The 72089-nt window shown below is 37.5% G+C and overlaps 1 protein-coding gene and 2 long non-coding RNA genes across 3 annotated transcripts; 2 read left to right on the forward strand and 1 right to left on the reverse strand.

Annotated features, from left to right (window-relative positions):
• Positions 1 to 19595: 19595 nt before the first annotated feature.
• On the forward strand, positions 19596 to 20691 carry LOC125489647. The gene is made up of 3 exons (XR_007267123.1): positions 19596 to 19737; positions 20030 to 20141; positions 20450 to 20691. It is a non-coding gene; the product is annotated as an uncharacterized LOC125489647 (long non-coding RNA).
• A 12995-nt stretch (positions 20692 to 33686) lies between these two features.
• LOC125489576 lies at positions 33687 to 42781 on the forward strand. The gene is made up of 3 exons (XM_048625718.1): positions 33687 to 34994; positions 35277 to 39140; positions 42764 to 42781. The coding sequence occupies exons 1-3, from the start codon at positions 33687 to 33689 to the stop codon at positions 42779 to 42781; spliced, it is 5190 nt and encodes a 1729-aa protein (XP_048481675.1).
• Positions 42782 to 51664: 8883 nt separating this feature from the next.
• Positions 51665 to 52857, reverse strand: LOC119693671. Its single transcript, XR_007267126.1, has 3 exons — positions 52735 to 52857; positions 52238 to 52377; positions 51665 to 51974 (listed from the first exon to the last, which is right to left on the reverse strand). It is a non-coding gene; the product is annotated as an uncharacterized LOC119693671 (long non-coding RNA).
• Between the last annotated feature and the right edge of the window lie 19232 nt (positions 52858 to 72089).

Here is a 72089-nt window from a genome sequence, read left to right on the forward strand (position 1 = left end):
AAATTGCTATCTTAATTTAAGCAAAAATTAACTTTTTTATATAATCCTAATCCTAACTATCCTAAATAATATTATAAATGCGAAAGTAACTGTGTCTGTCTGTCTATCTGTAACTCTTTCACGCCAAACCTACTGAACGGATTTGAATGAAATTGGAACACAGATGGTCTAGACCCTGAGAAAGAACATTGGCTACTTTTTATCCCGGAATTGCCACGGGATTTTTTTAAGGCGAAGCGAAGCTCGCGGGAACAGCCAGTATTTTTATAAACCGTACATGATTAAAATTTGCGTATATACTTTAGGTATCCATTGCCATGTATCAAATTCAAATTCAAATGGTTTAATCGACGTAAAATTTTACAATTATTTGTCGATAGTCATCTACCACCATTTCACAAAGGCCCCGTCATTGAGAAGGAAAGAAATGGCGAAAGAAACTCCTCGAGCATCTTTTCAACTTTTTCCTTATAATCTATTACAATTTTTACTTATATCTAGTACCTACAATTTTACTTAAGTACCTATATCCATTTAATTTTTTCAATAGCCTTAGCTGAGGTGGACAAGACCACGCGTTTTTGTCGTTTAAATAATCATTTATACTATAGTAAGCTTTACTACATAATGTAGCTTTAACATAATTCTTAAATTTTTGCTCAGTAAGGTTTATTGCTTCATTTGATAATTTATTATAAAAACGTATACAGTTCCCCATGAATGATGTGTTTGTTTTCGAAAGTCTGAGTGTGGGGAAAAAATAATATTCATTTGGTTCTGAAAAAAAAATACAACAAAAAAACCTAAGTAACGAGTCTACTGGCCGTTTCCGGCTATTTTCTCTCATGGAAACAGTTTCCAGAACAAATGAGGCAATTGAGAGGAGTTGTTAAGAAGTGTTGCCACTTCCGTTTCCGTATTTTTATTTGTGTTATAATGAATGAACGTTACATAAATGGCACTATTTCAGACCAGTTATAATGAAATTATTACGGAATAAGAACTGACTTGGGAAATATTAATATCAATTACATGCGTGTTGTATGAAAGAATAGGTCAATTGGATATTAATCATCTTTTGATTATTGTACTTGTGGAATGGTATATGATATCGAGTATTATTAATTTGATTGTAGTAATCAAAGTACTCAACGAAACGCAGTTATTATGGAGGTGTTGTAAACAAAATTATATATTTTGTGTGTCAACACTTATCTGGCCATTGAAAAATCAGCCCTAACAGCAACAATTTTATTCGTCAGATAACATTTATCTGACTATTGAAAAATCAGCCCTTAGATAGAGTCAATTTTTTTGAGTCATAATTAGGAAACAACTTGTAGTTATCGGTAGATACTCATATAAGACAATATTGAAACTAGTGTCTATTTAGTTCACAGTTAGGACCCGTTTGAGTGAATACGCATGAAAATAATCCCCAATGAGATAGACGACCGAATGGCGTAGTGGTTAGTGACCCTGACTACTGAGCCGATGGTCCCGGGTTCGATTCCCGGCTGGGGCAGATATTTGTTTAAACACAGATATTTGTTCTCGGGTCTTGGATGTGCCCGTAAAATGGCAATAGGCCCGCCCCCTATTACATTGGGACTAACATAACACTCTGGCGAAAAGTGGGTGCAGCAATGCACCTCTGCCTACCCCGCAAGGGAGTACATTAGTACAAGGCGTGAGTGCGTGTGTGTGTGTGTGTGTGAGATTCTCGCCTATTACCTAATAGTTACAGCGAAATAGCCATTTGTTTACTGCTGGACCATGGATGTGGAAGGCTTAAGAGGACAGTAATTTACTATCACAATATTATTTACTTTTGCAAAGAGGCGGTAGCATTTGCATGCATGCGGGTTCGAATCCTGGCTCTGACATGTAGGTACAAATGAGTTCTTTGGAATTTATGTACAATACAACCACCCACCAAATCAGTGGACCAGCGTGGTGGGAAATGGTCCACGCTTAGGAAGGCAGTTAAGACCTTGGGGATATGTATTGATAGATATTGTAACCAAACGTGCCCACTTCTGACTGAATGAATCATTAGCATTAAGCATAATAATTATATTTTTAAAATAACTTATCTGTGATAGTAAATAGTTAAATTGATTGCTGCCAACCTTGACGCTTGCTCGGGGTTTGAACGCGCAAAGTACGTGCATTTGCATCATCTATATTGTACCTATTTCTATATCTGTGAGTGACCCCTTGGATGAAGTGTTTTCCTACCTCCATGGTGCGAACGGGCACCTGCAGTGAACGCTGAACCGTTTCGAGAAATGTCTGTAATTCCGCTGATCACTGCGCTAATGTGCATGATTGATGGCGCAAACACTTCCTGTGCTGTGCACGAATGTACATAACATAATCATTAACCTTGAAATAATGTATACAATACTCTGTCTATTATGAGTAGAGAGTAATTTGTAAACATTGACGTTCATCAGAAAATTTTATATTTGTACGATGAATAAAAAATTTTGACTTTGACTTTTGACTTTATATTATTGGTTTTTAGACATTTGAAATCCCATACATATTTGATGACTGCAAAGGAAAACCAACTTTACTTACCAGACATAAGGAAACGTCAAAAATACAATACCATAGTGGAAGCTCTATAGTACTAGTACCTCTACATTCAAAAAATTATATCGGTTACCACCTTCACAGGTGGACAAAGGCGGTCACAGTATGGTGGCCGAGAGATTATTGAAGAACTGTTGGCAAACCATCTGCAAGGATTGGGGGAAGCAGTGGACCAGAGCCGCATAGCACTGGCCGGACCATTGGCGTACAAAAGGAGGCCTAGGTATATCGTAAGAAATGTAAGATACGAGTATAGAGAGGCGTGCCGTAAATTTTTTTTTTCTTTAACAATTTTGTTGAATTTTGATAAAAATAATCGACATCGTGAATAAATAAAATAGGCCGTCATTATTGTTTTGAATTGATAATTACTAACAAATAGCATTCATTCAATTAATTATTCCAACAATCTTACTCCTAATGAACTGAAATGTTACCAAATTATGGAAGAAATTATACGTTATTTTCAAGAAATGAGCGAATAAATAAATTCACGTTCAATTATGGAGATTGTTCGGGGATGAATATAAATTGTCATTTGATTTCCGCCATATTTACTCTCATTATGTGGCTTTTTGTGATTTTAGGGGCCTGCAAAATGTATTTGTATTGTCTTAAATACTACTTTTAACCGACAAAGAAATTTAAAGTCATATACAAACCACCTACAATGTTTTAAATTAGAGCTAAAACAGTTATTAAATATCCTAATTCATCACACTCCCAGTCGACATCATCTCAATATGTTACGTTCAGCATTTATGGCACACCTATCAATTTACGTAAACATTTAACATGTTATTAATGTCGTATAGTTACTGCAATATCTCGAGTGAGTATAAATCGACCCCCAGTACTTCAGTGAGGGTGTGAAAAGAGACGATATCACACGACGAGCCAGCTCAAATCCCGCTCCCTAATCACCTACATATGATGTGTTGTACAACGGCCACATGACAGTTTCTCTCGCTACATGGACTCTACAGAGAACGAGCGGAGCGGATAAAAACTGAATATTAAATATCTATGATACTAGTTCAACCTCCGCGTGGAAGCCCAGCTGAAGCACCCAACGTCTTCTTGGGAGATGGTGCCCTGGACGTGGTATCTCACTTCCGTTACCTTGGAAGTGAGATCAGAAACGACAATCGTCTAGACACCGAGATTCCGGTGCGAATTGCCAGAGCTGCTTCTGCTTTTGGAAAACTAAACCAACGGGTGTGGAAATCTCATGATTTAAAACTTATGACTAAGTTGGCTGTATACAAGGCGACGGTCCTTCCCATTTTGCTGTATGCCTCCGAAACCTGGTGCCTCTATAGAAGAAATATAAAGCAGCTTGACATCTTCCACATGAAGTGCCTGCGTACCATCTTGAGGATAAACTGGGAAGACCGAGTGACAAACACGGAAGTGCTAAGGCGTGCACAAATGCAGGGTATGGAAGCCATGCTCATGAAAGCGCAGCTAAGGTGGTGTGGTCATGTGGTACGTATGGAGGACGATCGACTACCAAAAGCCGTCTTCTACTCCCAGCTCTCAAAAGGTGCGCGAACAGTTGGCGGACAGCACTTGCGATACAAGGATGTTTTGAAAAGGCATATAACTGCTTCTGGCATTCCACCTGACAGCTTGGAAAAAGCAGCCCACAATCGCGACGAATGGCGCTCCACAGTCCACTCCAGAGTAAATGAGTTCGAAAAAAGCCCGACTAGAAACTCTTGACACCAACCGCCTGCAGCGCAAGACTCGTCCGAAGCCTACTTACAACTACACCTACAACGGCCGTGGCGAACTATTCTGCAATCCTTGTAACCGGACCTTTGCCACGAAGCTGGGTTTCGCGAGTCACATTCGCGCCCACCGCCGAAGAAGTCCTACTAGCCCCTGAGGTCGCCGTCATCGGATCACGATGAGGAGGACATCATCATCATCATCAGCTGTCTGATACCCACATCACAGGCTCTGCCAAGTTTAGGGTCGGATGGCTGTGTGTAAGATGTGTACGCACATATTGAAAAAAATACATGCCAAGGTTAACCTTTAACTGCCGACCTATACGTCTCACAGACGGCCGCGTTTTTATTTTGTCAATATTTTTTCACCTGAAGCGTTACCAAGGTTCCGCGGCTCAGTACCCTCCTCCCCCCGCGTGTTTTACATGCCGTCAGCGTCCCGCTTACGTCGCTTGCACAGGTGTTCTATGCGGAGCTCGAGACGTCTCACAGACGTAAGTACTACTTGGTCGTCACCACGTTGTAAATGCATGTACTACCTTAGTGTCTTGAGGTCGTCACATCGTAATAACCATATGATTTTTTCCTACGGAATGTCTGAAAGTGGCAGTTCAGGGTCAAAAGAGAAGACACTACCTAGTAATTATAAAAATCAAGCAATTGATAATCATAGGAAACTGAGAGATAGGAGACAGGACGTGGGAGGGGATGAAATATCAGACCACCACGAGAACTACGTTGTTCCATTGAACGAGTTATTGGCCCTACAGATATATATGCCCTCACCGACTCCGGCCAGAGCATACCGTAGCGTAGACCTGTGCAATTTGTCCAAGTCGACTAAAAAGACGCACAAAAAATTCATGTTGTCTCTGCAAGAAACCCATGTGCCTTACATGTTTTCTACAAATATGCAATAGCTGCAAGCCATAAATATGCTAACTTGATTGTGTGTCAGTTTTTTTTTTCGTTAAGTTTTTGTGCTGATTCTTTTTTATTTTATTTTATTAGTTATAAAAGAGTAAAAATATTTTAAAAAATCTACTGATATGTGTATAAATAAAAAATATATATGTCTAATAAAAGTTCCTAAAAATGTTCAAATAAAACTTGGGGTCTCATGAAAACAAGCTGATGTCTTGTTAAATTAACTAATTGTTTTATTGACTATCCATATATTATAAGCCATTTAACTATAGTATTTTTATGGGTTGTTATAAATGAAATATAACGAATACTTTATTTTTAATTGATTTTTCAATTATCTACGTCTCTCAGACGTAACCTCGTTGTTAGTGGCGCGTTTAAACCACGTCGGCAGTTAAAGGTTAAAAACCCTCAACGTTCAACATTAAAAGTCTCATAACTTTTTAACGACTTAGGCGATTTTCATGAAACAAGGCTAAGAAACTCGGGGTCACATTACCTTTGACTCTAAACAACAAATCGAAAATCAGTTAAACCATTTGGGACCTACGCTATCACAGACATATACAGACAGACACGTTAAACTTATAACATTTCTCTTTTTAGTCGGGGGTTAAAAAAACCGCTCAGCCAGTCACCAAGCACATAAAGCTTAAATGTTACCACTTTATCCTGTTACTGAATGTCCTCGCCGCTCCCTCAGTCACTGTTGTACAATTAAGACGCACTGAGAGCTGTCTTTTATCCAGTTCGTTACGGAGATATTCAGATGGATCCATCTTTAGGTTTGAATTGGGATGTTATTATAATAAGCTTCTCATCTGTTTTAACGGAGGTGGGCAAATTGAAATTGAATAAAAAAAAATTGAATTGTTTGAAATACACTGAAGGGCAATGAAAAAAATCCACTAAGGTAAGGTGGGGTAAGACAGTATACAAAACACCAAGTGACCCAAATTAAAAAATAATAATTAAGGATTTGATCAATATATTTAGCTCCAATTTCTCCATAGTCGATTAGATCGTAACCAGGGAAAGGTTGATCAATTAAAAATTCCTGGTTATGCTCTAACCCACTTGGTAATTATTTGACGTACTGTGGGCCAGAATTGTCACCGCGGAAGACCCAGACGGAGATGGCGGGACGACCTCGACAGGTTTTTGCCTCAATGGCCGAAAGAAGCACGGGATCGGGAACGGTGGTCATTTTATAAGGAGGCCTTTGCCCAGCAGTGGGACACGATACAGGCTACATAAAAAAAAAAAAAAAAAAAAATTTGTTCAGTGCTATGTCACTGGAATCATACTCATACTGGAACTATATCAATACTCGCAAGTGTAATATAAGTTAGACGGTAATTAATAGCAAAGATTAAGACGCTTCTATGATTTTAGAATTTCCGACGAGCATTAATTAGATGAGACGCCTGCCATCTTGGAATCTATGCAAGCTTGCATGTAATTAACATTCATAGAGTGCCAATGCTGTTATTAATTGTTTAATTAGTAGAAGGGATTGTAAAAAATTATAGTTTTTCAACTCATATTTACGTAAAGGAATATCTTCAGCAGAGGATGATTTAGAATGATGATGATGATTGGAAAATATAAAAGCAGTAACAGGTCATATAAATCTCTAAAACATGACGTTTCGTTTTACTACTGGATAAATAAGTTTGTGAGGGTTTATTGATACAGACATTTAGAATTTGAATTGCATTTTGAATATTTTCTGTTTTATAAGTAGTTCAGGAAAACATTCATAATTATAATGAATCCAGTATAACTCACAAACATGAAACACAACTAAAAGCGTTGATCAAGTGAACCAACCGGAGGCGGCTCTCTCGTCCGAACTAGTTCTAAACCACTTCAAAACATGTCCCAGGTACGATAACACCGTCACTGTGGGATGTAGAGTTGGGAGGGTTACTCTATACTGACGAAAAAGTAACGAACGAGGGCTGTCGTGCAATCACCATGTTTAATACAACGAGATAAAGTCGTTGCTCAAGCTGCAGTGCTCTGAAACTTATGTTTTCGTTTATTAATAGAGTAGCCTGGCAGCTCCGTTTGAAGCGTCCATAGTCGAGCTGGCTTCGTGTAACTGATCACTAAGGTTAAGCAACAACTGGCACGGTCAGCTATTGGATGGGTGACCAATTTCAAGTGTTTCTTTTTTGGACGCTTCCGTGTTTCGGACGGCACGTTAACCGTGGGTCCCGGTTGCTTCTTCGGCAGCAGTCGTTAAGCCTAGTCAGAGGCCTTCTGGCAGCTTGAAAACATCTGACAGTCGGGTTAATCTGAATAGAAAACACAACCGTCACAATTTATAGCGGTGACCGATTCGCTGCATAATATTTTGGATCTACAAAAGCATAGAAAAATCATAATTAATTATCATCATCATCACAATACAACCGATGACGTCCCCACTGCTATTTATATGTGACTAATTTTGAAAATTTTTCAATGTCAAAAATCATCCTCAAGGTTATATTTCCAGTATGCTATAAAATATGCTCTCCTCTCCGAGCCGGTCTGTGTGAACGGGCCCTTATGCTTCAGATACGTAACGTACAGTAAGAATAAGGCTGCGGGCTCACATGTGGAATTTGTGGAAACGAGGACAACTTCCACTGTGTATTGTTTGCGGAGTCTTCGTACATGTTTTTGTTTGTCTGGCTGTTTGTGTGTGGTCTGGCTTGAGAACTGAAATTATTATTGTTATTATGATCAGAAGGTATTATGTAGGTAAGTAAAGTTGTCAAGGGGTATTGAAATAATAATAATTATTATTATTATAGCTTGGGGTCGGGTGGCTGCGTGTAAGATGTCGAATCTAAAAAAAGGCAAATCTGAAATATTTTGAAGAAAATTTACTTGAATTGGCTTATGGTAACTGTAAAAGAAAAATCATTTAGGGCCGATTTTTCAATGCTCAGATAGACAACCAGATAGCGTTTATTCGACAGATAGCGAAATATTGAATTTTTCAACCGTCAGATAGAACTTATTCGTCCAATAACTCAGTTAACTGGAGAATAAATCTATCTGCTGCTTGAGCCGCCAGATAGTGCTTATTCGATTGATAATTTGACATTTGAGGTTATTAAGTAAGTTCTTTTTTGTGTTTATACCAATTCTAAACTATACAAGCGCAGAGAATAATCGTCTTTTCAATGGATATTAACGATGATATTGATGATTTGGCGATCGAAAAAGAGGTAGTAGGTAATGAACGAATGTATTAATCCTGTTGAAAGGAAAGTCAGAGTCGTCAAAACGAGGCCTGATCATTACAGCATGTGGGATGCAAAAGAATTTCATCGCCGAAAGGCGCCAGACTACAAACATTATGTTGATTTATTTTCAAGCATTAATTTAAAAAAAAAGAGGAATGTAGTAGCACTTCCTTCATAATAAAATATTAAGGTACATTATAGTTTTTCATTTTATGATAAGTAGGTAACCTATGCTACATATACCTAAGTATCTAAGACATCCCTCCTGCTTGGCGGCATGATCTTCTATGTCCAGTAGTGGACGGCTATAGGCTGAGGAGAAAAGAGAGAAACCATCCAGTACTTGATAATAAAACATAGGTGTTATTTCTTTCAGTTTTTATTCATTAAATTTAAATTAAGGATACGTTGAATGCTAATGTTGGAGCAAATGCCTAACACCTTTTCTTCTACATCGTTAAATAAGGAGCATTTGAGGGCCCAGCTCCAGTTTTGTACATCTCCTGCCTTTGCAGGGAAGACTTCTTCTTACGACTTCTTCTTCATTGTTTTTTTGATGCCCTCGTACTTAAATTAAAGGATTTTCAATGAGCGGACTGGTTATACCACTGGAGTTAAAAGAAACTCAATTTTCATCCATGCAGACTGCATGGAAGAAAATTATTATTTGTTGCTGCATCGGTCTTTTTATTTTCTATGACATGTTTGAATAAAATTTATCTACCACTCACTAACACAGTAACTTCATTAATATTAAAATTCGCCGAACGCTCTCTTTTTTGTGATTCCATTGCGATCCAAAAATAACAAATATAAATACCAAAATTGAAACAACCCAATAAACAACCAAACAAAACAGTCAGTGAGGCTTGTGGCTTGACAGTGACAGTTGACTCTGACAATCAAAATAGTAGTCTGTCCTGCTTTAGCACTAGGTGTCTACCATAGACCTACTACCTCTAGACTGGCAATCGCCGTGTGCACTATTCTCTTTCTCACTCAAACCATAGATGTTGCCGACAAAAAAATTAAACCTAAATATGGGGAAATTTAACTTATCATAATAACAAAAACAAAACTTGAGTACCTATATCGTCGGTTGATAGGAAAAAGACACTAAAGGCTAATTTTTCAATAGCCAGATAAAAGTTTTGCTGGGAAATAATTTTGATGCTGTTGCGTCTCAATGTTTCTCAATGTTTGTATTACCCAGATAACATTTATCTGAATATTGAAAAATCAGCCTTAGTGAGTTTTTCCTGTCAACCGACGATATAAGAAAAAAAACTTTACTCATACTTATTTAATTCCAATATAATTATTTAATATACACAAACTGAGTGGATTGTATGATTCATTGTCTTCGTCCAATCGAAACAATCCTCTTCAAAATGTGCCGAACACAATTTTTGTATGTTTCTTTGGTTCCCAATTTGTGCGACCGGTAATGTCTATCCATTTTCTTGATATTTTTTTTTCTGTCGGAAACCTATGAAGCAGAGATAAATGGATGAGCATGAGCATTATAATCGTGGGCCAAATATGTGATGGGGTTTTTTTTAAAGGAAACACGTATTTCGTATCAATACAATAAACTTTATATTATACAGAAGAAATCACACATAGAAGAAAAAAACGAAACGAACGTTTCCTCACAATGAGAGGCACCTCATTTGAAACAGGAGAATGACTTCTACAAAATACAATCTTCACAAAAACCGAATTCGTGCGCCCCATTTGTAAACCCAACCCGAGTCCCTTACAATTTCTAGTATTTTCTTTGCATACTATAATATTTGTAGGTAAAATAAATTTTCAATAACTTGCAACACCATGTGATTTGTTATGATATGGTACCTCGTAATTTTTACTTAAAACTGATACTAAAAGACCTTACAGTATTAAAATTAGTATCGTTTTATATTAAAATCGAGCCAATAGATAGTACTATGATGAATGTAAGCTTGTTAAACTTGATAGTATCTACTTACATGTGAAAATATATCTCATCCAACATTCCATCGTGTTTTCGTTCAATATGCTCAATACAACCGAACAAAATCCACCCACCCATGTCACACACTCGTTAAGTGATGATAATAGTCTAATAAACTTAATAAACACCCACAAATCACTAGAAAATCAAAAATAAATAGCATTTAGAAAATTTTGTTGTAACTGTCAGCCTTTGTTTGGCACAGATTTTTCATTTGTTTCATTGTTTGGCACAGAGAACTGACGTAAACAAGCGCCACAGCAAAAAGGACAAAAAACATTAACAGCTTAACGTTTCTTTCTTACGCTTAATGTAGCTAAGCGTCTCTTTTTCGCAATGTCAGAACTGTCACGATTATACCCCTGTGGTGTCTACATATACTTGTTTCACCTTTCCAGAGTTCAAGTAGAAAAATCGGTAAGATAGTTACCTATGGAATAAATCACAATGAGCCGTTTTCCTTGACAGCTGTCAGTTGAGCTTTTGGGTAAGCCGATAGATGGCGTGAAAACGCAGTGTACCAACTGTCAAAAATTACATAGAGAGCAAAGAGTACTAAACTCAGAATAAGAACTCACTAGTTGTGATTAAATGTCGGGTGGTAGCGCGAGCCATCCTTCCGAGGCTCAGACTGCATGTGGCTTGGGATAGTGCTAAGTATTCTGTGAATAGTTCTACCCGCGCCGTCACGTAGTGTTCTTTTCTCTATGCGCGCCGTTTGAACGGGTGCTGCGTGCGAGAACTGATTTTCTATTTTTATTTATTGTATGATCCTAAATAAGATCCCAAAGAAATACTTACAAGACAAGATGAGAATGTGTGCCGTCGCAACTTGTAAAAATAAAGGACATCATAAATTTGAGGAGCAGATAGCTCAACTACAACTCAATTAATACAGGAGAAACACAAGGAAACTGAGAAAACTTGAAAAGAACGGCTGTACGCACAATCGCACTGAACGCTGAAGCAACAGTGACATCGACATCATAGAGAAAATAATACTACAATTCTACCTACCTACGTCACTTTCACATTTCGTTAGCCTCACAGAATAACATATTGTGATCTGAGTGTGTTCTGAGGGTTTGAAAGTTGGTACAACCCCAGACAACGCCATCTATTTCTCCAAAAAGGAACTTTTTTTTTTTTTAACAAACGCCTCATTGAAAAATGGTTTAGCAACTACCAAGCCGATAAACAGCCAAATAAAATTATTCGCTAGATAGTTATTTGACCTTTTATCCTGGCATTGAAAAATCGGCCCTTAGAGTAATTAAGAACATTTGACTAACAAAAATACCTGAAACAATAGACTCTATATTGGGTAGGCGTAAGTGAAAACAGCTAGATTACTTTTTGTAATTTGGATTTTTATTTGGATGTACACGGTTAGACAGGTAAGACGATAAAGAGGAAGATGTCAGTTGTACATAGAGCACATTGCTTTTCTTAAATAGAATACAATCACACAATAAGGTTGTACTAGTTTATATTATTATTCCAACAGTGGCCCTTAAACTAGTATAATAATATGTACTGTGACCTTACTCCTTAAACTTGAAACTAATTCACAAACTTAAGTTACAAAAACAAAAGAACTTATAACAGAAACCAAAATCATTTCAAAATAAAATCAGTCTCCATAAAATAGTGGCCCTTAATAAAACATTCAAATAACAACAAAACAGTAACACAACAATAGGGGCTTTTACCCTATAAAAATATAAGTAGGTACAATAATAGGAACGTTTACCCTAACACATAAGTACCTATCTACTCAATAAATCAAAATACATTATAATATCAAGCTTTGGTACTGGAGAGGGCAACTGTTAGTTGTTTAAGACTCTCCCATGAAGTAACAGAGTTACCTAATTTAAAGACGTACCCTATATATCACCTACGGTCAATCTCGCAGCTGGCCCAATCGCATCAACGTAACCTTTGACATCTAGGCCGCTCTTACGATGCGATTCACCCTGAGAACTCACACATCAGTCGGAGTCCATAGAATCCAACGTAGAGTCTCCTGGTACATAGGTGGGATCAGAACCTGACGTTTCATTGTCTGACAATGACAACTCAGAACTTGATGCCCTTGACACCACGCTTCGCCTCTCTGTAGGGACAACCTGCTGACTTGGAGAAGGACCTGCACTAGCAGCGGAACCATCAGATGGCATCCTTTCCTCGCTGCTATTTGCCGAACAGTCCAACTCCACCATGTAGAACATGTCACCATCATTACTAACTTTCTTGAAAAACTTATTTTCGAAGAATGTGACATTTCTAGCTTTTATGCACTTACTTGGATTACAAGGATCTAGCAGTCTGTAGCCCTTACTGTCCTCACAGTAACCGACGAATATGTACTCTTTGCATTTGGAATCTAGTTTTGTTCGATTCTCGGTAAGAGCATACACTACGCAACCAAAAGTACGTAAATGGCTTAGATTTACCTTTTGATTGGTCCATCTCTGTTCAGGGGTAGCTCCAGGCACAGCACGGCTTGGGCTTCTGTTTTTTAAATATACAGCCGTATTAACAGCCTCTGCCCATACCCTCTGGTCTAGTCCAGCGTCCTGTAGCATACATCTGGCCTTCTCGACGATCGTGCGGTTTGCCCGCTCTGCCACTCCATTTTGCTGCGGCGAGTGCGGGATAGTAGTTTGATGTCGGATGCCATGCTTCTTGAGGAATTCCCGGAACTGAGAACTAACATACTCACCTCCATTGTCGCTACGAAGCTCCTTGATTTTCTTGTTTGTTTGATTCTCCACCATTGCCTTGAAATATTTGAAGTTTTCGAAAACTTCACTTTTATTTCTTAGAAAATAAACAAACGTCTTTCTACTGTAATCATCGATAAACGTCAATACATACTTAGCACCACTGAAAGATTGCACAGGCATCGGACCACACAGATCCGTATGTACAAGCCCTAACACATCTGTGGCTCTGCTCTTTGATGCCTTCGGAAACGGCAAATGACTCTGTTTACCTTTGACACAAGCAACACATGCTTCAAATTTACCTACGTCATAATCAACACCATCACACATACCATTTTTCAGAAGACGCATGCTTCTGGCATTCAGATGACCCAACCGGCGATGCCAAGTATCCTGGGTAGTTTTGTTCCCAGATTTAGCCGCCATGGATAACTCCTTCTCCTCAGGAACAGCAGACTCACTGCTTAAATCTGATTCAATCTGTGGACAAACCAAACAGTTGCCCTGCTCCCTACCTGATGTTCCATCATTCAACTGATACATACCATTTACATGACTGGCTGTGGCAATAACCTCACCATCATCATATATTTTACAACTTTTATCATCAAAAATAACCCTATAACCTTTTTTAGTTATAGCACTGACAGATAACAAGTTGGCTGTCAGTTTAGGTACATACAGAACATCGCTGATAGTCTTTACTTTTTCCAATTGAATCTTAACATTACCCTGTCCGGCTGAAAAGATCTGCTCACCATTGGCAACGCATACTGCAACAGGCTTGCTTTCACGGAAATCAGTCATCATTGATTTGTTTCCACACATATGACTCGTCGCCCCGGAGTCCAGGTACCATCGATCACGCCGCATCTCCGCTGACAGTGCATTCAACATCAGCGCTCCATTCGCCCCCTTTGCTTGACAGCTAGTAGATTTGTTGTCGTTGCTCGGAGTGCTTGACTTCTTTGGGCAGTTCTTGATACTGTGTCCTGGTTTCTTGCAGCGATAGCATTTGAAATTCTTCTTTGCTACAAGTGCTGTGGCCGATTCATCTTTACCTGCTCTTCTTTGGCATTCTTGTTGTAATTTCGCTTTGACAACTTGGCTCGATAGCTTGATATCCGAGTTCTCAAGTGCCATTATCAGTGGGTCGTAGTCAGGTGGCAACCCACTAAGCAATATTACCGCCAGGAAATCGTCGTCTAGAGGTGCTCCTATGTCTGTAAGTTGCTGTGAGACATCACTCACCCTGCCTATGTAGTCTTCCATGCTTTGACATTGATCGTACTTTGTCGCGAAGATTATCCTCAAAAGACTTAACCTTCTGCACAATCCTTTGTCTTCAAAAGCTTTCTGTAAGTTGTTCCAAGCTTCGTAAGCTGTGCTCGCGTTTCTTACGTATGTGAATATTGACGGCTGCACCGACAAACATATCTTCGCGAGAGCCTTTTGTACACGCTTTTCGTCTGAACAACTCTCACTTTCGCAGCAATCCCAAAGATCTTCGTGTATAAGTAACATTTTCATTTGAAATTTCCAATTAGTATAATTATCCATACCTCGTAGTTTTTCTAGAGGAAAAACAGTCGCCGCTGTGTTCGCCATACTCATGACAGTTCACTATTTTACGATAATTAGTTTAAATATTATCAAAATAATATGCTCAGTGTTTTATTTAAGCTCTGGTCCCATAACCTATTGGGTAGGCGTAAGTGAAAACAGCTAGATTACTTTTTGTAATTTGGATTTTTATTTGGATGTACACGGTTAGACAGGTAAGACGATAAAGAGGAAGATGTCAGTTGTACATAGAGCACATTGCTTTTCTTAAATAGAATACAATCACACAATAAGGTTGTACTAGTTTATATTATTATTCCAACACTCTAACTAAGCTAAAATGTTCTTGTCTTAATTTTCACCTGAAAAAACCGTGCATCTTCAAATTAATTATATTCATGTTATCATACATATTATGTCTGTGATTCTTAGGTAAGTATTTAAGCTCAGGAGGTAGCTTTCGACGAATGAACAAATCGAAAAATTCTCGTTCGTTCGTCTATGTATGAGTGACCCCCCAGGATACAAGACATCGAAGCTCTTGCTCGAAGCTTTCAGTTGTACAAAGCGCAGTTACATAATCATTCCTTGCGTAGAGCCTTCAATACTACAGTGAATATACAGGTGAGATTTTTTTGTGACTAAGTATCTCGTTAGCTGGTGAATTTACTCGTCATACCGTACATCTTTAATTTTGAACTACTGCTGGGCTATCTTTGAAATCGTGAAAATAAAACCTCTGTTTCATAGTAAAGTTAAATACCTACCTACTCAATCAAAATGTGTGAATGTGTGTGTACTGTGTACCGTTTATTGTGTAATTTCCTCTGTATAAAATTGTGTATTTCTGGGTTTTAGTGTTAATAAAGTAATATCATATTCTATTCAAGACTGCAACACGAATTTCATACAAAGAAACCCACTATTTTAAATACTACAGTCTACATAATATCACAAAATGACGTCTTCGTACGATAGCACTTTGCCCGGAGGCGTTCAAATCGCTACCATTTTAAAAGCTAATAACTCTTCAAAGTACTGGAGGGTTACTCTATACTGACGAAAAACGAATGGCACGTTTAATACAACGAGACAGAGTCGTGGCTCGCGCAGCATCGTTCCGAAACTTAGTTTTTCGTTATATAGATTGACCCCACCTGTTTCGAAGAGCATGCGGATGTTTTTCAAGTGTGAAAGAGATGGATGTATGTTTCTCAGTTCGGTGTACGCTGTTTAGAATGAGTTTTTTCGGTTCGGTACAGGTTACACCGATACTGACAGGATTACAAAGAAATAGCAGCTAAAGTGACAATTTCTCCATAGTCGGTTATCTAACCGACAGGGATTGATTTATAAATTAAACGTCATCTCCATATAAAATTCATGACAGATGTGTTAAAAGTCAACCACTATTCCCTGGTTATGTTCTAACCGACTATGGAGAAATTGGAGCTTAGGGTCCGTTCACACGGTTTAGAGAGGAAAGCAGATTTAGCACGTTACAAATATATTTTGGAGTTATTGCAATAAAGTTTATTTGTACATGTGCTAATATATTTTTGAAGTTCTTATCATATTTAAATTTGTAGAAATACAGAAATTTTTCATCAAATTTTCTACTAACCAAAGGCGACATGATATCGTACCCATAGACTAACATTCTATTTATCTGCCGAAAATGTATCCATTCCACAGCACTATTCCAACCTTGAGCATGCCATTTTTTACTTTTCATAGAGATAACTTTTCAGTAATAATCCGAACTATTTATAAAACGTCGTCATTTTGAACGTGCGCTGTACTCACTCAAATTCGGCAAAAAAACAACGAAGATACCAACAATGCTCAACATTAACTGAACAGCTAATGTCACGAAATATTACATGCTGCACTGCCCAGCACGTGACATTTGACTCGAAACTGTGACCATTCGCGACCGTACATTGTCCAGACTAGCACTTTAGCGCAATAAAATGAACCTAACTACATAAATATTAGAGTAGCTTTTAAAAAATGTACACGCGTATCTCTTTTCCACACGGTTGCCTTAATAATAGAGACTGCCTAGTTTAAATTTTCGCGATGTGTGGACTTCATTGCTGTAGGAATAGAGTTTAAAATGCGTCGTCAAAGGAGTAACTTAAGGTGGTGATGTAAGAGTCGTGCTGCTTCAGGGCATGGCTGGCCATTAGAGCTGTTACATTTTCAAGGTGCATTTAAAATGCACTATAATATACCTGATGGCGTTCTGAAAGCTGCACGTTTTAATGAAGTTTAAATTAGAGTTGTTAACATAATTATTATAGGTATTCAGTTTAAGAGAATAATGGCTGTTGGAGTAGCGCTGTTTCCTGCATTGTGCTAATGTTAGGATATGTTTTGCACTCGCCCACAAAAAATATACACTCACGAGCAATGAAAAAGTTCCAGTGACATAGCACCAAATCACTCCTGAACGGGAAAACATTGAAGTACATTTAACAGGGCATCAGAATATTAACAACTAACCCCCTTATTCATAAAAAAGTTACTGGACGGATTAACTATTGAACTGTTCTGTCCCTCTCTAACAGAGAACAATTTGTTCTTTGACAGAGAGTGACAAAACAGTTCAATAGTTAATCCGTCCAGTAACTTTTTTATGAATAAGGGGGTAAAACGATAATATTTCGATCAAATGTTTGAAAAAATTGTGGTCGTTTGGTGTCTGCATTTCGTAAGTGGAACTTTTACATAGCGCTTTTTAGGCGCTTTTTGACTCACTGCTCGTAAACTGAGTTTATTATAAGGGGAAGGTGACAAGCTGACTATTTGTATCTTGATAAACGGGTTGGTATAAAATGCGTTCGTATAAAACGTCATAAATCAAATCAAATCTATGTTCAAATATCTTAAATATGTCGTTTAAGTTGTGATTGGTGTTAATAAATGAATTGAATTTGAATTTGAAACGTATGCAATAAGATGAGATATTTTATTAATCATTTTATATACCTGTATTCACACAAAATAACAATAGGGGATTTTTTTATATTCCTTCTAGTCATAAAACTTGTAGCCACCCCCTCCCGCCGCCGAACATCCATGGCCACACACGTTTCGTAGCGAGAGGGATATAACAAAAATATTTCCTTTACGTAATCCAATCACTGACTTATTGGTAAGAAAAACCTATCGCGTAAGGTATCGATTCTCGTGAACAGTTTTACTGTTACACTATCGTATCAATATAGTCACATCTGTCGAAGAACCGATGACCGATGGGGTAAACGTGTCCTGGAGTGTACCGCGACTAGGCAAACGTAGTGTGGGACACCCTCCGGCTAGATGGGGTGACGACTTGCGAAAGGTGGCTGGTTATGATTGGATGCGGAAAGCTAAAGATCGCATCCAGTGGCGTGCTTTGGGAGAGGCTTACGTCCAGCAGTGGACTGCTATAGGCTAACGATGATCAATATAGTCGGACTCGTGCATGAAAGGTTCCGTACCATACCTAATCTGGAGGTTGTTGCTAAAGTGGTACAGTTAGCTGAAAGTAGGTAACTCGGCTGCCTACCTCCCCATAGTAAAAACTTTTTATGTTACGCTAAAGTGTTTTTAGGTTTGGTTTTTAAGTTGTTAATATTTTAAGTACTTACTAACCCACTTTATTTTAATATGTCTACAAAAAAAATGGATCTTAGTTATCTGAATAAAGAATTACAATAAAAAAAGCAAAATTTTCTTTCGTGTATTTCAAAAGTCGTAGAAAAAAGTGGTTCAGAAAGGCTCTTTTGGGTTATCTGTGTAAATAATTCTTAATCTTAAATAAAAATGTGTGTCGAAATGTATACGACGTGTCCGTACCGGTTCTACCTTTTTTGGCATAAGATTTTTTTGCCTAATCTCGTATTGCATAGTAACGTTTGGTCAAAGTCTCGTTACGCCGAAAATCGTATGGCATAAATCTCGTTTAGTAAAAAGTTATTTCGCATAACATTCTTTAGCCTAATAATGGTATGGCCAAATCTTGAATAGCCTAATAATGCTATGGCATAGGTTTATACAAAGTAATAATATTCGTTTGGCTTTAACTTTGACGGAGCGTCTCCCTACATAACGCAAACTGGTGCCTTGTATTGTTTCCGCTGTTTGGAAAACGCTCCGCTCCGCTCCGCTGCGCTCCGCTTTGGTTTTTATGAACATGTGCACCTAACACGCTCCTCCTCGCTTTGCTCGTCATCGCACCTATCTTTAGGTTTCGATCTCATGGGGTTTGTAATAATTATATTGGTCGTTAACTTTCGATTCTTTGATCATTCAATATCGTGATTTTCGGGATGTAGGAGAAAAATACCACAATTTGTACATTTACTACATACTTAATATATTATTTATTAAGATAACATTAAGAGAAACAAGATTATACATAGATATAGACGAACATAAATTTGAGCAAACGAAACTTAGGTGTTTAAAGATTGTGCCTAAAGAGTTTTAGACATAACGAGCCTTATGCCACATAAGTCTTGGCAAAGTGATGGTTCGGCCAAAAAAGTTTAGACCATACGAGTTATGCGAAATGAGTTTTGGTCAATAAAGATTGTGCCAGATGAGCGGAACCCGTCCGTACCTCATAAGTCATTACTACTCATTACTTATACATCAGGATCAAGCCAACATCTCAAGGACGCCAGAAACATCTATCATGCTTACAATAATTTACTCAAAAAAATTAAAACAAACAGCATTAAAAGCAGCAAAAGACTAATATTTTTTTTTATTATATTAATAGGCGTGAAGCACTGCTATTTATCTATGTAGTCAATTGAGTGGTTTCTAATATTCGTTTGTCATAGTTTTGTATAAAAATAACAAATTTTCGGTAAAATTATCACTTGAAAATTTAAGTCCTAACGATGAAACTGAATTTTTTACTGTTTGCTGTGCTTGCACTGGTAAGAATTTAATATTTTTTCCTGCTATTATATAATATAACCGGCATGAGATATTTTGTTGAACGGGATAGTGATTAGTGACCTTGATTGCTATGCTCAAGGTCCCGGATCTGGTTGGAGATCAGCGCAAATAATAATTATGTTCTACGAATTTAGAAAAAAAAGGCTAATTTTCTATACTCCTAGAACAAACGTTGTTCACAATGACCACCTGATTCACCCCCTTTTGGCTTGGTATACCATTTTTGCAACACCCTGTACAACAATGCTATTCAGATATTGTATGTTACAGGTCCTTGGCTCTGTAATGAGTTTCAACCCAGGAGCATTTCGTAAGAGATTAGCAAATGCTTCGAGTGAAGATACTCATAATCATAAGGGTCAATTTCTTGGTGGAACTCTAAGTAAGTATTTTATTTTATACTTGGTTTCCCCCGCAAACTTAGTTTCCAACTTTTTTTTGTCCTGTAAATGCTGATATATGCGTATATTACAGCGGATTACTTACGAGAAACACTGTTCGCATTTTTTATACACTATCTATGAAAACACTACTGGGATTATAAAATCCAGCTTGCCTTGACGTCTTTAAACCTGGGTGGTCTTTTAGATCACTGTTAAAATTTATTTTTTTCTTTAAACGCACAATCTTAACTTAAAAATACATACCCTTTACATAATTATGTCGGAAACTAATACTGGTTTTTTTCAGCTCTGTTTTCGAAGCTTGCAGGATAATTAGTATGGAACCTAATACCACAATATGATTCAGTTTGCTGCCTTCCTCGATCAACGTATTTTTTTTGAGGTTACGTTCCCAGTTTTTAAACTATTTTTAGCCTACTGAATCATCGGAAATGCCGGATGGATAAATAAATATATTGCTCATACTTATGTACTTTAATTTGATGTTTTAATACCCTCAAATAAATGTTATTTTATTTCATATTCATATCAATCATTTTTACTTTATACAAGGTATCCCACGGCGATGGCACATGAAGAGAAAGTTGCCTTAAATAACTATGGAGTTTTTTTTAATGAAAGGAGACTTTCTTTTCATTTCAAAGACAACACATGTAATAACACCCTATATACAGGATTTTGCAAATAGGGTATACTACTCGTAAGCATAAGCCGAAAGTGGGTGACTTAGGGGGTCATTCTGAACAACTTTTGTTCTAGGTACGAGTTTTGGAGTTTCACGAAAAAAAAAACACTTTTTCATAGAAACTTTGTTGGTCACGTGACTTATTGTTACCGGGTTTCTAAATATTATATACCTAACACAGTAACACTACCGAATAAACACTGAAAAAAGAGTAGGAACAAGGAAAAGTGAACTTTTCCGGATTTACCGAGTTGTAATGGAGCAAGAAACTTTGTTACTTTGTTTGGAATATTAAGGAAACTTTCCTACTGACATTGGGGTAAGTATTGATTATATGCAATAATAGTATATCTTACTTTAGCAAGGAAGCGTCCATGGTCGAGCTAGCTCCAGTGATCGTAACTGATCATTGAAGTTATGGATCGCATGGATAATTATTTTAAACTGAATAATAAAAAAAACATGATTACCACATTTCAAAGCAAACATTAATAACATAAACCGGAACAAAATATTTACTGCATAAACTGTAGCAACTGCATAAGCATACATTAAAGGTATATTCACCTATTGGTGAAATTAATGCAACTACCGCAAACCGCCATTACGCCATTAACATCAACTTAATAATCATTGAATTTCTACGCAACCATCTGACTATCTATGCTGTATCCCGAACATTTGCAGTAATAGTTCAATGAACCGTTTCAGTACAGTCAGCATTACTTTTAGATGATGAATTTTGACAATTTAGTAGTTATTGGTACTTTTTTTTTCCAGACGACCGAATGGCGTAGTGGTTAGTGACCCTGACTACTGAGCCGATGGTCCCGGGTTCGATTCCCGGCTGGGGCAGATATTTGTTTAAACACAGAGATTTGTTCTCAGGTCTTGGATGTGCCCGTAAAATGGCAATAGGCCCGCCCCCTATTACATTGGGATTAACATAACACTCTGGCGAAAAGTGGGTGCAGCAATGCACCTCTGCCTACCCCGCAAGGGAGTACATTAGTACAAGGCGTGAGTGCGTGTTTTTTTTTCCCTGAAAACTGCTTTTGTACTGCCTAAGCAAAGTGGAACTTTTGCATTGCTCGCCAGTGTATGCCCGGTCCGGTGTACCTACCCTAGGAAGTAAGCAATTGGCAGCTAATCTGATGGGCCAATCCTTTCACCATGATTACAAACTAATTCCACCCCATTAAAACCTAAAACTAAAGTCATCGACATAGCTCACCGAGTTAGTAAGCTTAAGTGGCAGTGGGCTGGTCACATCTGTCGAAGAACCGATGACCGATGGGATAAACGTGTTCTGGAGTAGAGGCCGCGACTAGGCAAACGTGGTGTGGGACGCTCTCCGGCTGGATGGTGTGACGACTTGCGAAGGGTGGCTGGATATGATTGGATGCGGAAAGCTGGAGATCACATCCGGTGGCGTGCTTTGCGAGAGGCCTACGTCCAGCAGTGGACTGTTATAGGCTGATGATGAAAACCTAAAACCTTTAAATAAAACAAATGAAAGCTTATTCGAATAGATAGCTTCGCAGACCAGTGTGTATCCTGTAACTATGTTGTACATTGTGAGCCTATAATTTGATAAATAATAATAGCATTTAAGTCTTGATCCCACCGCGACGTAATCTCATTAATTAATGTATTGAACATCAAGCGGTAATCACTCAGATTATATTACACGTTGCGTACAGCGTACACTGTACGCTAACTATTATATCCACAAATTCAATGTTCACATTACTAATGGCGGAAATTAATAAGCAATAATTGCAATACAGTATTCTGTATCGCAACTATTAATATTATAAATGCAAAAGTAACTGCGTCTGTCTGTCTGTTTGTAACGCTTTCACGCCAAAACTACTGAACGGACTTGAATGAAATTTGGTAGGTATACATATGGTCCAGACCCTGAGAAAGAACATAGGCTACTTTTTATCCCGGAATTCCCACGGGATTTTTTTAAGGCGAAGCGAATCTCGCGGGAACAGCTAGTTTCGAAATAAAATTAGGGGAATAGAGGCGTTTATCTAAGACGAAAGGGGGTTATTCCAAATAACTTTTCCTAAAAAAATGTGTCTGAATTGTAAGTGGTATCGAAGCACGTCTGCCATATTTTTTAAAAATATATATGTGGAAACATCTCACACACGGCCATCTGACCCCAAGCTAGGCAGATACTGTGATATGGGTGTCGGACAATAACAAATATATTATTATACAGCCAGATAGGTGGGATTTAACCCAACCTAATAGGCATTATCCATTGGATGTCCTGTAACAGCCGTAGAAGGGCATGGCAGTAGCACCAACACACTTTTGTGTGAGGAGGCTGACCTTACAAAGTCACTGGTTCACAAAAGGTTATCATTTAAAAGTATATAAAAAACTACTAAATATAAAAAAACGAGTAGTCAGTATTGTGTAATTTTCCTAATAATATCGTAAATAGTATTTTAATTAGATCATAATACTTCGCTTAGAGTGCGAACATCATTGTAAATTAGGCCACCCGACTCCCCATGTATAGCTGAAATATAAACTTGGGTATACAAAGGGTGCTGAAAATTATCTGTTTTTTTTCCTTACTTATTTTTAATATTACCTACTTAAGTATATAGAACCTGTACGGTTTTTGAGTTCAATAGTTTTTTGTAAGTGATATCTTGCATACTAATTACACTAATTATAATATTAAAACCTAGGTACTTAAAAATTTCCAAAATTTTGTAGTTTTCATCATCATTTTGTTGGTAACAAAATTAACTGAGATTTTTAAATAAAAATACTAAAGTATATAAGTAGTACTATTTTTGGTTTATTTTAAAGAATCCACCCTGTATACGCAGCTAGAATTATGACGGAAAGACGACAAACAGTTTTTAGTACCGAGGTTATGGCGAGGCCATTAAACGAAGCTTTCTCACAATTGAGCCGCCACAATACCGCCCTATCAGATGTTTTAATGTTTATAAAACGCACTTTTAACATAATGAGAAGTATAAACAAGCTTTGAATTTTTTATGTAGTACTCAGTGGACGTATTTTTGTATTGGCCTTTGATCATCTTGTGCGGAATGTAGTACGGTCAATTTAAGTCGCGTCTGGTTCCAACATAACACAAAGAGCTACATTTGAAGTAAAAATCGTGGGAATAAAGAAGTAAGTAGGTAGCGTTTTTATTATTATAAAAAAATATGTCAGAATGTAGATAAAGAGGTATAGACATCAGAGCTCCAGATTTAAATTACTTATGCTGAAAACCCAAACAAATACCTTTTGGAAATTGATTTGAAATTGAAACAAAGCATTCCAAATTTTTAACATTTTCTTATTCTCTTTTCTGTGGTATCATAATGTAAAAGTAAAAAGTTTAAATCGCTTTATATGTATTTTTTACGAGTGATCTTAAGGAATAACGTCCTTTATCATGTTTGGTTTGGACAATAACATTATAAGGCCACTTACCACACAGTAAAGAAATCGGTACAAACTTAGATAGCCGTTGGCCCTATATAGTAAGAAATGTGGCTTTAGCTGGATACCTGTTTCGATCTGTTAGTTTCAAATTATTTCCAAACCAGCGCTCATAAGCGTTCATCATCCAGCTTTCTTTCTGTAAAAGGCCTTATGTTTTATACATTCATAAACAAACGCAAATGCCGGTTAATCCGTGAAACACTTAGCCCGACAAAGTGTTAACGAGACATTCGCTCACGCGCCAACTAACGTGTTTGACTGGAGCGAATAAATATTCATAACGTCGTCGCCATGGCAACCTCGCAACGGCTTACTCGCGATTTGAATATCGTGAGACTGAAGCGCTTCTTTTTACTGTCAATAAATCTATCTATCCCAATCTTAATCTGACCATCCATCCGAAGGTTGTCTGGTGGAGATGACTATAAGCGGTAAGACCGTTTTTTGTACCCTAATTGACAAGAAGACAAGTTGCAACTAGGAAATTGTCAATTTCATTATTCTTTTTGGTGTACAACAACCACTGACTACTGAAACTACCGAGTACGGATGCGTTCACATTGTTTTGATTATACTGTAATACTGTAGGTACATTATATCATGAGTCCATTAATATTAACTGGCTAATATGAATTTACTGTTGTACCGATAATTTGAGTTAAGTATAACCAATTGAATGCATGAGAACAAAGGTTTATTATTAGTCAGAGCTTTATTTGCAATCACTTTACGTGATAATTATGAAACATTATACAAATATAGTATGAATTTAAAAAGTATATACCTAATTAACTGATGACATTATGTCACTCGAGCTGGCTCCTTTCTTTCACATAAATGCAGTATTTACAATATTTGATACGTACAATACCGATATTCATACTTACCTCCAAAGTATTATTGTAGAGATGCATTATTCACATAATGCGGTGTAAGATTGAATGGGATTCCGACTACACGTAGCTAAACTATTCTTGGAGTAGAAGTAGAGAAATCCCTAGGGAGTAATTCTCGCTCTATTCACATCAGAGTTCGGGGGCTACTCTCTGACTAGACGATAGAGAATTGTCACGCAATCGGCACGTTTAATACAACGATATAGAGTCATGGTTAGCGCTGCAGTTTTGTTTTTCCTTAGCTTCGGAGCGCTGCGCAAACCACAGATTTGTCGCTGGCGACAAGTCCGCGGACAAATCTGGAAGAAAGAAGGAGAAGAAACAACACTACAATAAAATAAAACAAATAATAAAAAAAGCTTAAAGTAAAGCGAAATGAGCAAGGGTGTTGCTTCCTGGTGCCGAAACGGGTTCTAGCTCAGCTTGGTGCTATGGTAAGCCATAGCGCTGGTTTTCAGCTAGAACCCTGGGTGAAGTCCCTGACTTGACATAAAATATTATTAAATTACATAAAAGTAAACAAATTTGGGTGTGAATGTGTTGGTGGGCGCGGCTCGCGGCTCGGCGCGGCGCCACGAGAGTAGTACTAATATGTTCCATGTGCAAGGGTCGTAAATTTCACAATCGACTGCAACTCGGGGCTCGTGTAGCGTGTGGGCGATGACGGATTTGCTCACGGATTGGTACGGTCCGGCTCGGCTCGCGGTGCGTGTAGTGAATGGGGGGCTTAACCCGCCAGTGCTCGCGTCAAATTTTGTAACACAAACAGTCGCATGTGGGTCTTTTAGACCCGAAAGTAAATAGCTCTATTTTCTGGAAACAAAAGAAAATTTAGATATTATTGTACATTAAACGTAAGGTTAGTAATAAAACTATAATAATATCAACATTATTATATTAAAAAATATGTTTTGACAGTCTCAAAAGTAGTATGCTTCATGTTCTTATTTATCTACATAAGAACATAAATTACAGCTTATTTTTATTAATTATATATTTATCAATAAAAAAACCTTATTTTTATATAAACGAATAACCATTCTTCTAATTAACAAAAAATAAATTAACTTTTTATAAAAAAAAATATTCAACAATCAGCCTTCAAAGTTAACATAAATTTACATATAAAATTACTTCTTCGTTGTATTGATTAAGTATATAATTAGGTATTTTCATCGGTATTTTCACATATTCGGATTACAATTAATGCATAAAAATGCAGTGTGATCTCTACAATGATCGTCTAAACGGTTACGTGACATTTCCGAAAAGAAAAAATAATAAATTAAAAAAAATATCAAAAAAATTATACTGACACAAACCGTCGCTCTTGGGTCGAAAAGACCCATACTCACTTTGAATGTCCGTCCTGTCCAAGTGCCGCGGGCAATCTGGTCGGGGTGGGGAGTGCGGCTAGCCTATATGGTAACTTAAAGGTACTAAGCACGCCAGTTAGTTATATCGATTATTTTAGAAGTTATCGAGGTATAAATAGAGTGCTGGGTCTTTTCGACCCACGCGCGACTATCCGCGGGTTAATGCGTGACAGTTCTTGTTCGTTTGTTGGTCTACTTTGGGCTGATTTTTTAATAGTCAGATAAGTGTTATCTGAGGAATAAAATTGTTGCTGTCACATCTGAATGTTTGTATTAGACAATGACAGCAACGATTGTATTATTCAGATAACACTTAGGTATCTTACCATTGAAAAATCAGCCCTTAGAGTGTCTTAGAGAGTGACCCGCCCAGAGTTGCTATTCAATGTAATGTTGTGTGTCCATAGCAATAGTGAGTTGATATCGATGATTCAGTGATGTGTGGTATGTAACGCTGAGTAAAGGTAAGCGTCCAGATTTTAGCATCACACGCAACGGACTCATCGCATGCATTCAGTATAATTTGTATAGAAATTGAACAACTGCGTCCACTTCATCGGCATTGCTTACTTTTACAACTCAACATTATAACCAAGGCTTTCATTTATTTGTAGTACGTAAGAGTTGCGCTACCCTTAAAAATATCATTTGAAATTACCTTTCTGTTTTTATTTCCTCAAACAACAAATAATACATTCAGAAGGCAAAAATAATATGAGAACCTTTTCGCACCTCTTGTAAGTGTTTTCCGCCTACAGAAATAAACAATTTCATGTCGTCCATCAAAAAGTATTAGAAAACAAACACGTTCACATTAGGCATCCGTTTTTGCATGTGTATACGCCTCTTGGGGAATTTTACCGTAGTCTCATGAATAATCCATACATCGGTGCGCTCCGAATGCTAAACATTGTAAGGAATTTCGCCATTTGCAAATCTGCACTTTGATCTTAGACTTTAAAAAAACTCCGCTTAATTTGTACCTAAATAATACACTCACGGGCAATGAAAACATTCCAGTGAGGAAACCATAAAATTACTCCTAAACGGAAAAAACTAACTTAACTCCCTTCATTAAATGCCTTCTGCAATATCTCAATACATTTAAAGATAAAGATAAAATACTCTTTATTGCACACAAACAGAACCAGTTTCACAAACATAGAAAAGAAAATAAATAGTACAATCGGCGGCCTTATTACTAAAAGTAATCTCTTCCAGACAAGCACAGTAATCTCTTCCAGACACCCATTTAATGACACATCAAAATATTACATTTACCAACGCATGCATAAATATTTCAATAGTCTACGGAAGTAGCATATGTATGAATCATACGAGTCAACAAACTCATATATACCGTGTGCCTCCGTAATAAAATAATACCACTCGTGACATAGCGACCTTAAACTGTATTTTACGTACAACACCCTGTAAGCCTTACAGGAAGTGTCACTTTTACAGGTACAGTAAATATGTTATACGCTTTTTACGGCAAAGTATAAAAAACGACGTAAAATCTAACATACTGTTATACTTTAGGAGATACTTAACTCTGTTCGGACGGCCTCTGCAAAATGATGAAATGGCAGAAGAAATAAAAATGGCGATTGTAAAATTACAATCCCGTTGTGATGTTCGTATAGTAATTTGTTTATGTAGAGTTCAAGCCACTTGAGTAAGAGTGGTGGTGTTATGGATATATTATCACGTCTCATTCGTGCGGGTTCTAATTTAGCGAATGTACCAATGAAACAAAGAATTTAAATACAATTTTGTCAAAGTCTGCCTTTTAGTGTAGACCCTAAGTGTATGCATATCAAAACGGCGATACGGCTCGCTACCTATCACCTGAGTACCAAATGTATTAACAGTTTTCGGGGATTACAGACGTGAGACTATAGACTATAGATATAGTCTTTCATTCACCCAAAGGTTGCCTGGAAGAGATCGCTTTTAGCGATAAGGCCGCCTATTGTGCCTACTCCTTTTTTGTTATTTTTTTTGTATGTTGTGTGTTTTTTCAATAAAGTTATATTGTATTGTATATTATATATAATATGTAAATCCACAAAACATTACCATTATTTTGTTAATCAACTATTACTACAGTTTTAAAATATTAATTAATTCTACAATTGAAGAGAATTTCCAGAAACTAGTTAAAAGCGTTTCCATTAGTGAATCCCAGATTAATAACGCATTCATAGGAAGAATGGAAAATGAGAGTAAACTTCGTTTTGTTTTAAAGCAATGCTCGGATTGAAGCGCTTATTTTAATGTAATTAAAATCTTGGAATACCTACGTTTTAACATGCATTTTTCAATAATAATTTTACTATTATGATGAATTTATATTATGTATAACTTTCTAGGTTTCAATTTGAAACAATATAAACGGAGAAAGTTGTAATTTTGACGTTATCTTTGTTCATTGCATTGTATGGTGGTTATAGTTATAGTTATAGTTATAGAAAAGGGGAGGGCAACCAGTGCCCATTCGCCACTGCGACCTAAAAGATCTATTGTGACTCCCCTTGCCGAGTCAAATCTCACTCTCCAGGCCCAGGTCTTTTATAAACCTGATGATTTTACCGGGAGGGAGAGACCTGACATCTATGGGGGCTAATTTGTAGCCGCCCAAGATTCTGTTTCTCTTGTGAATGATGGCCTCACATTCACAGAGAATATGCATGGGCGTTTCGTCCTCTTCATTGCAGAATCTACAAATTGGAGTGTTGGACAGACCCATTTTATGTAGGTGACTGTTCAACCTACAGTGACCTGATAAGGTTCTTGTTAAAACCCTTATCTGGTTGCGTGTGAGCTCCAAAACTCGACGCGTAAATTTCTGTGAATAGCCCACGATTAGGGCTCTTGCATGGTGTTGCCCTGGTACATTATTCCAAGCATCTAAGCTTTGGTTATGTGCCCAGTCCTTGATCTCGCGACGACTGGTGCATTTTGGTAGCCCGATGATGGGCTCGGGGCCCAACGGTAGGCTTTCTGCTCCCAGACGTGCGAGCTCATCTGCTTCCTCATTGCCATTGATGCCACAATGCCCGGGCACCCACCGCAGGATCACTCTGTTGTTAGCGCCAATTTTGTTCAGGATGAGGATGCACTCCATTATAAGTTTGGAGTTAACTTCTGCAGAAGTCAATGCTTTAAGAGCAGCTTGGCTGTCTGACAGAATAAATATATTCCTCCGAGTGAAGGCTCTGTCCAGGTTTTCGTATGCACATCCAATGATGGCATATATCTCGGCTTGGAATACGGAGGCAAACCTTCCCAGGCTCGCATATTTGCGTGCTCTTGGCCTTTCTCCGTAAATGCCTGAACCTGCCAGGCCTTCTTTTTTGGATCCATCGGTGTACCACACAATGTCTCCCGACCGGAAAGTTTGAAGGGCCTTATCATCATTCCACTTCTCCCTTTCTGGTATCTCAACTGAAAAGAGCCTTGAAAAACAGTACTCCGTTTCCATAGCGTCGGAAGGCATCGCCATGGCATGGGTACTGAGAAGCTCTCGGTGGAGCGAGCTGAACACAGCCGAGTGCCATCGGTTCCTGCCTCCTTCAGCAGCCCGTAGCATAGCTGATCGAGCCTCTTTCTGCACATGTATGTGTAAAGGGCTAAGATTCAGCATGGCTTCCATCGCTGCAGTCGGAGTGGACCTTATAGCTCCAGTGGCCATCAGACACGCTAACCTTTGAAGACTACTTAATAGATCTTGACAGGTTTTTTGTTGGGTTTTCCTGTGCCATACTACGCAGCCGTATGTTACCATAGGTCTCACTACGGCTTCGTATAGCCAAAGAGTTAACTTCGGCTTTAGGCCCCATTTTTTCCCAACTAGTCTACAGCAAGATCCCATAGCGCATTTAGCTTTCTGGGCTATGTACTGCAGATGATGATTCCAAGTCAGCTTCTGATCTAGGATTACACCAAGATATTTGGCTTCTTTGGAGAAGTTTACCGTTTCCCCAAAGAAATCAGGTGGTCTCAGGCCATCTAGGATCCTTCTTCGGGTGAACGGTACAATTATGGTTTTGCTGGCATTTACAGAGAGTTCATACTCCCTGCACCAGCGCTCTACCATCCTTAGGGCTCTTTGCATCAGATCTGAAATCGTGCTGGCGCTCTTGCCTACGATGGTTATAACGAGATCATCAGCGTAGCCCTGAGTGTCGAAGCGAGCTTCATTGAGCTCGCAGAGCAGGGTGTCGACAACAATGGACCACTCCAGGGGCGATAGTACGCCGCCTTGGGGACATCCTCTTGTTATTTTAACCTCAATACTCTTGTCCAGGAGTGTTGTTTTAACAGTCCTGTTGGTTAACATCGATTCTACCCACGTTAGTGTTGTGTTATCGATGTTTTTGTCCCTCATACATTTGAGAATGACATTCGTCGAGGTGTTATCAAAAGCGCCCTCTACATCTAGAAAAGCACAGAGGGCAATTTCTTTGTCCTCTAGTGCTTTCTCAATCCTATCAGTAAGTTCAATAAGGGCAGTTTCCGTAGATTTGCCCTTCTGATAGGCGTGCTGCTTCACATGCAGTGGGTTTTGTGTGAGGTAGCCCGTTCTAATGTGAAGATTGATCACCTTTTCCATAGCTTTGAGCATGAAGGAGGTGAGACTTATGGGTCTATAGGACTTAGGTAGGGACTTGTCTCTATTTCCCGTTTTGGGGATAAAGGTCACCCTCACCCTAGTCCATAGATGTGGCATGTATCCCCAGGCATAAGAAGCTCTGAAGAGTTTTACCACAATTGGAAGGATAATATCACATGCTTCTTGTAGTAGTGCTGGAAATATATTATCCTCTCCCCCGGTTTTAAAGGGCATGAAGCTTTTGATTGCCCATCTAACGCGGTTAGGAGTGAAGACCTGTGAGGCTTTTCTCCAGTCCTCATTACTTGGCCTGATTTTCGTAGGCTCCTGCCCTGTATGTGCATCAATGTGCCCATCCAGCGATCCAGGAAAGTGGGTCTGTGCAAGCAGCCTAAGAGTCTCCTCTGGGGATTCAGTAAAGGTCCCATCTGGTCTTTTAAGCAGTCCCAGATTTGCGGAAGGCGATTTAGATAAAATCTTTTTGATTTTCGCTACATGAGGGGCGCTTTTTACCTCCTCACAGAAGCGCCGCCAAGATTGCCTTTTCGCCTTCCGGAGCTCGCGATTAAATTCAGTGAGGGCTTTCCTATACAAATCCCATTCCTTTGTGATTTTAGCCCTGTTGAATTCTTTCCGAGCTGTTTTTCTTAGATGCTCCAGGTTGGAGTTCCACCAGGGGACCTTAGTGTTAGAGCATCTAGTTTTTAGAGGGCAACTGTTCTCGTAGGCATCTAACATGCACCTTCCGAGCTCCTCTACTGTAGATTCGAGTTGCTGTATGGATTTGACGGAGCCTTTTATAATCCCTAGGTTTTCCGAAACTTGGTGTCGATAAACGTCCCAGTCTGTAGCCTTAGGATTTCTGAAGGTCTCCACTTGGCTCTTCCCTATGAGAGCAATGTCGAATCGTATGTGTCTGTGATCAGACATGGATGCCTCTTTCGAGACATGCCAGTTGCAAGCACGTCTTTCAAGTAGACCTGTGCAGATTGTTACATCTAGAACCTCCTGACGCGCGCGTGTGACGAAAGTTGGTGTGTTGCCATCATTGAGTGTTAATAGGTTGTTAGTCAGGAGGAAGTCGAACAAGATCTCACCTCTCTTGTTGGTATCCGTACTGCCCCAGGCTGTGTGATGGGAATTGCAATCGGCCCCTATCACAAGCTGGGCATTTTGGTCCTCACAGTACTCCACCAGTGGAGCGAGGGCCGTCGACGGATCTGTGTGCTCCCCGGGCAGGTAGGCCGAGCTAACAATGAGCTTCATGCCCTCACAGCCGGGTAGCATTACATGTGCCGCTACTAGGTCATCAGTGCAGAATCCTGGAATCGGCAGAAATTTCATATTCTTTTTAAAGACTATGCAAGCTCTGGGTCTATTGCCACAAGTATTGTATAAAACGTTACCTGCAGCGGTCAGTCCCAGTACCGTGTTTCCATGGATCCACGGTTCTTGTAACAAAGCCATGTCCAGTCCATCCTCTTGGAGGACCTTGCACGCGACGGCACTGGATGCCTTCGCGTGTTGGAGGTTGGCTTGTAAGATTTTCAACATGGTGGTAGGAAGGGAGGGGATAGGATTTAGGATTTGGAGATTAAGGAGGGTAGGTTGAAGGGATTAGGTTTAGGGACTTGGTGGGTTAAGGTGGGTTATTGAGGGGATTACGGGAGGCCTTCTTGCTGGAGTGCTCCTTTGCCAGAGAGGGCAGCTGCGTGGGCCGCCTCACTCCAGCTGCAGCTCCAGCAGCTCTCCCACGTGGCGCCGGTGCCTTGCGGGCCCCCGGGCGCGCGGGCTTGCCGCCCCGTGGTGCAGCACCCCCGGCCGGCGGTGTATGGTGTATGTGGTTGTATGGTGGTTCTTATAGTATATTATTGATAATGATAACTCAATGTGGCCTAAAGTGAGAGGCACTCTGTACGGCACTGCCCTACATTTTATTGCTGCGTTAGCAGTTTACGCGCGCCCGGCCGCGCGTGCATCAGTTCACAATCAATCGCCGCCGTGTACTCATTATCATTTACTTTAAGCATTAATATCAGTACAATATAGAACTTTAAACTTATTCAACTCTCGTCATTTCGCTCCTATTTTAGAGTACGATCCCTAGACCGTACATCTTAATGGTCCTTCGAGCAAAACGGACCTCGCGCGTCGGTATATCAATCGTTGTGTGAGTTCGTGAACTGGAACTGTGGATTCAGAGCAATCAATCAATCATACTATCATAAAAACCTATCAGTGAGACAGTGAGTGAGTGTATCTTACCCATCATCAGCAGCAACAACAGGTCTCGTTGAGAACTGTTATCATATCAAGGAGTGAGCGCGTGAGTTTGGATCGACAGGAGTCGATTCTAGCAGCCATCAAGCAGTGCGGCAACCATCAAGTAAGATCTTTCCGTTTTATATCACATCAATCAATCAAGCAATTATATCATCATCATCATGTCAGCAACAATGGAAACCCTCTTGGCAAATCAAGCAGAGCTTGTTGGGGTATTTAATCAATTTATATCAAATTTCAAGAAAACAGGAGCTGAGAGGAAGACTGTTGACTATTTCAAAAAGAAGTTAAATCAGTTAGAGCAATACTGGAGCGAATTCCAGAATAATCACTTTCAGTTATGTCAGTATGATAGGGATCACTCTTATTTTACTACTTCGCAATTTGACAAAACAAAGCAAGTTTATGAGAATATCAAAGCAACCATAAAAAATCAATACGAAGCACTTTTATCGCGTCCGATAAGTCCAAACCCAGCTGCTCGTGAGCAGCAGGTGGAGCAGGCGCCCGCCGCCGCCCTGGCCGGCGCTCAGCAGCCGGACAAACGTAGTCCTGGCGTCCGGGACTATGCATCATCTAGCAGGTCAGAGGACATGCTTCGCAAGCAAGCAGCCAATTTCAAGGCATTTTTGAGAACCGTCGGAAACATCGACTTAGAGGAGATTACGGAGAAATGGGAATTAGAGAGCACTATTAAAACCTTGCAAATGAGATGGATGGCAATTGACTCTCTTCATTGGGAGATTGAATCAGAGCTGAATGGAGAAAATGAGGCCTATGATAATACATTTAGTAAGCACGAAGCTACGTTCAATCAGTTAAACAAGCAAATAAACAAGAAATTATGGTCTGTTTCGCATAGAGAATACGCTACTCCGAGAATGGATGTTCCCGAGTTTCATGGCAGCTACAGCGAGTGGGTGTCATTTAAAGATCTGTTTACGGAAGCTATCCACAATAATTCATCTATATCAAGTGCGCAGAAAATGCAATTTTTGAAGAACAAGGTGAAAGGAGAAGCTGAACGATTAATACAACATCTACCTATCAGTTCGGATAATTATGCTGTTTGTTGGGACATTCTCAACCATCGGTTTAACAACAAAAACGCCATATTTAATTCGCACATCAGCACCCTCCTAAGCTTTCAAACTATGCAGCAGCAGTCGCTGGGGCAAATTAAGAAGCTTCATGACTTATCAAATGAATGTCTTAATGCGATCAAGAATCTCGGACTGGATATCTCGTCTTGGGATCCACTGTTGGTCTACCTGTTATCAAACAAATTAGATAATCAATCATACAATGACTACATTGAATCAAGAAACAATTCCCGAGAGCTTCCCGTGTTGGAGGACTTTTTAAAATTTTTAGAAATAAAATTTAACATTCTCGAATCATCGCAGAGGAAAGAGGGCATCAAAAAGTCACAAGCGACGCAACCGCAAATTTCATCAAGCAAATCTCAACCTAAATATCAAGCTCGTTACGAATCAAACAAATATCATTCATCAAATAATTATGGCCATAAAACTTTACACGTTTCTAGTGCAAACTCAGCAAACTGCCAGCTTTGCAACAAACAACACATGATTTTTCGATGCAACACATTCCTGAATATGCCAACGGAGGCAAGAATAAAAACAGCACAGAAATTTAATTTATGCAAAAACTGCTTATATGATCATAAAGGCAACACATGTTTTTCGTCGTCGCGATGTCGCAACTGCAACGGAAACCACAACACACTTTTGCATTTACAGGAAGGTAAAGCAAAGTCAATGACATCAAATGCAATTCAAACTGAACAAAATAATGAAAACACGTCATCATTGAAGAGCAATTTATCAATCAAGGAAAATAATGAAATCCTTTTAGCAACAGCCTTGGTTAAGGTTAAGTCAGTAGATGGATCAGATCATACCTTGAGGGCTCTGGTGGATCAGGGCTCCCAAATATCACTTATAACTGAAAGAGCAGCTCAGCAACTGGGCATAAAGAGGCAGAAATGTCAAGGAATTATTGTCGGTGTGGGAGATAAACATAATAGTTCTAAGGGTACCATCGGCATCAAATGTACGTCCTTGAACAGTGAGTTTTCCTTCACTACCGGTGTATATATCATGAATCATCTAATCAATCATTTACCAAGCAAGTCGTTCCCGAAGCCATCATGGTCGCATATCAATCACATAAAATTAGCAGACCCTGAATTTTATCAAAGTCGAGAGGTGGACTTACTGCTGGGAGCAGACATATATTCGATGATAATGTTGGATGGAATAATTAAGGGTGAGGTCCAGTCGCAGCCCATAGCACAACAAACACACCTGGGTTGGATCTTATTTGGGACTGTTAGTAAGTTTCATTGCAACGTCGTAATTAACAACCTTGACGACATCAAGCGGTTCTGGGAGATGGAAGACATCACCGAACAGAGCACATTATCAAAAGATGATCAATTCTGCGTTGAATTATATCAGAAAACAACGACAAGGCAGTCGGATGGCCGTTACGTAGTGAAGTTACCACTAGTACCAGAATTTGAAGAAAAACTTGGTACATCTAAGCCGCAAGCAATAGCGCAGTTCAGGAACCTGGAAAAGAAGTTTTATCATAATGAAAAAATAGCAACAGCCTACAAGGAATTTATCAACGAATACCGCTTCCTAGGTCACATGGAACCCGCTAGTTCAAGCAGCTCCGCCCCGCAGTGCTATCTACCGCACCATTGTATATTGCGCGATGAGTCAGCGACTTCGGCTCTCCGTGTGGTATTTAATGCCAGCTGCCGTACTAGTACCGGCTTCAGCTTGAACGACCTTATGCACAGGGGACCGAATCTACAGCAGGACCTGCAATCATTAATAATCAAATGGCGACAGTATCAATATGCTTACACAGCAGACATCGAGAAGATGTATCGGCAGATTCTCGTACATCCAGAAGAAAGGCAACTGCAGAAGATCATTTGGAGAGATTCTAATCAACAGCCATTACAAGAATATCAGTTATCAACCCTTACTTATGGGATGAAACCGGCTGGCTATTTAGCCATGATGACGCTCAGACAGCTTGGAAAAGAAGTCAATCAGAGTGAAAGCGAAGTAGCAAGAGTTCTCGAAGAGAGCTTTTATATGGACGATTTGGTCCACGGGAGCCACTCAATCGAATCAGCATTAGAGCTGCAGGAACAGCTTATCAAATTGTTAAAATCAGCCGGCTTTAACCTCAGAAAATGGGCTTCTAACGAAAAGCAAATATTAGAACAAGTCCAAGGTGAAGCGACTCAATTTTCATTTGATTTTAAACAGGCTGAAACAACAAAAATGCTCGGCCTGAGGTGGAAACCTGAGTCAGACATATTTGTGTTCCAACTGAAAATTGAAGAATTATCAAAGTTAACGAAAAGGGCCTTATTATCAGACATTTCAAAGTTATTTGACCCGCTGGGATGGCTGTCACCGTTAACTACTAAATTAAAATTACTCTTCCAAAAGGTGTGGCTGACATCTTTAGACTGGGATGACAAACTACCAGAAAACCTTATCAAGGAATGGTTATCATTCAGAAACGATCTGCAAAGTATCAATCAAATCAAAGTGCCTAGATGGCTAAATACGAAAAATCAAGACAATGTCGAGTTACACGGTTTCTGCGACTCGTCTATAAAGGCATATGCATGTGTTGTATATTGCCGCGTCAGCAAGGACGGTGAATCAACCGTAACACTCATAGCAGGAAAAGCAAGACTGGTGCCCGTGAATAAGAACATATCGCTGCCCAGACTGGAACTCAACGGCGCAGTGTTACTGACAAAGCTAATGAGTAAAATACGTTCTTGTCTATCAAATCATCTTATCAAAACAATAGGTTGGACGGACTCAACAGCCGTGCTTGGATGGATTCAAGGGGACATTGGCAGGTGGACGCCTTATGTTGCGAATAGAGTGCAACAAATAAGAGAAATCATGCCCCCCGAAAACTGGAATTACGTAAAATCCAGTGAAAATTCAGCAGATTGCGCCAGTCGCGGCCAATCAGCCTCACAGCTTAGTGAGAACAGGTTGTGGTGGGACGGGCCAGAATGGCTAAAATCATATAAATCAGATGAACCGTCACAACAAACGGTATTTATCACAGATTTAGAAACGAGACAGTGTAAACAAACAAACGTCATTACCACCGACGATAACATAATAGGCACTCTGTTAAGCAAGCACAGCAAATTGGTGCGAGTAATACGAGTCATAGCTTGGCTGCTCCGTTTCACAAAGACAAAATCAGTCAAAAAAGAACCTTATATCACTTTATCAGAAATAAAACAAGCAAAAATCATCATCATCAAGTATGTACAGGAAGAAGAATTTTCGGAAGAGATCACCAGACTAAGAAAAGGACAAAAAATCAGTGCCGATAGCAAACTATTACAGTTAACGCCATTCTTAGATAAAGATGGACTGTTAAGAGTAGGAGGCAGGTTAAAGCATGCAAATATCACTGAAGACCAGAAGCATCCCACCATCATACCTCATAATGGTAAACTGACCGAGCTGTTAATCGACAATGCGCATACCTTGTCACTTCACGGAGGGCCCCGTTTAACCTTGGCTACGCTTAGGAGACATTATTGGATAATCGGTGGCAACAGAGCCGTCAAAAAGTGTTTAAGAAGGTGCGTAATCTGTAGAAGAAACACGCCGAGCAAACAGGTTCAAATAATGGGAGAACTTCCTGAAGAACGGATCACACCATCAAGACCATTTGAGCATACGGGAGTAGACTTTACTGGATTCATTGATGTTAAATCAAACAAAGGTCGTGGGATCAAATCAAGCAAAGGTTATGTGGCCGTCTTTATATGCATGGTGACTAAGGCGGTCCACCTTGAACTCGTGTCGGACCTATCAACATCCTCCATGATAGCAGCAATGCGTCGTCTAGCTGCCAAAAGAGGTACCCCCTCCCACATCTACAGCGATAATGGGACAAATTTTGTAGGGAGCAGCAGGGTAATCAAGCAGGAGCTATCAGAACTGAAAGAAGTATTCAATGAGGAATTCTTCGACGAAATCAATCAGATGGAAATAGAATGGCATTTCATCGCCCCATCGTGGCCGAACGCCGGAGGCCTCTGGGAATCAGCCGTGAAGAGCTTCAAGTATCACTTCAAGCGTTTCATCGGAAATCAGAAGTTAACATACGAGGAGCTATCAACACTGCTAGCACAAATAGAAGCATGCCTCAATTCAAGACCGTTGTGTCAATTATCAGAAGATCCCGATGATATCAATTTCCTGACGCCAGCACACTTCTTATCAGGAGGTCCAAATCTTACGCTTGTCGAAACAGAGAGAGATGAGCGTACGCGATGGTGCTTATCACAGAAGCTATTCCAAGATATCTGGAAGCGGTGGAGAGACGAGTACTTAGTACAATTATCAAGCAGAAGCAAGTGGAGGCAATCAAAAGAGAATGTCAGAAAAGATGACGTTGTAATCATCAGTGATGCGAACTTACCACCTGGCAAGTGGGCAATGGGAAAAGTTGTAGAAGTACATCCGGGTAGCGACGGATACGTCCGAGTCGTGACGTTAAAAACCAAGAACGGATTCTTAAAAAGACCCGTAAATAGATTATCACTGTTACCCGTTCGTAACTACGACGAGATTGTCAATCAACCACCATCAGAAAAGCAACATAAGCCCTCGGAAAAACCAGCAAGAAAACGTTCCCTGAGAACAAACGCAATCAGCTTTATATCATTGGCACTATCATTCCTATTTTTCATGACGTTAGCAACTGTCGGCCAATGCAACACAAATATCAACTATAATTCGTCGAATAAAGGAATTTATTTTGACAGGCTATCAGGTATGCAGCTAGTGATGGACGAGTGGAAACTCGTGGTTTTCTACGATATGAACCCCTACTGGCAAGCTACAAAAACACTAAACAAATATAATAAATTACTACAAAGAAGTTGCAACTCAACAGAAGGTACGGCATTGTGTGACATAATTCTGCTACAATTACAGCACGGGTTCGCAGAAATAGAGTACAATGACCGAATACTACTGAATCAGCAAGGCTCCGAACCCGGTAGACAGCGTCGTGGCCTTATCAATGGTGTCGGTTACGTCGCGAATAGCCTCTTCGGATTGCTTGACGACAACTTTGCGCAACTATATCAAAAGGACATCAGTGAGATAAAATATAATGAGAAGCATATATTATCATTAATGAAAAATCAAACTTCAGTGGTAGAGGCGGAGTATAACTTTTTAAGAAGAATGACCGAATCTATCGACAAACAGCATAAACACATCAATCAGCAATTATTAACAATGAATCATGCTATAAACACTATCAATTCCGATATACAGATCCTTCATAATGAAAATGAATTTGCCCTTTTATCAATTTTAAGCAGTAACCTACTCTCCAGTTTAAAAAGTGTTCAGGAAACCTTGTTGGATATGATTACAAATATCTATCATGGTAAATTCAACCTAAACTTAATATCGCCAAGACAACTGAAAACAGAGTTAAACAAAATATCCGGACATCTCTCGGCAGACCTAAGCTTACCGATCAGTAGCGTGCAAACAGACCTCAAGTACATCTATCAGCTTCTTGTTGTGAAGGCAGCCGTCACAAAATCATCCGTGATATTCGAGATCAAGGTCCCATTAGTCAGCAGAGACCACTTTGATACGTATAGGACTTTACCAATACCTAAAATACGAGGCGACATGATGTTATCAGTGCAACCCATATCAGAATATATAGCGATGAACCTAAAAAGAGATACTTACATACCTATCACGAATGAAGAGTTAGGAAAATGTATACAAAATTATGAATCAGTCTTGATTTGCAAGCTAGACAAACCCATTTATCAATTAAACTCGGACCAGAATCTCTGCAAAAAGGATCATAGAACAAATCAATGCAAAGTAGAAGAACAAAAATGTTACAGTAAATGGATGAAATTGAATAAAATCAACACATATATTTTTATTTGCTGCACCGAGCAATGCACTTTGAAAATCATATGTGAGAATCAAATTACAATGAAGCAAGTAACGAGTGGGGGACTTATTTCCATTGAAAATGGCTGTGTCATCAAAACAGAGGACTTCACAGTTTATTCTCATAAGGAGAGATCATCTGACATTAGAATAACACCTAACGTTAATATACCACAAATTGCTCAAATTAATCATATAATAAATATATCAATATCAGATAATTATACAATACAAGGGGATGAGTCAACTATGGATCTACGAAACTTAAAGGAATCCATCGAAAAGTTGAAGTCGAGTGAGAATGTTGAGTTATCATATCACGACATTCATCACTACACGTTATCATATGTGCTGGTAACCATGATGACGTCAGCAGCAGTAGCAGGAGTGGTGTGGCGTTACCGCCGCCGCCGACGCGCGGCCGCAGTCGCCGCCGCCGCCGCCGCCCGGGCCAGGAGGCCTAGGCTACCCAGGCCACCAGTGGCACCCGCCGCTGGGGTCAGTGAAGATCCGTGTAGTAGTGGACATACAGTGTTTGTGTCTAAATTCGTGAGTGAATCTATGGGCAATTTGAGTGAAAACGCGAGTGGCTCTATGAGCAATTTTCGTTTGAATGAAAAAGTGAATAGGGCATCATCACCTATCATTTCTAAAATAGTTTTCACGGAAGATACAAATCTTTAGAAACTTAATTATCATACTAACATAGGTTAAATATTGTAATTATCATCCTTGTTATTAGCATAGCTCATCATCATTTTAGTTTAGTCAGATACTAACAGTAGGCAAATAGTTAGGTAGTAGCTATTTTTTTATCAATCAATTGTTTTAGTTTCTATCTTTGTTCAGCTGTGTCTGTAATGTCACTTAATACTATCAGTCTTTTTTTTCTGTCCCCCGGGAATATGTACGGCACTGCCCTACATTTTATTGCTGCGTTAGCAGTTTACGCGCGCCCGGCCGCGCGTGCATCAGTTCACAATCAATCGCCGCCGTGTACTCATTATCATTTACTTTAAGCATTAATATCAGTACAATATAGAACTTTAAACTTATTCAACTCTCGTCATTTCGCTCCTATTTTAGAGTACGATCCCTAGACCGTACACACTCTATTATATGCAGGTTAGTACCCGCACCTGGGTCACTGAAATATAATTTTTATGCCTGCCCCCTTACGATCTAAAACTGTCTTAATAAGCTTCAATCATTTTTCCACTGATCCACTTCAGATTAGTGGGTCACATATGGAACACATCTTAATATGTGAACTTGTGCAGGTTTCACCTCAATGTTTTCCACTCACCATATCAGATAATTGACTGTATGATATGCTATATGTTAGATCCTGAATATCGGTTAGGATCGAAAACTTTCTAAAGGTTGTAACGCCCACCCCTAATAATTGTACTTAATTGTAAACGATCTAATTCAAGAATATCACATAGGTACCTAGCTCTCTTTAAACTACTAAATTTATAGCTGCACTGTGTTTATGTCGGGGCTAAAAGCGGTCGTGTATGTTTAAGATATTGGAGCTCATCGCTACACTAACGTGCTCTAATAATCTCGCGGCGAAGTGCGCGTAACATTCTGTTATTAATGGTCTATTCCATCTAAGATAATGGGTTTGGATGTGCGAACAAAGTTTAGAGATGATGTTTTGAAGTGTTTGTGCTTTGAAGCTCTTTTAGTAAGTAGAGCCTTTATTGTCGAAATGTTTGTTGTTCGAAATAGATCAACGGTCAGCAATCTCCTAGAATACAAAAACTTCTTATGCGATTGTTTTGCTAAAGGCGGCCAAGTCGACAGCGTTTACACAGATTTCTGTAAGGCGTTTGACAAAGTTAACCATCGCATCTTATGCTCTAAGGTATCTTCTTACGGGATTCACGGAAGCCTGTATAGATGGATTAAATCTTATTTAACTAAAAGGAGCCAATTGGTAACAGTTAAAGGATACCTATCAGCTCCAATAGACATCTCATCTGGAGTGCCACAGGGATCCCACCTAGGCCCTCTTCTATTTATATTATTTATCAATGACCTTGTAGACAAACTCAATTGCCACTATCTAATGTATGCTGACGATTTAAAAGTCTTTACCGTAGTTAATAATGATCGAGACTGTTTGAATCTGCAATCTGATCTTGATACCGTAGAAGCCTGGTGTTCTCGAAACAAAATGTTCCTTAACACTCCATTATCACTTTTAGCAAGAGGAAAACGAATAAGATCCTACATAACTACACTCTGTCAGGGCACATTCTTGATCGTAAAAGTGTGGTAAGAGACCTTGGTGTTCTTTTCGACGATCAACTTTCTTTTAGACCTCACTATGAGCATATTATAAAAAGAGGAGCAAAACTTTCAGGTTTCATATTGCGTTCCACTAAAGAGTTCAAAAACCCTAACAGTTCCATATACTTATTTAACTGTTTAGTCCGAAGCGTCCTGGAGTATGCGAGTGTCATTTGGTCACCCTATTATGATATTCATTCCGATAACATCGAACGTATCCAAAAAAAGTTTCTAAGAACCTTAAGCTATAGGTATCATCATGGTCGTATTAATTATCTAGATAGGCTTTCCAAATTCAAAATGGTGTCACTCGAAGCGCGCCGTGAGCAAAGCGACTTGATATACCTTTACAAGATTTTGCATGCTAGAATAGATTCCCCCACTCTGCTATCATTGATTAATATTAACATCTATTACAGAACCCGCAATCCTAAAACATTTCTGGTCCCAACTTGTAAAAACAATATAGCATACTTTAATCCCATTCTCCGAATGTGTCGGCTTTATAATGAGTTATCTGTGAGTAACAAAGACATTGATATTTTTAATAACAAATTCTTTACATATAAAAAATCTATTGGCATCCTTCAGAGCTCTAACCCGAATAGCTAGTTCTAATTATTTCAACTTCATAGTAATTTTTAGTTTTATTTAATAAAATTAGTAGGTATTTACCTTATAGCATAGAACACATGTAATGAGTAATGTTCCATCCTAAATAATTAATGTTGTGCATGCATGTTTTGGGTATCAATGTAGAACAGATGTTTAGTTGTATTTTTTAAATTTTGTAACCATTGTTATCTGTTTTGTGTGCCTCAATAAATAAATAAAATAAAAATAAAGAAGAAATACGAATAATTTACGTATATTTGTAAAACTAATTAAATAATATAATGTACAGCATTGGTTTTTATAGTCGGTTAAGCTTGTTTTTATTAAGTTCAAGTGTCAAGAAACATCAAAATTAAGGTAATCATTTGAAGGTTATTACAATAGGTTAGGTATTGTTTCTTGTTGTACTCAAATAGGATCTTACTTGCATTGTAAATTATATTATACTAATTATTTTATTCAATACTAAAGCCAATGACATCAGCAGCAGGCTAAAAGAAGTCTCAAGGGACCCTAGGGCTGGCTCTTACCTCGCACAAAGGCTAAGCATCGCTATACAGCGGGGTAACGCGGCCAGCGTCTTGGGTACCCTACCCGACAGTGGCAGCGATCTGGCCAGCATTTTCTTTTTAGTTTAATTTTAATTTTATATTAGTTAGTTTTAGTTAGGCATTAATAATTATAACTTAATCGAGAATAGTATGTAAAATTGTGTTATCTGCATTTAAATAAATTTAATATACAGTACTTTTAAAATAAAAAAAAAAATACTAAAGCCGAACAATTAAAATAGAAAACATCAATCAAAATAAAATTATTCTAATTTTCGTGCTTTGTCTCCTACGCGTTTCCTGCTTACCATTTCTCTTTTATTCAATTGTTCTAAGGTTTAGGTTAATAGCTATGCTAAAGCATTATTTGTATATTTAGTGGCAATTTACGCGAAGGGGAAATATGATCGGGGACCGTATTTCTCATGATGTGTTGAGAATACATGCAATTAAGTTGTTCATTTGAAACAAAATACTTAATTACCAATTAACAAAACAATTAAAATGAAGATGTTCTAAGATGCGAGAAAGAAGAGAAAACAGGCACATGCGCCATTTACGTTTAGAAAACTCTATTAATTTATTATATACTATTGACGACCTGATTAGTTCATTAAAAAACCAAAAATGTATCCTGTTTTCAAGACTTATACATTTTTATACTTTTTCGGTCTTCCGAAAACGGCCGTAAGCTTTAAAAGGTAGAAGCTGGTGATCATTTACAGCCGATTTATTATAAGATTCTCCGGGGTATTGATGTCATACGCCTATAAAGGGCTAATGTTACATTTCGTATAGGTTGGTCCCTTTGGTCATTACGAGAAGCTCGAGAGGAAAACATTATTTATAGGAAAAGCAGTAAGACAGCTTCATTTCAACTTAGCGGTCCCACAAATAAATGATACGACGTCACGTCATACCAATCGGCTCTCTCACATCTCTCGTATTCAAAGCTTGTGAGTGGGAAGGAGACGTTTTAGGATTCGACGTTGTGTCGTGTTTGTATTGTTCGAGTGAACTTAATATACTTAGGTTATCATGAAATATCATAAATATGATGTACCTATCAGTCAATCCAAACTGAATTTGATGGAAATCGTGCTGTATGGACCCTTCGCCACTGATCTGTAGTTAAGACACTGGTTACATTATACATGTGTACGGTGTAGGTGTATCCGTGTATTGCGGCGCAGGTGTCAAGATTCCCTCGACCTCTGGAGAGTTTTAGGGCCAGGAATTTCGCTGACAGATTGTTTGACAAAAACTTCGTAACGGAGAATGGAATTTGTCGTTTTGGCAGTTTCAGTTTGTAGAAGTACACCCGAGTGTGCGCTATTTTATGGTAAAGGTATACAGGGTGTTGCAAAAAGGGTATATACTAAGCCGAAACCTACGTGGGTGGTCTGAAAAGTTTCCGACCTAACATAGATACAAGATTTTTTTTCTTAAAATTTATTTTTATTCTTCTACATAGCCTGTCAAACAGTAATTAGGCGGCGCCAAAACACGGATTTATTGCGCCTAAACTGCGCCAACAGAGCATTGGAAATGTTCATTCGAACACGTCGTTGGTCTGACGTTAGCAAACGCGGCAGCCAACGCGCGGACAGCCTTCTCATGCCTAAATCTTGATTTAATATGTGATAAACACGTTTTCTGGACATTTTCATTGCCTCTGCTATCTCTCTCACTTTAATTCGGCGGTCGTCTAACACCATTTGAAGAACTTTAGCGATGTTATCGTCAGTAGTTACAGTTTTAGGACGTCCCGAACGTTCATCATCTCTGAAGCTCTTACGGCCACGTTTAAATTCGGCTGCCCAAAATTTTACAGTGGTAAATGACGGTGAAGAGTCCCCGTACACAGAATCTAACTCATCTTTGATTTGCGTAGGGGTATTCCCTTTCAAAAACCAATATTTTAAGACAGCTCGATACTAGATTTTTTAAATTTTCACAGAAATGCTCACATCGACTCACTCAAACGACTGTAAAATAAAAACCACGCGTCAAAAATGGCTGAAATTTTGAAGTGTTGCTGTCAAAAGATGCACAGTTACATTCCCTGACTTTAATTGATGTGTGCTGCCATCTTCACGTTGAGGTCGGAAACTTTTCAGACCACCTACGTACATGTGCTGCATAGTATATCTAAGGACAAAAAGAAATCAGAATTTCAAAATTCGCGAAAAAGAAAAGCCTTTCTCCATAGTAAAACGTCACGTGACCAACATAGGTAGTTTCAATGGAAAAAAACGCAAATTTTTAAAAATTCTGATTTCATTTTCGGGCTTAGATATGCTGCACATGTAGGTTTCAGCTTAGTATACCCTTTTTGCAACACCCTGTAGTGAGCGTTAGTGATAACGAAAATCACTCGTATTTTCCACTTCCAGCTGCATGATTTTCTAAAGTCACTGGTCCAGCGAGCCGGAAGGAATCCTACGCTACGTTTACGTTTTAGAAACAAGCAGTCTTGTCTTCACGTAAACTCGTCTTACCTTACAATCCGTAGAAGACGCGCTTATGCTACTTGCTAGTTAGAACCATGTCTCAATCAATATCAATTCCATTTGCAACACTAGACACGAGATGCAACAGCTTCAATAGCTTGCAGCTGGGGGTCACTCTATATAACAAAAAACTAAGTTTCAGAGAGGTGCTGCGCGAGTCAGGACTCTATCTCTCTAAAGTTCTCGTTCGCTAGTTTTTAGTCAGTATAGAGTCACCCTCCTGCATCGACTTCGCTTTGGCAGGTAATCATTTACCAAACTAGTCTTTAACGCAGCGACATACCTTTGATGAGTCTAGCATACTTGTGCACACATACGTCAGTTTTCCTTTGAGTATATGAGACAGATTCAATATATAGTCGTGAAATAGTATGGTTGATATATCAGATTAGCGTAAACACGGTCTCACCGTATAATATACTATTATTATAATACTTCTAGTAATAATAGTATATTCCCTTTCACATTTCAATTAAACAATTTGAACAGTTTGTGTTATTCTAAGGGCGACTTGCAACAACATATTTAAATCTAGAATTTGTGGTAAATTTAGATTTAAAACCTAGGTGCAAGTCGCCGCATCATTCGATCAAAAGTTTAAATACATTTCTGTACTTACATATAACTGATATCAAGAATTTCAAAGAATAGCAACGTGGCTATTTAATTTAACCTCATTGGTTTGTTTGCTCACGATTCAAAGGAAAACGAAGTACACACTCAATTAATCATTGGATTAAAAGGCTCCCACGAAACGGTCGCCTCAGGAGTTCTTAGCAAAAAGCCGAGAGTGTATTTTGGCCAACTTTTATAGTCCATTAACAGAACGTGTCGTCTCCTCTGAGGACGCACTTCGGCTATAAAATGTTGCAGTATTAAGCCCAAGATTGCGGGTTTAGTGGTGTAATGTTCCATCAATGCCGAAACATTAACTATTTCGCAAATAATGAATTTAAACTACGACTGGATGTTCCGAGGGATTTGTTGCGCTTTGGAAGGGTTTTCCCGTGGGATTTTTGGAAAAGTTGTCTATTAAATCATTCAGGGTGTCGGCTAACTTCGTGCCAAGCTTCGTTGTACCGATTTCGGATCACAGAATAATCAAGATAATTATTCTGAGTGTAGGTGAGCCTTAATATTGATATCGGCGAGTTGAGGGTAGACAATGATATCCACGTAATTGAGCAGCGCGTGAGCGCTCGGCACTTTTGGGTGAGCAGCCGTGGTGAGCAGGCGGTCAGATGGAGGGAGTGATCGGTGCCGTGAGAGCGTGAGGACCAGGTGCGTGGAGCCGAGGCGGAACACCGAGTGCGAAGCTAAGTGACCTTTCTATTTACTTTTTATCCCTCGTATATGATCGATAAGTTATACACTTTATTTCTTGATGGACGCTAACCCATGGCTGCATTTTCCATCACACTGGTATAGGGATTAGATAGGTACTTACACTAAAGGTCTTCTACCTCGCTCATTCAGTATTTAGCTAGCTAGAGAAAAACCTACACATTATTCATTCCCTAGCTTTGGTTCAACCAATTTTAGTTTAGAATAGGGACTTCTGGATAGATACAAATAGGCAGGTAACTTCATGGTTAGGATGGGGAAAGTAGTTACTTTATCATAAATAATAAACTAAATGATATCTGAGGCTTATACCCAGCGGAGGGCAGGTGCGGGCTGGTGATGATGATGATGATGATGATTGTCAAATAAAAAAACCTGACAATAGATCTCACTTCAAAAATAATAAATTCTTATCAAATAAAAAATATACACCTACCTTCAAATTTGTTCTATGGTTCTTTGTTCAAATTATTGATTTTTCATTAGGTAAATAAATACTTCTATAGAATCTATGCTATACTTTGTAATTATTCAAAGAATAAAATAGATACATACTTAAATAAACTTTTCAAAGATGATTTATTGTAGTATCTATATGGCAGAGAAGATTATTTGACTTTGAGTTTAAAAACAAGTAACAGCGCAGGGAAAGAATTGATTGACAGAGAAATTTATTCTAAAAGTGTCAAGATATCACAAATAAGGGTTCTAGATACTTAAACTAAATCATTTCTGGTCCTATATTGCTCAATAATTACAAATAACTTGAAGGTAGATCAGATTTCTGTCCAATTTCCATATTTTCAGAAAGTTATGTAAATTCTAACCAACAGAAGTATTTGTTTCCTTGTTAAAGCAATAAATTCTTATGTAAACAAGGATAGCAAGGATATAGTAGGAATAAAGTTAGCTAGGATATATTTATTACAACTATTTATAATATATTTGAATAATATTATATAATATTCACTATTTCATAACAATTATCCTTTATTCCAATAAGATCAAAGAATATTCACTATTAATTCATATTATATGTAATAATAAATCACTTCCCACTTGGCTACAAAATTAGAGTCATATTACTTATTATATTTGTCAAATACTTATGTATTATGAAATTCATGATTTAATAGTTACTATACTATAAATTATTGAACTATTCTAGTTTCAGTTAATTTATGATTATAAATAAAATTGTCCCCTTTAGCTTTGACAACATGTATTCATGTTGATTTATTTACATGAAATAAATATAAAACATGTAAATATATAAGGTTAGGAGCAAGGGAAGTGATTAAATAAGTTGGCGGAGGAATGTCCAAGTCAATGGTTGTGTTCCACGAGGGCTCCGATTGAATATTTGCTATTATTTATCTATTTTAGAGTCTTATATATTGATTCAATCGGGTGTAGTGATCAAGGCCTACAAAGCGTATGGAGGGGCTTCCCTTATTAACCAACACCAAAAAACATTATTATCTATATTATCTTTATGTACTTACCTGTAAATATGTAGTTATCATACAAATAAAAGTAATACGTTAAAGTTGTAGTATATATGTAGGTCAATAATTATAGACAGGTAGGATGTATGTAATCAGTTCTAGGTCATAGTTTTATTTAATTCACTATCTTTCGTTTATTGGGTTACTACACAACGTAGGGGTTCACTGGATGTTTCATGGCCAATCTAAATCAGTATTTGTTTCACTTTTATTTCACTAAGTCTTCATGGTATTTTAGTTAGGTGTTTTCAAATATCTTCTTAGTGAATCCATTAAGTAGGCAGGCGGTAGGGCGAAACGTTACAATTTGGTGCCGTGACCAGGATATTAGATTTTGCTTCATCTCTTCATGTTACATGTCAGGTAGGTAGATTTCTGTTCTTTTATCTGAAAATTAACAAGTCAATTTGATAAAGATAGTCCTTATTTACAAACGAATCACAATATTGAACACTCTTTGCATAGTATATAGGTAACTTAGGTACGTTTGTCTCGAAAAAACATTAAGGTTTGTTCTTTGCCTTTGCGATTATAGTAAGTAAATATTTACTCAATATGGCGGTTTTCACATAAACTACATAAAGGCATTTCTTTTAAAGTTTTGGCTAGAAGAAAGTTTCAAAAGTTTGTTTTTACTTTAGCGTCAGCGCACACCGAACTGCAAAATGCTCGCGCATGGTCGAGCAAAATGTAGAACGCATACTCGAACATTTACTAGAAAGCTCGAGCATGGTCGAGCATCAAGTTGGGACGTGTATTCAATTTTGAAATGTATGGAATTATCATAAGATTAATTTTTCAATGATTTCACAATATGCTCTGCTCTGCTCTGCTCTTGGTGTGCGCTGAGCCTTAGTTGGAAAAACTTTATGCAGCATTGCACCACAAACAATAAAAAGTCAAAAGGTTATTTTTTTTTACAGAGTAACTTTTATTGCGTCACAGACTAGTATAATATTTGGCAGTGTAATGCACACTCATGACTGCACAAAATCACTGCAAGATGTTAACGTTATAATAAGTCTCTTGTGTTTTGTTCGTAATGATTTGTTACATACTAGTGGTAGGAAAGTGATTATATCCTTGATATAATCACAATTTGTTGCCGTGGAGTGATCGAACTTATAAACGAAAGAAATTTAATAGGAAGCGCAAGAGACTAGGTTTTGTATTGGAATGGAACGTAATAAGGAAGCATTTGTGAAGATAGGTAGGTAGTTGATAAAGTTAGGATGAGGAAATGGAAATAATACATTTATTAAAATGTACTTAATAAGTAGGGGTTGTAGTAATGTTATGTAGCTCATTAAAGAATTACAAAAGATTAGGGGTTGTATAAGGCTAATGCTCCTCGTGGAGTGAGAGGAAATAATAATCATCATCATCAGGGGTTGAATATAATGGATTCTTATTCAGGACATTATCTTTAAAATTTAATAGGTAAGTACTTACCTTTAAAGAGAATAACATAAAACATAGTAGGTAGGTCATATTAGTGTTGCTCTGAATCACTATGAACGGTTCCTCTGATTATGTAGCTGATTAGGGAATTATAAGTGAATAGGGGTTGTAGGTAAAATAATGATATGGTTTTATTTTAGGTAAAAGCAGTAAAACATTTATTAAAATCAAAAATTATATTTAAAAAAAAAACAAATGTAACGAAAACGCGGCGCATTTTAGTCCTTATGAACAACCTGAAATGATTAGAATAGATAAAGAAATTCTGGCCCAGGTAGATGATGGGTGGGGATTTTGGTCTGGAGGTGCGATCGGCTGCATCGGTGGATCGAGGAGTTTGCGTGGCAGAGCTTGTGTGATTATTGCTGGGCTGGACTGGCCTGGTTGGAGGGGGATCGGTAGTTATAGCAACTAGTCTATAATTATTAATCATCCTTTTGGCTGGGTTGGTTCGGTTTGGTATTGATTGTATGAGTTTTGTTGTGCGGGTTCTTTGGTTTGTTGATGTGGTTGATTGTGCTTCTGGATCGGATTTTTGCTTGTCATCGACTAGGTGCTTAAAAACTAGGCTCTTAAATTATTATACTTGAATGTTTGAAAGAGTAGATATATTATACAACATTGATCATGATAGAACTGTAACACTATCTATGCTATCATTCTAACTTAGAGTAACCGGAAAAGCCCAAATGTCTAATTATGAAATTCAAGAGAGCCAATTAGTAGCAGAATTTGTTATCAGACATTTCCCTAAACAAATACAAGTATGAGTTACAGTCAATAAAGAAAAGAAAATTTAACAATAATCTCATTTGAAAAACAAATTGCGATGAAAAGGTAACGGTCCGACATAACAATAAATTTAGAAAACAATTAATGTGTAGCAAGTTACTGTTGTTGATTAAGTGTTAGACCAGGTGAAGTAGGCTAGGACCTCATTTAGTATCAATATATTGTTTGTAAGTTAAGAACTATGTGGGTAGTTTAGTTGTTCCTATTTTGAGCGCGGTTGCAATTCACTTCTTCATCTGAGTCAGGATGTTTACTTTGTAGTATATAATCTCAGAGTTTGGTTGTCAAATAAAGAACGTCATCATCATCATCATCATCAGCATTCAAAAAGTATGTCATATCCTGAAAAGAAGAATAGAATTTAATTAGAAAAGCTAAGTATCGTGATGATTTACATAATTATAAAAATTCAGGAAATGACTATTTAGTTCAATATAACTTAAGTAGACTAATAGGATAATACATTTAGGGAATGGTTTTATGAATGGTAATCAATATTGGATCTACAGGGGTATGATTTTCATAGCAATCTAACAAAATCTAAGTACAGGGTAGTATAATTAAAATTGGATTACAACATATGTAGAAAAGAAATAGGTACTTACTTATTGTAGAATAGTAACTTTGGTATATAAGTAGTGAGGGATTGTGAATGTTTTGTCACAGTGGATGGTTTGATCAGTGGTTTATCATGGGTTTTAGTTCAACAAAGAGTGTAGTTGGGTTTGCATTGTTATGTTTGGTCCTGAAATAAAACAAATAATGATATAGGTATAATTCAAATAAAATTATGTAAATATAGGAGTTGGAGACCAAATGATTAGGATAGGTACTTATTTAAAAGGTGAGGGGTTGACAATAAGTTAAAATATGTTGGTTAGTCTTGTCAGTACCAATTAAAAACTGTATGGGAGATATTTAATTGAGTTAGATTTTTATAACAATAGGTCTATTATAAACACAAGATCCGTAAAACAGAGCTATTGTATGTATAAATAACTAACAATTCAGAGGTTGTTTATTTTGAATCACGATAATTTGGGCATGAGGACTTAGTTTAGTATCATGCAAACAGGGTATTTGAAAGAATAATGACACTTACCTGTAAGATTCACTCATTATTTTAGAGTTTCGTAAGTTTAATCGGGTAAACTTTAGATTTCTTCGTGCGATCGATGTTGTTGAACACAACGACGCATGCTTTTGTTTTGATTAGTGCGAAAAAAAAAAAACAGCCAAACGTTAAGGTTATGTCAGGTTGACATTGACAGTTTAGTTTTAATAAATTTGACAGTTAGACAGGTAAGGCACATTTACACAAACAGCCTAGAATAAGGATAATGGAGACCGTGTTTTTCAAATAGGGGTTGTGAAGGAGAGTTGTAATATCTCAGAAATATTTTTAGTTACCTAGTAACATTATTTTCGACTTAGGTAGTTACGGAGGGTAGGAACATAGTTGAAGTAGAAGTAGTAGTTAGACATTTTTATTAAAATAAATAGTGTATTAGGTTGTAGAAAAAAAAACTAGATGGCGGTATTTTGATGTTTTGGTATCGATGGAATATTGGGGTGGATTTGTCTGTTACATCAGAGTAGGAACTTTAAATTTTGGTAAAATTGATCTGATATAATTTTATTTTCTTTTATAGATAAAACAAAAGGCTAGGGTATTTACATATCCATTTCCCGGGGATTATGTCGTGATTATAATGTTTCGAAAAACTGAAAGAGCAAAGAATGTGGAAGGAAGAAAAGTACTTTAAAGGTCATTTTAAAGTCTGAATGGTAATGATGTTAAAGGTACCTGGCCAGGTCTTACATAGGTGATTAAAGGATGATGAAGAATGAAGTTTTACTTATTTAATATTGAGTGCGATTTATAATCATGACAAATACAACTGGGAAATGAAGGGTTTATTGATACTTCGTTCAGACACACACACACACATTTATAAGGGAAACTTTGGTATATTTGTTTCTGTAAAACTTGATTGAGTAGTTACATATTATATACATATTAAGCTAAATAATAAATTTATTCCAAAAGTTACCTTTATTTCACTAATATTTTCCAAATGATCAACTAATGTAGATACGAGAATTATTGCTACTTATGTATAAGTATTTTAATAAAAAATAAAAAAAAGAGTATAATCTTAAAAGAAAAAAAAAGATTTTTAAAAAAAATAGTTAATTTCATTTTAAAACTACTAACTTAATAATATGTGGGGACATCTCACACACGGCCATCCGACCCTAAATTAGGCAGAGCCTGCAATATGGGTATCGGACCGTCACGTCAGTTAGTAGTGTGCAAATTGGTTCAAGTAATTTACACACCATACACTCTTAGTCTTGCTTTTGTAGTAAATTGGCGAAGAAAGGCGGTTCTACTCGGGCACAAACGTGGTACAAACGCTTTAGTCGATTTATTATTGAAGTTAGCTATGCACGCATTAACACATGAGACGTCTATACAGGCTATAGATGTTTTTACAAAGTACCTTTTACAGACTCCACACGACACACTACACTTTACACCAAAAAAAATACAATTACTTTGAAACAATTTGCTTTAGAAAAATATGTACCTACATAAAAAAAGTTGATCATGACGGAAAACAAATACACTTTACACCAAAAACACATTCTGATCGAAGTGTAAATAAACTAGATGTATTTTCTTTTCAATTTAGGTAGGTAAATGATAGAAAAGAAAATTAATAATTAGATACATTATATTTTATTGATTTAATCAGTGGGGAGGAAGAAGGCCTTGATGTTTATTAGAGTGGCGTGAATCAGAGAAAGAGGATGAGAGTTGTGGTGAATCGAATGTCTAAGAACCTATGTATTGAAAAAAAAAAATACCTACAAACATATAGTTAAGTGAAAGTGGCTTTAGTAAAATATCATGGCTGTTCTCCTGCACTGAAGGAAAGATTCCGATTTCACCTTAATCACACAACACTATACAAAAGAGAATATTTATGAAGATTTTGGTGTTAGGATAGGACAGCATAGTCAAATAATACTGTTGTATGTACAGTATCTTCATAATATTCTATACTCAACATGTACTCACTTAAAGAAAAATAAATATATTTTCAACACAAAATTTTATCATTTTGCTGGATTGGAGGGGGATTGAAAAGTTGTGAATCAGTTGTAAACATGAATGCAATAATGGTTCACAATAATAATTCTCATTCTAGTTTTGGTAAAATGATACTTGATATTTCTACACTCTACATCAAGCTCGGAGATTGGTGGACATTGTTCCTGGGGATTGTTAGAATGAGACTTGAACTTTATTAATTTCTATTGATGATGCATCGTCGAAAACATAGGGCGTGGGAGAGTTCGTGCTCTAAGAGGGCGTGCTAAAGATGCCATAAAATTCTTAAAAATAAATTTAAGGTTCTGTGGTTTCTCATTTAGTATTGGATCCTTCTGATCGACAGGGTATCCCCTTGTTCCCGGTTTATTGGAGCATGAATAATCTACTAAGTATTCGATCAATAGTTATGTAAATAATAAATAATAATAGGGATGGTCGATGATTTTTGATAATTTCTGGGGATCTTGTTGGCTAATCATCTGAGTCATTTTACACTCATACACACAGACATATTGAGGTGATGATCGGAATTTCCTTTTACAAATTTTTCATCGTTTAAATTCAATGAATTTGATATTTGCGAAAATAAAGGGTGGTGTATGTTATTGTGTATATTTTTTCCATATCTCAATTATAATATACTTGCGATACTACAAAAATATAAGGGGTTGAATGTAATGTTCCATCAATGCCGAAACATTAACTATTTCGCAAATAATGAATTTAAACTACGACTGGATGTTCCGAGGGATTTGTTGCGCTTTGGAAGGGTTTTCCCGTGGGATTTTTGGAAAAGTTGTCTATTAAATCATTCAGGGTGTCGGCTAACTTCGTGCCAAGCTTCGTTGTACCGATTTCGGATCACAGAATAATCAAGATAATTATTCTGAGTGTAGGTGAGCCTTAATATTGATATCGGCGAGTTGAGGGTAGACAATGATATCCACGTAATTGAGCAGCGCGTGAGCGCTCGGCACTTTTGGGTGAGCAGCCGTGGTGAGCAGGCGGTCAGATGGAGGGAGTGATCGGTGCCGTGAGAGCGTGAGGACCAGGTGCGTGGAGCCGAGGCGGAACACCGAGTGCGAAGCTAAGTGACCTTTCTATTTACTTTTTATCCCTCGTATATGATCGATAAGTTATACACTTTATTTCTTGATGGACGCTAACCCATGGCTGCATTTTCCATCACACTGGTATAGGGATTAGATAGGTACTTACACTAAAGGTCTTCTACCTCGCTCATTCAGTATTTAGCTAGCTAGAGAAAAACCTACACATTATTCATTCCCTAGCTTTGGTTCAACCAATTTTAGTTTAGAATAGGGACTTCTGGATAGATACAAATAGGCAGGTAACTTCATGGTTAGGATGGGGAAAGTAGTTACTTTATCATAAATAATAAACTAAATGATATCTGAGGCTTATACCCAGCGGAGGGCAGGTGCGGGCTGGTGATGATGATGATGATGATGATTGTCAAATAAAAAAACCTGACAATAGATCTCACTTCAAAAATAATAAATTCTTATCAAATAAAAAATATACACCTACCTTCAAATTTGTTCTATGGTTCTTTGTTCAAATTATTGATTTTTCATTAGGTAAATAAATACTTCTATAGAATCTATGCTATACTTTGTAATTATTCAAAGAATAAAATAGATACATACTTAAATAAACTTTTCAAAGATGATTTATTGTAGTATCTATATGGCAGAGAAGATTATTTGACTTTGAGTTTAAAAACAAGTAACAGCGCAGGGAAAGAATTGATTGACAGAGAAATTTATTCTAAAAGTGTCAAGATATCACAAATAAGGGTTCTAGATACTTAAACTAAATCATTTCTGGTCCTATATTGCTCAATAATTACAAATAACTTGAAGGTAGATCAGATTTCTGTCCAATTTCCATATTTTCAGAAAGTTATGTAAATTCTAACCAACAGAAGTATTTGTTTCCTTGTTAAAGCAATAAATTCTTATGTAAACAAGGATAGCAAGGATATAGTAGGAATAAAGTTAGCTAGGATATATTTATTACAACTATTTATAATATATTTGAATAATATTATATAATATTCACTATTTCATAACAATTATCCTTTATTCCAATAAGATCAAAGAATATTCACTATTAATTCATATTATATGTAATAATAAATCACTTCCCACTTGGCTACAAAATTAGAGTCATATTACTTATTATATTTGTCAAATACTTATGTATTATGAAATTCATGATTTAATAGTTACTATACTATAAATTATTGAACTATTCTAGTTTCAGTTAATTTATGATTATAAATAAAATTGTCCCCTTTAGCTTTGACAACATGTATTCATGTTGATTTATTTACATGAAATAAATATAAAACATGTAAATATATAAGGTTAGGAGCAAGGGAAGTGATTAAATAAGTTGGCGGAGGAATGTCCAAGTCAATGGTTGTGTTCCACGAGGGCTCCGATTGAATATTTGCTATTATTTATCTATTTTAGAGTCTTATATATTGATTCAATCGGGTGTAGTGATCAAGGCCTACAAAGCGTATGGAGGGGCTTCCCTTATTAACCAACACCAAAAAACATTATTATCTATATTATCTTTATGTACTTACCTGTAAATATGTAGTTATCATACAAATAAAAGTAATACGTTAAAGTTGTAGTATATATGTAGGTCAATAATTATAGACAGGTAGGATGTATGTAATCAGTTCTAGGTCATAGTTTTATTTAATTCACTATCTTTCGTTTATTGGGTTACTACACAACGTAGGGGTTCACTGGATGTTTCATGGCCAATCTAAATCAGTATTTGTTTCACTTTTATTTCACTAAGTCTTCATGGTATTTTAGTTAGGTGTTTTCAAATATCTTCTTAGTGAATCCATTAAGTAGGCAGGCGGTAGGGCGAAACGTTACAGTGGGTAAGACTATAATAATTGTGTGAATAATTTTGATGGCTTTTTACGACTGTTGGTCCGGTTTGTTATTGATGTTTCATTGTAAAGACCCTTTCTAGCTATGTACCGGTAAGATTTTGTGGCATACCTAATAGGTATAATTTTCTGACTATTAGTGCCCATTTCTCCATAGTCAGTTATCTAACCGACCAAGGATGTTTTATCAATTAGGTATACGTCATCTCCATATAAAATTTTTGACAGTTGTGTCAAAGTCAACCTGGTTACGCTCTAATTGACTATGGAGAAATTGGCACTTAGCATAGTAATTATTTCATTTGGAATGATAATGAAATCCTCGTATTGCTCAGTCGGGTCAGCGCGTGCTTCTAACGTCAGAGATGCGGGTTCAATTATTAAACGGTCACATATACTAATAATATACATAAAGGTATAGCATACTCATATTATATTATGTATTATACCAGTAAGTGCTTTGGAGTTCGTAGAAAATGCAACGATAAAGTAAAACAGCTGATATTCCCAAAGGTTCCATTTTAGTGAGCAAGGTGAAACATTATAATAACTCTATAGAGAAATGCTCTTTAACCTAATTAGGCACATAATATTTATACATTGTCTGACCCATGTCCCTAAAATAATACATAATTGCCTATAGACATTTTATATAGGCCAGTTCAATGATTCAATATATAAGTGAATGGTCCAGTGTCATGTCTTATGAGCCAGGCCTTATGGACTATGGATATGGGTAGTTACTTCAAACATTCAACTTTTCCAAATACAGCTTTCCAATTGTTCTAAGCACCCATTTTAAAGGCTCTCCAGAACCGAACGCAGTGGAACACGTAGCGTTCTTTAACGAGGCGGCCATATTTTACTTTCCCAATCGCTTTCATTCCACGCAAGCTGCTCGTTCAAAAATTATTGAACTTCGCACCTCTTTCGTGTGCCACGTGACTTGGCTATGCGAGCTGGTGAGAACAAGGTTGTTGGTATTTTTTTTATTAAGTAGTTAACTAAAATCATTTCACGTTGTTATAAGTCTTTTTTGACTGAGAAGTCATCTTATGAATCATCAAATTGGTCCATAAACCGACAAATCGAGAACCTCCTCCTTTTTTGGAAGTCGGTTGAAAACACAGTTACGCAGCTACGCAGCTGTGAAACTAAATTAGTTAAATACTAAGCAATAGTTTCTGATATTACCATTGTATTTTTGATTCATTCAATAGAAATTCTGAATTTCGACAATAATCCAGTAATAGTTTTGTGATACGTATGAATATTATTAATTCTCTTTGAAACTGGTTGACAAAAACACGTGCACGGCGGAACAGGTAGTGATAAATTCACTTCGAATTTAAACCATTTCAGTATTAAATTCTAATCCGGTATGAGCAAAGTTTCACATGATTTTGCCATTTGGAGCAATGCATTGTTTAACGAGCTATGCAACCAGAATTCTTCGGAATGTAGTAGGTACATACCATTGTGTTTACGGTGGAAAACAAACTTATTATAGAAGAATAATTAATTAATTATTATATATAATACGTATATTAAATACTTAAATAACGTAGAATGTAATATAATTTTGTCAAAAGCATTTTCTCAAAAAATGTGGTAACTTAGGCCAACCACACACTAACAACACAGTGGTAGGTGGTAGAACCATTTCAACCACGTATAATCTAAAATCTTGACAAAATAAAAGTCAAATAATTTCTGTTTTAACATTGGGCAATTCAATATATATTTTCACTATGTAGTAGAATCTTGTGTGTTTTGTATGTTATAAAATTTTAAAAAGTAATGACTTGTAGGTACTAACATAACTTGTTAATACTTAAAACACCTCATCGACACGTACACAAACAAAATAATCAAACACAAATAAAATCAAACTCGAATCCACCGTATTTTTTTTAAATCGTTGAAAATTCGTCAGCATGTGGGGGCCCTTACGGTGATCAGTTTTAGAGAGTGTCTAATTTCCCTGGCGGACTCAGCCAGATATGGAGTCTGAAGAATTTTATGAAGTGAGCGCTGAAACGACGCCTGTTCTTTGTCAGTGAAACCTTTATTACGAGTACTGGAGGGTATTGTGATAGAAACTTTATTTTATGTTCCCAGTACAAATATAATACCGTAATAGAAACTCTTTCTTCGGCGTTTGCAGTATTAATATAGTTTCTTAGGTAGTTCTGGATTCTATGTAATAGTCAATAATATAAATGATTCACGTAAGTTCTGCCTCACACGTTTATTCTCAGAAGTGGGTCGTAGTTAATATTTAAAAAAACCAATAGGTTATCAATACACACAGAAGTATTAGATATCGGAGTGTTTAGAAAGGTCACCTCTAGTTAAGAGACGGTTGCAAGCAAACCCACAAAAAACACATTGATATCATATCCTATATCAGATCTCCGTTGCAAAGCCTATCGGCACGTTTCATAATAGCTATGTAGTTTGACGTAATCGTTTTAAGAATATTTGAGCCGCGGCTATGCAACGGAGAAACGGTACAAAAATGTGTAGCTAATGCTTCCTCGTGATGACGAATCTATCTCTGTACAGTGTGACAAACTTATCGGTTCTGGTGAAAGGGAACTCAATTGATCCATATCTCATTACTTACTAATGAATTATTTATTCATATAGATTAGGTAGGTTTATTAAAAACGCAAAGGCGAATTATCACTACGGGCTAACTTAAAAACTCGTAGAATGGAGAAATATTAGATATTTACGTAAGCTCGTACCGGAACAGATAAGTTTGTGGCACTTTACTACCTTGTGGTACTACCTATTTGTCACTGACATTCTAATGACTAAAATTCACTCAAAGAACTTCATCTTTCAAGTATTTACTCAAACATTGCTTTTTAAGCAGGACGAATACCTTCGGAAAGGAACTGAATTCCCCAAATTGCTTGTAGAGGGCGCCGCCTGTCGCATTAATTCCGTCTATTGTCTGTTAAAAACAATGAGACGACAATTAAACTTGCGAGCCGGGTGTGGTAATGAGAGAGCTCATTATACTGGTGGCGTGAGCCTAAATATATTTATTTAAATATTGTATAAAACTAGATTTTTCCGTGAGCTCACTTAAAACTTAAAAAAACACTATGGCATCGATATTTCATTCTATCATCATTATCGGCAAACATACTGTCCTCATCTTAGGAGATCAGCAGACAATACATTTTATGATCCAATATGATAAATGTAAATAGTTTCCATTCACAAATTCCTAGTTAAAATTGTTTGCTTAAAATTGTTTGTTAGTAGATAATTAAGTCTCTTTTGTTCACTATAAGTAAAATAAGTAATTAGGGTTCAGAGGTTTACTAGATAAAAGCTTAGGTTACCATAAAGGTAAGCGTCTACCTTTCAGCATCGTACGCAACGGACGCATCGCATTGAGTAGGTACCTCTTTGTATAGAAATTCACACAAGTGCGTCCACATCATCGGCATTGCGACACCGTTTCTCCATACATTTATGAAAATCTGTTTAGTCCCATACGTACGAGACCAATGGTTGAACGCTTACCTTTAATGAGAAAAGGAAGGCAGTTGTTTACAGGCGTTGTGTGTAGTGGTCTAGTGGTCCTTCTTCTACGCCTTTGTTTCAGGTTATTAATCTTTTGTTCGGCTACTTGGGCATGCAAAACCCGATCTAAAGTGGTGAGCGGGCAATGAATATAAAATGCAGCCACTAGCCAACGGCGTAACTTGCGATGATAGAGTTCAGAGTTGCATGTTTTTTTGTTACTTCATTAAAACTTAGCCTATTGGTCGAGACTCATTTCAGCTTGTTTGATTTTTTACAACTAGACTTATTTCACTAATGAACCCGTCTGCATTAAACCTTTTATATAAATATAAACACTCACACCTTGTACTAATGTATATCCTTGCGGGGTAGGCAGAGGTGCATTGCTGCACCTACTTTTCGCCAGTGTTATATCAGTCCTAATGTAATAGGGGGCGGACCTATTGCCATTTTACGGGAACATCCACGACCCGAGAACAAATATCTGTGTTTAAACAAATATCTGCCTCAGCCAGGAATCGAACCCGGGACCTTCGGCTCAGTAGTTAGGGTCACTATAACCACTACGCCATCCGGTCGTCATTTAAACCTTTTACTCATCAATTTATAAGAGATCATGGAACTAAATTATAGTACAATGCCGTACCACGTGTAAGCAATAATATCAAGGGACTAACCATTATTATCCAAGGGCCATTCATAACAAATGATTGCAATTCGGACCCTTTTATATGGAATCCATTTGTATAAACGATGATGGTGATGGTTTATCTTTACACTATTTCACTGATATCAAATTCTGCAGTATAATGTTCAACGTTGGAGTGGTGGTGGCGTAATGGATAAGGCCTCGTCCTCTCAATCGAGAGGCCTTGGGTTCAAATCCTGGCATGTACCAATGAATTCTTTCAATTGTGTTTTCAATTGCCTGCACATCTAGATTCTAGATGTGTATTCTAAGTGCATTGTACTTAATCCAGAACGGCGATATGGTTCGCAACCTATCAAGTGAGTACAAATTTAATGTGCTGCGAAAAGTGGGTGGCTCGCTTGTGAGCCACCTCTGACTACCCCTTCGGGGATTACAGTCGTGCATATACATATACAGGGTGTTGAAAAAAGGGTATACTAAGCCGAAACCTACATGTGTAGCATGGTATATCTAAGCCCGAAACTAAAATCAGAATTTCAAAATTCGCGAAAAAAAATATTATTTTTCCATAGAAACTTTGTTGGTCACGTGACTTTTTTACTATGGAAAGTGACTTTTTTTTCTCGAATTTTGAAATTCTGATTTTAGTTTCGGGCTTAGAAATACCATGCCGCACATGTAGGTTTCGGGTTAGTATACCCTTTTTGCAACACCCTGTATAATGTTCAACGCAACTCTATTTTCGAACTGACGATAAATTCCCAAAAACCAATGGTCTTGTTTTACTTGAAAGCGGTGGTCTGCAACCATTAGGAAGACAAATCGTAGAAAACTTCTTTAAGTTAGGTAAAATAGCAAGGACGAATAGCCACAGTCTCTCGGCTTTTCATAAAATAATGACGATCGTGGGAATTCAAGCGATGTGCTTGTGAAAAACGGGCACAAACTTCGGCTTATTTTACAGGTCTTTGTGAAATACATTAGTTGTACAGATTTACTACAGGTATACTAGAGTTTAAAATAGACTAGGGGGTTCACGAACTACCTAACTAGATGCGAAAGATTTATGTTTCACTAATTCAGTGTTCAGTATTCTGATTGCTTGCATTTTGCATTAGATTAATTGCCAGTGTTGGGAATGGAATGTATTGGAATGCCGGCAGGTAGAGGGATTTATTGGCTTACTCCACCATTGTATTAGAATAAAATAGTGTTTACCTTTGTACCTATTCGATTTAATTAACCATTTCTAAAATAACTTAAGTAGCTTTGAAGAAAAAATATAATGAAGTACCTACTTATATTTATATAGGTAAACGTTTCATTTTAGAGTTAGATTAACAATATAATTATATGAACAAGATGGTCTGTCACACACAAACACAAGTTTACTGTCAAGCCGTTTTAAGTTCAACCTAATGACAAGCATTGTACTAATAAACCAATTTTAAATAAAAGCGACGATTCTATTAACTAACATTCCATCTAGTTCGTATATTGTTAATCTAAGATTTTAGAGAACAATTGCGAAAAGGGCACCCATTATTTGATTGCTATGACGTCTTGTATGAAAATCCCTACCAGGCTAGATTTATGCTTGCTATATCATGCAAGGCGGCCGCTCTACGTGACCGGGATACAGATTCCGGGGCAGAGCCCGGGTTAATGTACTTCAACGGGAAAAATACCCTTTTTCTGTTTCGTTTTTTTTACTGTACCCTAATTTATAATTTTATAATGATGATTTTTATTACACACTTCTAAGTATATTATATGTACTTATAAAAAAGTAAAAAAGAAGTAAAAAGTATTTATTTCCATAAAACATGTTAAATTTTACAATGGTTTTATCTGCAAATTCCGCACTAGGCGAACCTGTATCGCGGAATTTATATAATCTTGAACATAACAAAATAACACAAATAAAATTTCTTAAATGAATAAAATAATTAACATTAGGTATATAATTTAAAAAAACTTTTGCTTAACTTTTACTTTTTAGTTTGACGAAGCTTGTTACGCTGACGATGACGATACACAGAATGACGAAGCTTGTTGCGATTGAAAATGTTTTTTTTTTTTATTTCTGTTAATATTGTTAATTGATGGTGTAGTAATTTGTAAGAGTAAGTATTTTAAATGGATCAATAAATATAATTTAACATATTAAAAATAAAATAAAAAAAACAATTTTAAACTTAAAGTTAATGCTTACTTAATTTCAATTTTATATTGCACTAAAATCAAAGTATTTTATTTTTCAATATTTAAGGTCTTATCACTTTAATCTTAATTCTATCTATTATAATAAGTCTTTACATCTCCATATTAAAATTAATTAACAAAAGTGATTCAGTTATATGATAAAGTTGAAAGCCAATTGGAAACAATAGTCTTTACATCACGACATGTTGAATTAATTAATATAAATGAATATAAGTAAAAGAACTTACTAGTTCGCATTCAAAAACTAAAGTAATATACACTCACGGGCAATGAAAAGGTTCCACTGAGAAAAGCACCAAATTACTGATAAACTGAACAGGCTAGCTTAATAACGCCTTCTGCAACATTGAAGTACATTTAACAGAGCATCAGGATCTTACCAAATAAAAACGGTAATATTAAGTTCAAATTTTAAATTAAACGTTTGAAAAAATTGGGGTCGTTTGGTGTCGGCATTTTGTCAGTGGAACTTTTTCATTGCCCTTCATTTTGTGAGAGTATTATAATATCTTTCGAAAGACTAACGTGGAGTATGTATTGTATACAAGACTGCAAGTGTGACCTATAATGGCATGTAGGTAATGTTAAAAACAATATCATATTTCAGTAAACCTAATAACTATGCCTAGTGGTTTGGAAAAGTGGAGAGGGGTCGGCATGTTGACAACATGACAGCTGATACCATCGAACTCTGTATGGAAATCGAGTGCTTTTTTGACACTCGATCGAAGAAGAGACATTTTACCTATAAGATAAGGGTTTTTTTAAAGTCTTATGTTCTTACATGATTTTTATAAAGATTGGTTTAAAGAAATAGTAGAACTGTTAATGTAAATGTACCCTAGTGACGCAGGCAGCGCTTCAATACTTTTCATATAAATTATATTTTATTGTGTAGGTACTATGTAGGTACTTAACGGTGATTATTTTGGTGTTTATTTTGATATTTGGTAATTACCTTTTAGTTAAAAATTTAAACCCTGTTAAGCTTGTTATAAAATAAAACGAAGCGAATAGAAATACAATTTTCTCTTTACCATACGACTAGTAGTTATTACCAACATTAGTTCACGCTCAAGCCAGAGTGGGTAGTATATTTATTTATTACTAGCTGTTCCTGCGCGCTTCACTTTACCTTAAAAAGTTTTCCCGTGGGAATTCCGGGATAAAAAGTAGCCTATGTTCTTTCCTAGGGTCTAGACCGTATGTATACAAAATTTCATTCGAATCCGTTCAGTAGTTTTGGCGTGAAAGAGTAACAGACAGACAGACAGACACAGTTACTTCCGCATGTTAGGATTAAGATTCGCCTAGGTATTAATAAAATATACTAAGTATTTTGTGTGTGAGACTCATTAATGTAGAGATAGTGAAAGAGTATGTACAGATTGTGTCACGTAGAGGTCCATTACGTATAGACTATAGTCTCTACCTACCGTTCTGGGAGACTAAGGAAATTAAATTACTATAAAAACCTAGTTATGTTTGGTGGCCAATAATATTTAAGTAGGTAGGTACTATTTATACGTACATTCAACCACGAGTGCGAATTGCACTTGGCAGTTTTTTTTGTTATCGTCATAGCAATGCCATCAGTTTATTTAATTTTTATAAACAACCTAAAAAAGTTAGTTTAGTATACCTATACATAAGGACCTAAAATTTTCCTAAAAAGCTATAAAAAAGCAAGCAAACACTAAAATAAAAGCATGGCAAACAAAATTTTCTAAAATACTAACAGGGTTTTTAGGTCCAAATAAGAGCTAAACTTTACAAGAGTTTTCGTTTATTTAGCTTAATTTTGTTTGGAAGGTCCTATAAAAGTTTGGAGCTCTTTATTTGGAAGCTCAGTGGTCCCTTTCGTGTTATCTAAATGTTGTTACTTAAAGATTTAAAGTTTATGTAAAGAGAAAAGTTTCTTAAACAAACTTGAAGGTAAAACTACAAAATTGCTAGACATTTTATTCGAATACGGTAAAACATAAAAAGGCGTTATTATTAATGTGTTTATCTCATTATAGTCACATCGCAACAGTTCGATCCTTAGGCTTATGGGTGGAAGATGAATGAATCAAATAATATTTTATCAGTCCTTTTTTTGGCTATTATTTAACTATACAAAAAAAAACCACTTGCATATTTCTTATTCTTTCGAAAGCGAAACTTAATAATACGTTTTAAATAAAAATGATATTTGAATACAATTTAATGTGTATTACTAATTTTCGCAGCACAGTGTATTGTAGTTAGCAATTTTATTCTGTAGTTTTGAAATAAGATTACTTTCATAACTTTTTTGACACAGATATCATTCCAAACATCGCGAGTGATATTGAGGTGGAAAATTCTCACCATTTCTCGTGAAAATACAATTTTATTCCGAACCGACGTGTTTGAAGGACAAAAATGTGAACAATTGACGACAAAATGCTTTATACCTGAAATACCATGGCTTGTGTCCTCAAATATCGGCTTTATAATCGCCGGTGTAGGAACGTTTTGATAAATGGCATTTTAGCTATACGCGTGAATTGAATTCAGTAATAGTTGAATTTCATGAAGCGTCCGTAGTCGAGCGGGCCTCAGTGATCGTAACTGATCGCTGAGGTTAAGCAACAACTGACACGGTCAGCCATTGGATGGGTGACCAATTTCAAGTGCTGCTTTTCTGGACGCTTCCGTGCTTCGGACGGCACGTTAAGCCGTGGGTCCCGGTTGTTGCTTCGGCAGCAGTCGTTAAGCCTAGTCAGAGGCCTTCGGGCGGCTTGAAAACATCTGACAGTCGGGTTGCCCACTTACCCGACAACTCTCTCAGCACAAGCTTGCTTGTGTTGGGGTCCACCAACCCGCACTTGGCCAGCGTGGTGGACTAGGCCTAAACCCTTCCTTCATTGGAAGGAGACCCGTGCCCCTGCAGTGGGGACGTAATGGGTCGTGATGATGTGATGATGAATTTCATGCTTCATATTTATAACGAACCACTTTTTAGAGCCGGCTTCCATTAATAATTTAAGATTCATGATTTTAATGATCACAAAAATGTCACAGTGCAGTTAATATTGTTTATTCTTTGTTTCTACTGACTCTGCTGTGTGTGAGTTATCCCCACGTTTTAATGTAATATGTTTGTAATATGATATGTAATATGTGGGTACACCTCACACATGGACATCCAACCCCAAGCTAGGCAGAACAGCTGATATGTTTACACAAATACATAGATACTCGAGTACAAATATCTGTCTTTAAATAAATATCTACCCCAGCCGAGAATCCAACCCGGGACCTTCGTCATAGCAGTCAGGGCCACTAACCACTACACCATTCACCCGACAAAATAATTATCAAATGTTTTTAAGCCCATCTACAATTTATAAGTTCCAAAGATTTTCCTTCTTGCCGTCCAAACAGGAAGTGCGCCATGTATTTCGGAAACCGTAACACCAGAAATACCGGACCGAACCACACTAAAATATGTTTATGTTATTATGTTTATTTGAGTTATAAGTCATCATCAGCCTATAGCTGTCCACTGCTGGACATAGGCCTCTCCCAAAGCACACCACTGGATGTGACCTTTAGCTTTCCGCATCCAATAATATCCAGCCACCGTTCGCAAATCGTCACCCCATCTAGCCGGAGGGCGTCCCACACTAAGTTTGCCTAGTCGCGGCCTCCACTCCAGAACACGTTATAAGTACTTTGCTATAATTACATTTATTAATGTATTCATGAATCTCTGTCGTTGTATTGTTGTAAACTATTTAGGTAATTTTGTGCATAATGAATGCTATCACGATAGGTCCTATTCTACTCTATTCTACTCTCTGTGGGGGTGTAAGTACCTGCACCTGGCTCTCTCGAGTGGAACCTTTGTGCATATCCCCAAGGTCTAAACTGCCTTCCTAAGCTTGGACCATTACCCACCACGCTGGTCCACTGCGGGTTGGTGGGTTCACATATCTAGATTGATGTGCTAAATCTAGATATGCAGGTTTCCTCACGATGTTTTCCTTCACCGTAAGAGCGATGGTATACATTGTACTTAAGTTAAAAGAACTCATTGGTACATGTCAGCGCCGGGATTCGAACCCGCATCTCTTGCGTGAGAAGCGGGCGCTTACCCGACTGAGCTACCACCGCTCTATCACGATAGATATCATGGAATAGTTTTGAATTCGCATGTAAATACCTATTGTTAACTAGACACATCACTGCCACCAATTATAATGATTTGTTAGCAATATAATGAAAGATATCAATATCTTGAATTAATGAGAATGGGTTATATGCATGTATTATATAGTTTTACATTGCTTTATTATAGTAAAAAAAATTCGACGCCAAAAAAAGTTATATAGTCATATAAATTATTTGTAGTATTCTTTTTCTTTTTGTTTCTGTTTTTTATTGTTCAGTGTGTCAAATAAATGTTTCTTTCTTTCTTTCTTTATTTAAGGTATAAAAAATTTAAACCGACACGTCCACTATAAACGCCCAAATTTTTGTGTGAAGTGGTGGGACGTCATTATTTCCGTTTCACGGCTCCGAATAATGAGTCTCGCCAGTCGCGCCTATGGACATAGATTATTCTGAGATTGACGTATCGTCACATCCCATCACATCCGAACTAAGAGAATCTCTCACGTTTCAAAGATTAAAAGTTGCCGAAGTTTTTTTGTACTTTAAAACAATTATTTACTTGCTCAAAAAATAATTTTAATCACAAATATTGATGGAGGCATAATTCTGAAATAACAAAGTTTATTAAAAATAATATTTGACCTTTATTTGAATCACATACATATTCCCTATTCATTTAATTTCAACGTATGAGGAGGAATCAGCTGCATTATTAACGCCCTAGTTAATCCATATTACTATGACAAGGTTCCATCATTGTAGGTAGGTACAGTCATGTATACGGCCAGTCATATATTACGTGCTCGTTCAAAAACCGATAATCTAGAATGGTTTCAACGTAGACAAATGCTTTGTTTTCCACTCGACTCTCTGTTTGAATATCGAACTAGTCTATAAATTCTGATTTGCCTTTTATTCGATTTGTAACGGATTTTCCGTTTGGCAAATAACATTAGCCAATACTATTTTTTAAAACCAGTGTTAAATGTTTGAACAGAGAACAAAAGGAAATATTTTGTAAATAAATTATAACTGAATGAATAAAAAACAGTGCAAACCTATGACTTTGATTTGAGTCGGTTCATGAAAATGTAGGGGTGAATTATTTTCGATACATGGACTTTCATCTAATTTCAGAATGAAAATATGAGAAATTAAAATTATGTTAAAGACTTCAAATGTATGCAGTCTTATCACTGTTTTCATTATTTAAATTGTAACTTTATACCTAATGTTCAATAAAGTGTTTATAAATAAACAAATAAATTATTACTTAAACTAGACATACGTTTGGAAAGTGTTTAGCACTGTCAAATACATTATACTTATATCTTGTTTCCTGTTCAACTCCTTTTTGCAAATTTCAAAAGGCGTATGTTCAGATTGACCCTCTGAGTGACCCTCTTTCGGCTTAGTATACCCTTTCTACAACATCCTGTACATGTTTTTTTCTTGCTCATCTTAAGTAAACAATATTCACAGTTCGCAATAATCCAACAATGAGACGGTGCAAGAAGTAGCACTAAATGTAACACTTAGCGGTATTCGGGCGCACCTCCCGCCCCAACTCGACTCGTGTTAAATCTAGCTCAAATAGGAAACAGAACTTCTCCTTGGAATATGGAACACATTTGGGAGAAGTGCTGCATTGTAAATAAATAAATATGTGGGGACATCTCACACACGGCCATCTGACCACAAGCTAGGCAGAGCCTGTGTTATGGGTATCGGACAGCTGATATATCTACACAGATAGATACATATTAAATATAAATATGAACACCCAAGACCCGAGTACAAATATCTGCCTTTAAACAAATATCTGCCCCAGCCGGGAATCGAACCCGGGACTTGACGCTATTCTGTCAGGCCAATCCTTTGACCACTGTAAAAAAAACATATTCTAGCTGATTCTTGATCATAGGTCGCAAGCCGTATCGCCGTTTTACGCCGTGCGTACAAATGTACAGTGAAATTCGGGTCTCTGACTACCCCTTCGGGAATTACAGTCCTGAGCATTATGTAGGTATGTTTATATGTTTTACCCGACCCTAATTATCTCTTCTTCTTATTATTTGTTCTAAAACATAGAGTTATCTTGCTTCCGCCGTATTGTCTAGCATATCTTGAAACTTGATTTAACTCTGCCTCTGTTGAATAAACAGTGGTACTTGTTTGCTTACGACCAAGTTTTCAATGTTATCGTCCGTTTTCGAATGCGCTGTGCTATTGTTTGTTTCAATGATTAGGTGCTTTATCTACTTATTTATGTTAGAAAAATAGTCAGTGTATGCCGAAAGAGCGCAATTTTAATAGGTATTCTTGACATGAATTATTATTATTATACTTCATGTCAAGGATACCTACTACTCCAGAGAACCTAAAACTGGAAAAAGGCTTGCCCAGAGGAAAATTACTCGAGCGGATATGGGCCAGGTGGTCCCACCGAAGCTGAAAACAGCTACCACCTCAAACGACCATCTAGAGAATGCCGCCATTGAATTTATGGCTATTACAACCGCCACAAAGCAGGTAAATCTCTGTCCTGCAAAACGATCATGCAGACCTACAGGCAAGAGAACGAAAGCCGGCTAAAAGTTTTACTCGAGGAGGCCGAAGCCTGCATATACGATAACAGTAGTTGCCAAGTCCTCAGAGGCAAAATGACTGGAGCGTATATGGCGGCTTATAGCGAGGAATGCGGATTCGTGCCCTGGGAACGCAACATCCCGAAACTCACTCTCCCACACAACAACCAAATGGTGGTCGTAGCTCAGTGTACCAGGATTATGCTAGAGGACAAAATCCTAGCAAAAGCGGAAACCATTAACGCTACCTGGAATAGCTGGATGATGCCCACCATCGCTTGGGTGAACGGGGTACCTGGATGTGGGAAGACAACCTGGGTGGTAAATAACTTCGATGTGAGCAAAGACACCATTATCACCACGACAACTGAGGCGGCCGTCGATATACGAAACAGGCTAGCGCATAGGATCGGGGACATGGTTAGAACTAGGGTACGTACGATGGCATCAGTCCTAGTAAACGGCTTTAGAGAACATGTCGGATGCCAACGCCTGATAATTGACGAGGCCCTGATGAACCATTTCGGGGCAATCGTAATTGCCGCCCGCCTGTCCCGTGCCAGTGATATTGCTCTAATCGGAGACATCAACCAGCTACCGTACATAGACAGAGAGAACCTATTCGAACTAAGGTACAGTCGCCCAACACTGGTAGCAAACATCACCCAGGAGCTGTTGTGCTCATACAGAAACCCCATGGATGTTGCATACGCCCTAAGAGAAGTATACTCAGGCATATACGCAGCCACAACGCGTATCCAATCCCTGCAGCTGAAAAGGTTTACAGACGCAGCAATTCCAAAATCCCAAACCAACACTCTATTCCTGACGCATACACAGGAAGAAAAAGAGACCCTGACCAGCCAAGGGTTTGGAGAAGGAACGGGATCACGCGTCTTAACCATACACGAAGCACAGGGATTGACGTACGAATCCGTCATTATCATAAAAACAAAAGATAAAATAAAGTTGCACGATAGCATACCTCACGCAGTAGTGGCGCTGTCGAGGCACACCTCCGCCTGCACCTACTATGCGGATGACACCGAGGACGCTATCGGCAACCTCGCTAGAACGGCAATAACAGCACCGAAGAAACGGATCCTCGAGTACAACCTAAAGATGGCAATAAAAAATCGGGACAAAGAGGTCGTTGCCCAGCAATCAAGGCTTTTGGCAACGCAAAATGGAGCGGAATAGGAGAATTTTAATTTTATATTGACGGCCAAAC

Source organism: Plutella xylostella, chromosome 15 (genome assembly GCF_932276165.1).
Source record: "Plutella xylostella chromosome 15, ilPluXylo3.1, whole genome shotgun sequence".
NCBI classification, from domain to species: Eukaryota; Metazoa; Arthropoda; class Insecta; order Lepidoptera; family Plutellidae; genus Plutella; species Plutella xylostella.

Bases quoted from the DNA above. Each gene is read 5' to 3' on its own strand.
- LOC125489576 (XM_048625718.1), top strand. From the start codon at position 33,687: ATGGAAACCCTCTTGGCAAATCAAGCAGAGCTTGTTGGGGTATTTAAT. The intron at 34,995-35,276 runs GCTCGTTACGAA...TTGCATTTACAG, and splicing joins AATCTCAACCTAAATATCAA to GAAGGTAAAGCAAAGTCAAT.